The sequence below is a fragment of the Aplidium turbinatum genome, chromosome 4 (genome assembly GCF_918807975.1).
Source record: "Aplidium turbinatum chromosome 4, kaAplTurb1.1, whole genome shotgun sequence".
Taxonomy (NCBI): Eukaryota; Metazoa; Chordata; class Ascidiacea; order Aplousobranchia; family Polyclinidae; genus Aplidium; species Aplidium turbinatum.
The window spans coordinates 26,212,367-26,284,455 of NC_137475.1; the positions used below are offsets into that span (position 1 = coordinate 26,212,367).

Genomic DNA, 72,089 nt, shown 5'->3' on the forward strand with positions numbered 1-72,089 from the left:
AGTATTGGGGTGTTGATCTTAATGCTGCTCGAGCAACTCCTCTCCATACACTTGTATCAGACTAACGAAAAAACCTGCCGACAAACAATTTGAATGCAGATTGCAGAGAGGTACTTGGCCAAGTTTGGTGATCTTGTTTCACAATTGGCCAAGCACTTAAACAGAATGTTGAAGGTAAAGAGGATCAAAGATGACCTTATGCTTTCAGAAAGACAAATCACTGAAGTTGAGTGGTCACTGGTCATTGGTCAACCACTACTATTCTCAAACAACTAGATTTAATGGGGGTGACCTGAAGCAACAAGCAGAAACAGAAGAAAAAGTAAAGGTTAAAAGAAAATTTACAAAAGAAAGTGACAGCCAGAGATTTTATTGACCAACTGTAAAAAAATATGTGAAAAAACAACTCCTTGTGAAATGTAAAAAGCATGGGGGGCCTTTTACATCTGTCCATGAAGTTAACACTCTTGTTTCTACAAATGTCACCTGAGCTAAAGACATTATTAAGGCAAGAAATCCAATATCAGAGAGTCTCCTACCAACATGATGCAGATGTCCGCAGAGATCTTTACCAGGTCAACAAGGTATTCCAAGAGAAGATGATTGAGAACCTCACTGTACTCCTTGGAGATGATTTCCAAGTTGAGGAAGCAGTGGTCTTCCTATGCGAAAAGAAAATAGTGCAAACACTTACAGAAGCTAAAGAGGCAGAGGGTCGGGATAAGGAAGGTCTGGTGTTTCAGCCAAACCAATCACTTGCCGTCATATAGGATGTGTGAGAAAACGAAATATGGAACGTTGGGTTTTACCTCGACGATAATGGGGATGGAATATCTGACGTGTGAGGGCACAAGAGATGAAACTTGGCAGCGACCACCTGGTACTGATGACATTCAGGATACCATGGAGCAACAGATTGTTCCTGTGACAGTTTCAGGAGCTTCAGTCATTTCTCAAGAGAAAACCATGTTACATTTTAAACAATGCCCCTGAAATTGAAACTGTGTTTAAAGAAATAACCCAATAAAGGTGAAAAAAACGAGAAATTAGTATTAAGTCAACCTCCAATTGTCAGAATCAGTGAAAACAACCCCAAAATAGTGAAGTTATGGCTAAAAATGTGTTTTTTTATGGGAAATAGCGGCCATTTTAGATTTTTGCTCTGCACACTTTTTTCTTGGATACAATTACAAGATCAAAAATTTTGTCATTTTATGTTGAGATAGGTTAAATAGAATAGAAAAAAACTGTCCCCAGTGAAAAATAATAAAAAAAGTATTTTTGACCCATGTATAGCCCACTCCTATTAATAAGGAAATAAAAATGTCAAATTAGAGGGAACGTGGAGTTTTGCTTCATTTGATTGGCCCAACATTCCGGTCATATTAACCAAAAACAGCTTGCATCAATGCGTTGTGGCGACTAATCAGGTGGCTTTGTTGCAGTTTGTCTTGTCAAAATTTAAGAAAGCCCGTTTATATCAGCAGATGGGCATCTTGACATTTAAAATTAGGTCTATTACATTTACAAGGCAGTGGTGTGCAATCTCTATTACAGGAGGGCCAGATATAACAAACAAGTGGCTATTTTGATCCACTTGTTGCCATGGTTACAATCAAAAAGCATTGTTTTGTGGCAGATGTTGCAACTGCTGATATATATGGGTTTTCTTAATTTTTTCTCTCGATCTTTTCAAGGTACGAACTGACGGTACAAATTGTTGATGGTACGAATTAGGTTGCACCCAGGCCAATCAAATAAAGCAAAACTCGACGTTCCCTCTAATTTGAAATTTTTATTTCCTTATTAAAAAAAATTTTTTTAACTAAAAAGCTGACTTTAAAGCTGACTTTTATTCCAACAGTTTTTTCCAAATTTTCTTTAATGGAAGTGCTCGCAATTTAGAGTATATTTTTCAAGTGTTTGTCAGATAGGATAGGGGTATTATATGACGCCGAGCCAAAAAGTGCTATTTTTGAAGCCATAAATTTATCTGAGTTGGGATGTTTTCAATAAAAATCGCCAAGATTCATTTTCAAATACTTTGATTTCAAATCAGTCTTTTGGAGATCAATCAGTTCAAGTTGGATATCAGCTGGTGCTTTATCAATGTCTGTGTTGAATGGCAAAGAGACTGTATATATATGAAACAAATGATCATGAGATTGAGATTTGAAATCCTTGAAACGAGCCAAAAATTCATACAATATTTTTTCAAGTTGGTTGGCTAATTCAGTTTTCTTCTCAGGATGCATTCCACAGTCTCAAAGTAGGAAAGTGGAAAAGATTTCCTGTTTCTGTGTGAGCTTTCCAAAGTCATAATTTGTGTATAAAACATTTTAATTCACCAAACAAGTTAATCAATGTAAGACTAGCAAAAAAACATGCAACCCACAAACTAAAAATATATGAAGTGGCTACATTTACGGCGCCGTAAATACAGCCGTTCCATGCCTTTTTTTTAATCTTTACGTCACTTTTACTGCGCAATGTGCATGCGCGCTGGTGCGTATTTTTTCTTTCTCGAACTAACAAATGAAAAAAGTGCATATATAACTTCTAAATTCAACCGCTTTTGCCAAGTGAATCTATGGAGCATGCGATCTTTGTCTGGCTCGTACTCCCAAGGATATGAGTTCGATACCACCAAGAGGTGTTTATTTTTTTTAACCAAATTCGAACCCGAAGTGACTCAATCGTTAGGCTACGCATTTTTGTGGCCGTTCAGTTTAGTTTGTTATTAGTTCTGACCATCACAACGAAAAAACAATATATGACAAACATAGCAGAATAAGGTAGAAGCGACAAAACGCTGACGTTATAGGCAGGCGCGGATCTAGGATTTTTTTTTGAGGGGGGCCAGAAAATTAAAAAATGAATTAAAAAGTAAGAAAAAGATAAAATAGATATGAACAGTGGCGTAGCCAGGAATTTGGGGGGTTTGACAGCCGGCGGGCGAAGCCTGACAGCATGTTCGCCAAAGGCGACACCCAGCGGTTGGGGTCTGGGGGGCCTCCCCCAGAAAAATTACTTTGAATTTGGTGAATTCAGAGAGCGTTTTCACCAAAAATATGGGTATGAATATTCCTGTAAAATGGTGCTGTCCGGTGGCATAGTGTAGCGCCAGAGAGCTCTGTCGTCTCTGACGTCACACGTACACGTCACTAGAATTTTCCAGAAGACTCCGCCTTGAGCGCATAACTGCACGTCTCGGGAATTCAATTCAGCAATCGGGAATTCAACTTCTGTGATCAACGTCACTATGCCGAATTCCTACCTTGGTTCATCGTTATGTAGAATTGCAGTCGTGTTGCGTTGTGTGATCATATGTAAAACTCGCAATCTCACACTAGTACCTTCTTAAAGAAGTTAAGCTCATGATTTTAAAATCAATCAGTCGTTTGCTATGTGAAATTTAGTCTTTTGTAGAGTTCTACAATATGTAAAAATCAGAGTGTGTTAAGTTTTTGCTATGTGAAAATCAATAGTTTGTTGAGTTTTTGTTCAATATGAAAAGTCGGTTCTTTCAATATGGAAATCAGTTGAATGCAATATCAAAAGTCAGAACTTAAAACCGGTATCAAGAAATCAGTCTTGGTAATTCTAAAGCAATATATCAGTTTCGTTGTTGCTACCGTTTTCTATTTTTGGCACTGCCAGGATGACGTTTGGATCAGTTTATTGTTAATGTAGCAGCGACGACATTTCGTATCCAGTTGGTGGTGGTGGAGCTTTAATATTCCGGTGTTTTCCTTTACTTTCTGTGTTGCTGGATCGAAGATTAAAAACTATAAACAATTATGTTGTGAGCAAGCATTGATCTTCTGAGTTGAGTTAGTAAACAATAGCAGCGTAATCGACCTCGTGTCCTATCATTCCTTGCCGACTTTGCCCAGGAATGTTGCCATCCCACTGATGGCTGTGTATGGGTGGATATGCTGAAAGCAGCGTCCGCTACACATAGCAAAAGGATAAGATCATGTTTTCTTCGGCATTTTTTCGGTAATAAAGCTAAGTCTCTATGTTTTCTTGTTGCTAATTCTTGGCTGAGATGTTTGAATGTTTGGTATTGGCAAAACTCGCTCTTTTAATGCAGTTTTGCTTAAAATTGTGCAAACTTCGTTTTAGAGACATAGGGACTAAAAGCATTATTCTCAATATCGTGACGTCACACGCGTGTCAAAGAGGGGGTTGTAAGTCCGCTGTGGGACTAATATCAGCTGTTTAGAAGCATATCAAACCATTCAACAATTTCTCGCAAAATTTCGGGGGGGGGAGGGCCCCTTGGGCCCCCCCATAGATCCGCGCCTGGTTCAAAATATGGCACGGTCCGTAACACCTTTAACAAAACTTTTATAAATTGAGAACAAAGAGAAAAATAATGCTAGTGAGTTTTTTTCTTTAACAGTTAATATGAGTAAAAAAAATATTCTAAGTTCATAAAAGTTTTAGGTGTTACGACCGTGCCACATTTTAAACTTATTGTCCAGCTTTGTTATCATGCACGCTATAACGTCCTCGTTTTGTCGTTTCTACTTTTTTTTTTTTCTAGACCTCTGCTATGTTTGTCATATACTGTTTTTTCGTTGTGATGGTCAGAACTAATAACAAACTAAACTGAACGGCCACAAAAATGCGTAGCCTAACGAATCAGCCACTTCGGGTTCGAATTTAGTTTAAAAAAAGGAGCACCTCTTGGTGGTATCGATCTCATATCCTTGGGAGTACGAGCCAGACAGAGATCGCCCATGCCACAGATTCACTTGGCAAAAGCGATTGAATTTAGAAGTTATATATATGCACTTTTTTTCATTTGTTTTTTCAGGAAGAAGAAAAAATATGCACCAGCGCGCATGTGCAGTAAAAGCGACGTAAAGATTAAAAAAAGGCATGAAACGGCTGTATTTACGGCGCCGTAAATGTAGCCACTTCCAAAAATCGGAATGGCCCGTTTCGGCTAGTCCGATTGGGCTGATCCGATTCGGCTAGTCCGATTCGGCTATTACCCTTTTCGGCTACAGCCCGATTCGGCTAGTCCGATTTGGCTGATCCGATTCGGCTAGTTCCCTATTGGGCTACAGCCTTTAGCGGTTAGTTCCCTATTCGGCATTTTTTTGAAAATCCAACGATAATCCTTCTGTAATCCAACAAAATCCAACATCGTTTCTTTTGCATTCCGACAAATTTAGCGAAAAATGTTTGAACTATTAAATTTCTTTTATAGTTGAAATTATCGAAGCTTTAGATGAGTGGGGTTTTGACCTAACCCTTGAGATCTTAAAACTAAAAAGCGAATTAAATTTATTTTTGAACTATTAATGTTTGCTCAGATGAAATTGACATGTATCATGCGTCGCCGTCTGCATGCAAACTTAGAATATATTAGAATCCTCAACTACTACAAAATTCTAAATCCAACGACGCCTTCTGTTTATTTACAGTAGAGAATTTTGTATTTTGATCTCGAAGCTTTAGATGAGTGGGGTTTAGACCTAACCACTGAGATCATAAATCATATTTATGACACCGGCATAGGCGCCGACTTTTAATTTTGCACGGGGTGGCGGATAGCACAATATGGCAACCTAAAAACTTTCAAACTGCATGTTTTTGTTTTTTACTAAGCGTGTTTCGTAGATGCAATTGTCTTTTCACACCTGATTTGTAGCTCGATTATTTACAAAACAACTTTACAACAAACCACAGGAAGTATGTCGTGAATTTTATTGTTACGTTGTCGCTCCGACATTTAACATTTGGCAAAAGTATTTTTGCGAACGGCAGCTCTGTCAATCCAACTGTTAATCAACTGGTCAAGGTGTACGGTAACCGTTAAGCTTCAGCTTGATAAACATTTAAAATTAGGATGTGGTTCTATCGCTGTTGCGTCATGGTAGATCACAAGTAGGTTTTTATGCGCCTGAGTGCACTACTAAACGATCGCTCCACCTCGCAGGTGGTGGAAGGCAACGATAAGTATATTTTCACAATGCAGACCACGTTTGGAAGCATTAATGATCTTGTTTCATTGCTTGCAAATAGATCAAACAGTTGCGACAGTTGAACGCTTTTTCGGTGGCATCTTTAAGCTGAATAAAACTGGAATGTCGGGGAAAACTTTTACTGGACGACTTTTTGTAATTTTTTCTATGATGTAACAAGCAACTCCTAACTTATGTCAGACCAATAAATTTCCTCCTCAAACTTTTACAGGACAACTTTTCGTAATTTTTTCTATGATGTAACAAGCAACTCCTATGTAAGACCAATAAATTCCCGCCTCACAGTTTGTCACGCATTGACACGCAATATTACATTATTACTGCATGAAGTAGATAACAAAGTAGAAATTAAAGCAAGAAGTAGATGACAGTACACTCCAATTGAAATCGGAAAATAATTCAAAATGCAAAATCTTGACTAATTGAAAAAGGTTGCTTTCATTATTGGGAATTGGCAGGGGGTGTAGCTTTCCTCGAATAGAATCATATAAACGTGTAAATTTGCAGAACGTTAAAACTACTACTTTACTAAGTGCACTATTTAAATAAAACTAAAAAAGTTTCGAAAATTGCATTTTTTTAATGAAATTTGAAAATAGATATTCATTTAGGGAGTGGAGCTATCAATCATCCAGATAAGTTTATTTCCAAGTATTTTATAGCTGTCATGATTTATAGCGATATTATGAGCAGTTTAAAATTTTTCAAAAAAGATTTTTGAGGGAGGCAATGGAAAGATCGTATTTTATTGATTAATAAATCCCATTGTAAACCTAACAATTGTAACAATGACTTATGACAAGTAACAAATAAAACGATCGCAACAACAACAAGGAAAAAACTTGCAGCCACGTGTTGCGTAATCTTCACGTAGCTTGCTTGATGTTTCGCTAGTATCATGCTTGTGACAAAAACAATTATTTTCTTCGCAATACTGTATTGGTTCACCTCTTGCTTTACGTCAGGGGTCGGCAACCTACGGCCCGCGGGCCGGATCCGGCCCGCCAAGCAAAATTATCCGGCCCGCAGCATTTTTGCAAATTGTAGTTGGCGGGCCAAAACGAACATCCCATTATTTTATGCTGCCATTTGGTTTTACATAACAGAATTAAGATTACTAAATGTTATGTAAAACTTTCGCAATTTTTACTTTTCCATATTTATCCGTAACGCTCACTTGTAATCACGTAGCCTGTGTACTTATGCCGCAACAATGCTTAGTTAGGGCATTGTCGCCATTTTGAATTTCCTTGATATTCTTTCTCTGCGAACTGCATTTTAGAGAGAGCGACGTTGCAGGCCTGACAGATAGTTTGATAGATTTGAAGTTTTAAGAATTAGTTTGTTTGAAGGTTGATAATTTAGAAATATGTGTAGCTTAGGAAGCAGGAATTGGCCTTTTTAGTGACAGCCGGTCCAGACTTTTAAATTACTTTATTTTTTAGAGTTATAATTTACTTGGTCGAGGCGATAGCTGAGTCGAGGCGGTCGAGGCTCAGTCGAGGCGATATGCTACAAAGAGTGTACGCGCTGAGAGAAGAAATAGCAACCTTTCTTGAAAATAAAAACAAGAAAGCGGCAGAATTTCGCGATCCCCAATGGGTCTCCATTTTGGCATTTCTCGTCGACTTAACATCGCATTTGAACAAGTTGAACTTGCAGCTTCAGGGAAAGCACCAATTGATACACGAGATGTGGAGTTATGTATACGTGCATTCGAAACAAAACTACAACTCTGGGAAAGTCAGCTGCAAACTACAAATTATGCTCACTTTGCTACACTGCGAGAGAATAAACCTACAAGCAATAATTTATTTGCTTCTGTGATACGACATTTAAAAACTGAATTTTCGTCTCGCTTTGGTGATATTCGTTCTCTCGAGAATGATATTAAGTTGTTCAGTACTCCATTTGATGTACAGGTGGATGCAGTACAAGAGAAGTATCAAATGGAACTAGTTGAGCTGCAGTGCAATAACGAGTTAAAATCAAAATTTCACGCTGAAGGTGTATCACTGCTTGACTTTTACAATAAATATCTCGAATACAAGCGATATCCCACCTTGGTTAATCATGCCAAAAAGATGGCATCAATATTTGGTAGCACTTACACGTGCGAACAACTCTTTTCGTCAATGAAACTCGCCAAGAGCAAGTTGAGGACACAACTTACTGATGACCACTTGCAAGATGTTATGATTCTTGCCTCATCCAACCTATCACCTGACCTTCAGAAACTTTCTAGCAGGAAACAACATCAAATATCACATTAATGTTGTGCTGTCAATAAATAAAGTACTTGGTGTTTTTCGTTACCAATTGTTACTATTTTTCTTTATATTAATCTATATAAGCCTATAGTAGCTAAATATGGAGATACTCTGATAAGAACGCCAATTTTAACAATATTATGAAAAGTAAAGAAAACGGAAGTGCAAATGGAAAACTTGTACGGCCCGTTGACATCTGCGCAGTTTTGTTTTGGCCCGCGACTGAAGAAAGGTTGCCGACCCCTGCTTTACGTTAACTTGAAGCGAAAACCAATGATCAAAAAAGATTTAAACGTCCGTTCAAATTACATTTATTTGCAGTAATGTAACCTAAACGGGGTGGCTGCCATCATGCCATAGAGGTTATGGGGTGGCGTGGCTGGCCACCCCGTAAGTCGGCGCCAGTGGATGCATTAGACATTTGCATTTTTGTAATGATTTTCAAGCGAAACAGAAGTGTTTTGTTAGTTGTTCGAGTGTGTTATTGTTCAAAATACATGTAAAAACTTACATACGAGTTATTAATTAGAGATTAGCATAAATTTAATGCTTTAACAAAGTCATATATTATCATATATTTCAAAAAATAAAGTCATATTTTTCAATTTTTTAGGTAAAAAAAATGGCCCTAGTAATAAGTAATAGCACAACGTCACTATCAAAGCAGTTATAATTATTAGGGTAGGCCAGTCCGTGGTGCATTCCCAGGTCCAACGTCAATGCAGATGAACAATGGTTGCGATTATTACAATTCAAGTACTTGACATTTCTTGGCACATTTTCTCAAATGATCAAACTATAGTCATCATAACACACATTATTACCTGATTTGTTGCCACACAAGTGTGGATGCGAGCCTTGCATTTCTCATCACGTCGGGAACAACGCCAGTATTTCTTAAGCCCGTCTGGACTATATTGAGCTAGTTGAAACATGTAGCCATCATGTAGAAAAACCTCACCTTTGCGCTGCGTACTAATCGATTCCTCTGCCATGATTAAGTAACATCAACTGAGAGTCTAACGAAGGAACTAACCAAAGGAATTTCAGGTCATGTAACGCCGAAACCCAGGTTTACTCTAAACTGCCACTTAGGTTTTAACTTCATCTTTTATGGCAAACGCTATTTGGCAACTGTCTTTTTTTCGTTGACACGTTTTGGCTGAGACTTCATCTCATTAACCCCTATTGGTAATCATGAAAACTGTTATTTTCATGTAAAACACATATTTTGAACGAACCCAGACATCAAAACTCGTCATTTTTACATTGATTCAACGTCTGCAGACGTTGAATGAATGTAAAAATGACGGATTTTGCCGTCTGGGAAAGCACTCAAAGGTAAACACTGGATAAAATGCAAAAGATACCATATTGTCGAATTAAAATACAAAATCCTCTAAATAAACAGAAGAACCGGACATACATTTCTCTGTTATCAATTTTAATGTAAAAATTCCTTTTGTGGTCCCTTTGTCTGAAACAAATAAAAACTGTGCTGTTGAAATTTCCGATTGTAGTTTTGGTCTCAATCTCATCAACATGATTCGGAGTAAGCTGTTTGTTACATAATTCACAAGGCTAATTGTTCTGTGGAGTGACCATTCTGTTGCTCCGGTTTTTTTTGGTAAAGTTATGAATATGGAACGTACCATATCACTAGGGATGTAACCGGTGTCATAAATATGATTTATGATCTCAGTGGTTAGGTCTTGACTCCACTCATCTAAAGCTTCGAGATCAACTATTGTGGAATAAAACACAAAATTCTCTATTGCAAATAAACAGAAGGCGTCGTTGGATTTAGAATTTTGTAATAGTTGAGGATTCTAATATATTCTAAGTTTGCATGCAGACGGCGATGCATGATACACGTCAATTTTATCTGAGCAAACATTGATAGTTCAAAAATAAATTTAATTCGTTTTTTAGTTTTAAGATCTCAATGGTTAGGTCTAAACCCCACTCATCTAAAGCTTCGATGATTTCAACTATAAAAGAAGCGATATTACAACATTCTCTAAATAAACAGAAGACGTCATTGTCCATTTTATGTGAGCAAACAGTTAAATTTAATAGTTCAAACATTTTTCGCTAAATTTCATTTCAATTTGTTTTTCTTTGTCGGAATGCAAAAGAAACGATGTTGGATTACAGAAGGATTATCGTTGGATTTTCAAAAAATTGCCGAATAGGGAACTAACCGCTAAAGACTGTAGCCCAATAGGGAACTAGCCGAATCGGATCGGCCAAATCGGACTAGCCGAATCGGGCTGTAGCCGAAAAGGGTAATAGCCGAATCGGACTAGCCGAATCGGATCAGCCCAATCGGACTAGCCGAATAGTAGCAGACCCTCCAAAAATATATGCAAACTCAACAAAAAACAAGTCTAAATTTGCAGGAAAAGCGAAGGTTGACAACACTGTTCACTTTGCACTGTAAGCTCCCTGTTAGAACATTGTTATACGTCATATAGTCATAGGCATAGATTGGATGCAGGCATAGGTTTTGCAACACAAAAGAGACAAATAAAAATTGCTTGCATAGAGCCTACTAGTCTAAACTAAATTGAAAACTTGTTTTGTAGCTCATTCAAAGTTTCGTAGGCACGCCGTTCATACAATTGCATTCTCTGTAGGCCGCACAATTTTTCTTTGCTGGCCGCATTTGGCCCGCAGGTTACACACCCTTGGTGTAAGGCTTTATTTTAAAGTATATATAGCATGCAGTCTTCGAAATTAGCATATTTTTACTTCGGCAAAAACGTTGCCGAGGCCAAACGGCAAAAGTTGAAATTGCCTCGGCAATTGCTGTGAACGTTTATTACGAAAAAATTGCAGGCTACCACAACATGTAAAACGAGAAGCTAAAAATATAATAGAGTAGTCTATCAAGACCGCATTGTTTGATTTGTTGTGATGTAATAATACCAAAAGTAGCGATAAAGCGAGCAACGCGATACGCGCGCTGTTACGATAATTCATGTTAAATAACTCATGGGGAGGGGGAAGTATGTTAATTTTGGGTTGATTCAACGTTCGAGTCAGCACAAATCGATTTAATTTTTCCGACCGGTTGTATTGCGTAACAACAATGCCCAATAAGAAATTTACATTTGTTTTACATTAATTCAACATCTAGCGACGTTGAATTATCATAAAATAGCATTAATTGCTCAACCAGGTACTGGTAACAAATTAATAGGTCCCTGCGAGAAGATTGCCTCGATTTACGTTTACACTAACATAATTTCGGCACAATTGGAATACTGCGAGCAACACAAATACTGTTTGATAAAGAACTAGTCAGAATCGGAATCATCAAATGCTGCATCGGAGGATGAGGTTGTCTCGTCATCACTGGAATCAGACACATCAAGAGGCTCAACGCTTGGCTGTAAATCTACACTGTCTTCGTCGTTCGCAATGAAGCGTCCACGTTTTGCGGCTTTCGTGCTTTGATACCCATCAACACGCCTCTTTCTCTTTCACAAAACTCCATTGGGGTGTTGACTAAGGAACAAATCTATGGCTGTAGCATATCGACTGGGAGGAATGTCTCTTCCTGCACATCGCACTCGCATTAGTGCTCTTTGGCTATCATTGTTGAGATGCATTCTAGAGAAAAGAATAACACGGTTTCAACAACACAGCCTAACTATTTTTTATACATTTATCCTTGATTTAGTACAGTGTAAACCAAAAAGTGCGCAATAAATTACATTTCATTGGTAAATCTTTATACATATAGATTATCAATTTATCATACGTAATTTCATTATCCATATACCTGTCTTTGCTGAGCATTCTTGCAAATGAAGAAAACACACGCTCAACTTCCGCATTGGAAAGAGGCAAAACGACGCATATCTCAATTAATTGCAGAACGTTGTGGAGTCGCAGCTTGTCTCTTGGCATAAACAGTTGCTTCCATACTTTCATTGGCTCGGAAGAAGGGAAGAAACGTCGCACGTGCGAGACAGCCAGATTGACTTCAATTCCTAAAGAAAATGCAACTTGATAAATGCCTTTTGTAGTGAACTTATCTGCCAATATTTTTTGTCGATTCAACATCGTCAGACGTGGAATCTACAAAAGTATGGTATTTCGATCAGGAACAACAATTTTATTTCGCTACAATCTTGCCAGAGACGACCTACAGGCAAAATCCACACACAGGCAAAAATCGGTTATTTTTACGTTGATTCAACGTCTCACTACGTTGAATCAACGTAAAAATGTCATAAAAGTAACCAGCTACTTAAAAAAAAATTACCAATTTGTTAAAAGAACAAATAAAACGTCAACCGAATGTTGTTCATCTTTTTATCTCTAGTAAACCAATACAGATGAAAATAGCACTCACCTATGCGGCTTGGGTTAAAGTTGTTTTGCTCAAGCACAGATGAAAATTGTTCCATGATTCGGTTTGCAGCATTTCGGATATTTTCAATCTCTTGACTGACGTAAGTCTTGGTGTCCAGGAGGGTAGCCGCTGCAGTAAAAAACGAGTCTTCCATGATTTGCTTCATCCGTTCTTGCAACGAAACTTGCAATGCATCCAGCACGTCCATCATTTCAATGCGAACCCGAGCTACCCCTTCCTCAAGATTACCATTGCGCATCGCGTATGAACAGAAAGTTACAGAACCCTGGCTCTGAGTGGTAGATTGGCGTGAGCGCGCAGCTTGTTCGGCTGGGGCGGGATTCAAACTAGTGGCGATACAGGGAATAAGCACAGTGTTAAGAGTAGGAAACAACTCTTTCGAATACATCGCGTCGACCCCACTTTCAATCTGCGATAGCATGGTTTGAATACTTCCAAACAGGTATCGATAGCTGTGATAGCTTCAGGAAGCAATAACTCGTTTTTTTGCAAAATTAAAGAAAGTGGTTTTATGCAAGCAACTAGGCTACGTCAAACTTGACGCATTGGAAGATGATAGTTTGAAGATTACAAATTTCCCGCCAAATTCCTTCTAATTTGCTTGCATCCTTCTTCATGGTGGTATTAAAAGGTTGGGCAATTTGATGGTTTAAAAAACCGATCAACGTTTCCAAATTTTTTAAGTAGACGTCAATAGCGTTGTGTTGGTGCTCTAACCACCGCGTGCCGAGGGAACGTTTGTATCGATATACTGTTTTGTTTGCTGCAGTGGCGTGTCGCCTAAACAATCGCCATTTCAGGTTAGCCCGTTTGAACAGATAATATACAGTTTCCAGCAATGTTTCAGCTTTTTTATTAATTTCGGAATGCTTAAAGCTATCTTTAACGGCTAACTCAATCTTATGTGACGAGCATAACATTAAAAGCAAATGATCGCCTACTTCTGCCTTTTGCAAGTTGAACGCGGCCTTGTTCACGCTGGCTCCATCGGACCCAATGCCTATCAGTCGGCTGTTTTTCGGAAATTCGAAGTTTCCCTTCGAATACGCTTCGTCGACTGCATCCTTCAAACCTTTCGCATTACAGTCCTCTGGTTCCTCGACAGATAGCACGTGAAAGTTAGGTTTTCCCAAAGAACACGTCTTAATGACGAAAACTTCTTTTTCGTCCATAGTTTTGGCACTTGACGACCCATCGTACAAAATACTGAAATATTGCTTGCTTTTACTGTTTAAAGGCACAGTAATCTCGTCTTGTATTAATGCGTTGGATAAAAAATGAATCATTTCTCTACAAGCCTTATCAGTAGAGTATCCAATTCCCAAGTCAGCATTAAAAACGTCTTTTTCAAATTTATATAGTTCTTCGTAAAATTTGAAAGATTTATTGTTCAAAGCCAAGAAATGGGCCATTTGGAACTTTTTCATGAGTTGGTCCTGTTGCTGCGAATTTAGCGCCTGAGTATGGTGAAGAATGCTACTTTGGGTACTTGAAACAGCACACGCTGCAGTCTCCCCTGGAGTCAAACTTTCGCTGCTGGTGCTAGTTTCTTGAAGACGCAAAACTGCCCGTTCATGAACGCGCGATGTCATATGGTCGGAAGCATTACTTTTCTTTACTGCCGAAGTATCATTTATCCAATTTTGTGCTACTTTTTTAACTGGGCCCCGTAGCTTTTCTAATTCCGATTTGTTTCCTTCATAAAATTCTTTGCAAATTTTACAAAATACTACACTAACTTTTCCTTCTGTCCCCTCTGTTTCGTAACCTATAGCAGGCAGGGTTGGCCAAGGAGGTTTCTCCCACTTTAGTTTTACCCGGGTAAAACCCTGGGGGAAACTGGGAAAAACCTTTTGGGGGAAACTGGGAAAAACTGGGGGAAACTGGGTAAAACTTGAGTTGTTGAAATTTGCAAATGTGAATGACTAATAATGATTACTCCTCATAGTTAATGTTTATTACCATCAATCCATCATATTTTGAATCAACCTATAAGATTTCCTGTGCTCATCTTACAAAAAAAGAAAAATACTGTGATTTACTAATATCTAATAATAGATAGGTCCAATCATTAGTTTACATAGATGAACATACGTATGATACCAGTATGTTATCAAGTTAGATGCTCACCTGTGCCTAACATGCAGTCAGCGAACAAAATTGTAAACATTGAACAACAAAAGCCAAAGAAAGAAAGATTAAGAGCCGGTATAATCTCAGTCATTGATAACATGTCGGCAGTCTTCATTGTCGACATTGAACAGCTCTTCATCTGGGGTTTCAGATTCTTTCCATCCGAAGTGTCTATAAACATGCACTAATTTGGCAACCCTCTCATTGCCCAGTCTATTTTTTTGCTTTGTGTAGATTAAAGCCATGCCACTGAACAAGCGTTCTATTCCAGCACTGGATGGTGGGCATGATGATATTGCAATCATCAATGAACAAAACTTCTTTACTGACTCATTGTTTGCAACTTTTCTTATGTATTGCCAATATTTAAGCACTTGGTGACAATTTTTTCATTGATTTGATAAGAGATGTTTGGAAAAATAGATGTATCCTTAGTCCTTAGTTTCATATCCTGCCAGTAGGAGAATAAATTGTCATCTTTTTCAAAAACAAAGTTGCGTGCAGTTTCTTGCTCATCTGCAGATAAAGTCATATATTTTTGAAACTGATCAACATTGTCTCCTTCATTTTTCTTCTCACTTTTCTCCTTCCCTGAGAGTAGCACACTAGACATCGTTTTTGAGGCCTTTCGTTTTTTTCTGTGCGAAAAAGCGTTTTAGGAAAGTGCTTACCACTGAGGGACTCGGACTGGGAAGGCTATGTGGACGACCTCTACTGCTTTCTGGCAAAGTGCTGGAAGATATCAGTTGGTTCGCAAGCTGCAATTTAAACTGAAGCAATTAGTCACAACAGCACAACACTGACTGGCGTGGTCTTTGAGCTGGAGGTAGACCATCGGAATTCAATAAGAAATTACTATTGGTAGTTTGGTACTGCCAGCAGACAGTGGGTCAGTACGCATTGAGAAAGTGTCAAAAGAAAAACCTGAAATATCACTCTGTGATGATCCGAAGCTTTATTTATTTTATCTAAGTATTGATGCAATTCAATTGGAAAATGTCATGAGATAACAGCTAAACAGCTGGCTAGTCATTATATTGCATAAGAAACTCCGCAAACAACACATTTAGAAGTTTTAAGGGTTTTCCCCAGTTTTACCCAGTTTCCCCCAGTTTTACCCAGTTTCCCCCAGTTTTACCCGGTTTCCCCCAGTTTTACCCGGGGGAAACTGGGAAAAACCTTCCAGAGGTTTGACCCAACCAACCCTGATAGCAGGTAAATTCCACTTTTTAACTGTATCTTCCTTTACCATGATATATATTGGCAATGACACTGGTAAAGAACAAGCATTCGATGAAAGAATAACTTTTGCGTAACAATTAAGCCAGTATTTATAAGGTTGCAAACTTTTTTTATAGTTCACATGAGCATTGTCAGCGCATAAAATTGCACCTGTAGTTGTTACACAACCAGACATCTATCACAAACCGCAATTAACAAAGCTCACTCTAAAGCGCGTTAACCTATTACTTACATGTATTCGACGTCCGTTAATGTTGCGTGGTTCGTTGTGAAAGCGGCGCGATCGTTTCTGATACAGCTGGACGAGATAACGGAAGGCGAAGCGCGATAAGGAGTAAATGCTTACAAAAATTTGACGTCTACTGGCGTTGAATCAATGCAAATAGGGTGATATTTCTATAAAAGATTCAATTCTGCCAGCTGGCTAGCAATAGTAAGATTGAATCAACCTCCTAGTCTGGTGTGGTCTCAGAAAATTAGGGTTATTTTTGTAATGTTGTGGTCCACTCCTTACAAGCGCTCGTGTGGCCTCGGCATTTTTATTGCCGAGGCTAATGTGCCATTCATGCATCTGCCTCGGCAATTGCCGATTGCCGAGGCTAATTTCGAAGACTGGCATGTTAATAAATTTTTATGCAGGTTGTGGAATCATCAGTAAAAACTCTTTGATATGTTATTCATATGGAATAATCATAGTCTTTCCATTTTCTTTTGTTATTTATTATTGGCCATACCACTGTTAACAACAAGTATATGTTGTTTATCAGGTAAATTTTGTTTTATAAATAAGGGTTGTTACATAGTTTTGTCATTTTGTTTACCTTAGTTCAGATAGGCTAAATTCTTGCAATTATTTGTAAGGCTAAAATTGAGCTTGAGCTATGTGTAAACACATGTGGGAAGTCTGTTCAAAAATTATATATGTGAATGTGACTGTTTAGCATAAAATACGCAACACAATTAAATATGTTAAGTCTAATTAAGTTACTTGGCTTTGTATGCCTATGGTTCTTTCAAAATATTCCCCTTAGAGGTTCACACATTTTTTCCAATTCTTTTTCTGCTTCTGGAAACATCTCTTGAATAGTTCCTCCATCATTTTTTTTCTATGTTGTCTTCATGCGACTGAAATCATATCTCTTTTATAGTGGTTTTGAACTTCCAGGGCAAAGCTAGAAACCACATTGGTATCACGTCTGGAGAATAAGGAGCCTGGTTAACAAGTGGCAAATGGTTTTTCGCCAGAGAACATTTGATCACATGGGCACAATTAGTGCATGAGCTTCATCACTTACATATTGCTACAACAAGGCCGATCGATTTGAAACAATTTACACGTGTGGAATAATAGCGACACAACAATATAATACCCTAAAAATACTTTACACAAGTGATACTACATTTGGCAGGAAGAGAAAACGTTGAATAGTTTTGAACATACGTCATATGTTGTGCTAAAGCTGTGTTACACTTTCATGGACATTGGACAGCCTATTACTTTAACTTTTGTTCTTTTGAGAAACAAAACTACCACCTGAAAGATAGGCCAGGAAGAAAGCATCTATTATATCGTCTTTGGTAAATTGAGGTCTAACATGTGGAAGAGGCGGGGAATCAAACTGCCCACAAATCTAAAAGTTCACGAAGCTGTTATTCTGATGACCCTTCTGTATGTGTGTGAGGCCTCGACTCTTTATAGGAGACACGAAAGGCAGGTGAACCACTTCCACCTTTCCCGCCTCTGAAAGCTTCTCAAGATTCGATGGCAGGACAAAGCCCAGACACTGAAGTTCTCAGTAAAGCAAACATGCCCAGCACTCTTACCCTCATAAAAAAGGCACAAATAAGATGGGCTCGCCACATCCACCGGATGCCGAACCATCGCATTCCTAAACTGCTCTACGGAGAACTAACTAGAATAACCAACATGGTGCAGTCTTATTTATAAAGACACAGAATCAGCTGAGAAACACTGTATGTTATCTGCTGTCAAAAAACAAGAACATCGCAAGGCCCTAGCCTCAAACAACCCTGGCCCTAGCCAACCATCCTTTTAATGTCCATCCTGCAGTAGAAGCTTCACCCCACAGATAGGCCTCATCAGCCATCTCCGCACTCATGTAGCCTACACTGACCAAAGCCCACACTAAAAAAAGCTTGATCTCAGTCTCATTGACTATCTTAGGAAACAAAGGGCGAACATCAGGCCAGGAAGTTTTTTTTTCTTTTTATAACGGTTTACACCTTTACAACATAGCCCAACACATCCCAGTACTTAAGAATCTATTCATCATCAAATTCTCAGCTAGAATCTGTCAAATAGTTCAGAAAGACGTGCAAGACGAAATTTTTTCTTTCAATGACACCACATGCTGCAGGACATAAGTGCTTTGTTTTCTTCCCTTTATTGTTCTAGAGCAGAATGACAAGCAATTTTTCATTGATTCTGTCATTAAGCCAATGCTTGGATTTTAAGTTGTGTTAGTGGGAAGTTATTGTTACTGGTTTGGTTTCAATGATGTTTAGTCACTGTTTCTGGACAGATTGAGAGTGTGTTTGTCTCCTATTTTGAAGTGTATTTATATATGATATAGTATATATTTATATTATGATATAGTATATATAATTTTCCCACAAAGTGTTTAGTAAAAGAATCAGATCATTTGGCTAAACACATTTTGTGTAGACTGTGATTGAGAAGTCATAGATAGGTGTGAGATCTTCAAGAGAAGTGGAACGAATACTCCATTTTTAAACGTCTTGATCTCTTTCTCCATTAGTCACCGGTGGCAACTGGTGAGGGTGAAGATTGTGTTGCTGGCAAGCTTTGTAATTATGTGCCTGGATGTAAGTAAAGCAACTTGAAGTAAGGCTGTGGTGCCAGTATCAAAAAATTATATGTGTTTCAGATGAGCATAATGCTCCACCAGCAGATCATGACGAAACCGTGTCAGAAAATAGCAATATTAAGACCAAATCAAATTCAAAGGAAAGCCCTGTAGTATATTTCTCTAAATCATCAAAATCGGAATCCCCAGGCCATAAACACGAAGTTGCACATAAAATACAAAAAGTTTTCAATGAAGGGCATGAGCGTGGAGATTGGACTACAGCTACAGGTATTTCTAAAGATCAAGTTTCTGTTATTATTACATTAATTTTTTCTTCTTGCATTAAATTTTATCACTGGGATATATTTTAGGGTGGTTCTTAAAAATACTTTTTTGGAATTTTGTTGGTGCCACACGTTTAAAGTGTCCCATTTGTTGAAAAAGTATCGCATGCAAAATATTTAAAAAAGATAATAATGTTTAAGAGGAAGCTGAAGTCCCTTTATTTTTTTGCTGGGCTAAATGGCGACCATCATCCATATCTCAAGAACTACAAATGGTGGAAGTTCCATTAAAGTATGAAAAGATGCAGAATGTATGGTTTCCTATCCAACTTTAATAGATTGTATTATGATAGCTTCAGCTAATCTAAACTTTACGCTAGGTTTTAAAAACTGTGTTGTCCAACAAAAAACAGAGGTACCGTATATAAATACTGATATTCATAACACAATAGTGATAAAATAGTTTTCTTCCTGTAAATGTTGGTGGAGCAAAAGGTCCTGAAGCAATTGCTGAGATGTGGAAGCATCATTACAGCTCTTTGCTAAATTCCAGCAAAACCAACAATGAAAAAGAATTTGTTAACTCATATATTTCATTTACTGATAAATATTATAATCTTTCAATATTTCGTTGAAGCGTGGACACAATTGGTCCCTTGCTTGGCAAACTGCCATTAAATTGCGTGCACTTTTTAGGGACCACTTCTTTTCGGTGCAGACAATTAGGCGCCGTTCAAGTTGCACCTAAATGACCAGCTGCCACAGTGCTCCGCACCTAAATATCCTGATGCCACACTCCAGTGTGCGCACCCATTTGACCGGCGCCTAACTGTCTGCACCTAAAAGATGTGCTCCCACTTTAATATAATACATGTTTTAGTCATGGCACTGTACCAAATTCTTGGTTAGACACTGTCTTAGTCCCAATTGTAGAGAGTTTGAATGGCGACATTCAAGATTCAGGTAACTATAGAGTATAGATATGTTGAGAAAAAGCGATCTACCTGGCGTCAGCACTACCTGACCACTCACTTTCGAACAGCGAGCATTGTGTTTCTCTAACCATACCGGTGTAGCTTCCACACTAGCCATCAAGACTTTTCCCAAAAACCTGTGTTTCTTGGCAGTCGAGTGCAGCAAGAACTCAGGAACAGACACATGTTCGCCCATGAAGCTGGGCTCATCAGTACCGTACCACTAGTTCTTGCCACATAGTTCTCAACCGCTGCTTTTGCCAGACAATTGAATTCTTACCTTTGTGGAAAGAAAACAACTAAACTAACTGTCGCCAAGGATATGCACAGTTTAGAAGGAGCGATCTTCCTGGCGTCAGCACTACCTGACTAGTGACTACTCACTATAGAACAACGAGCATTGTGTTTCGCTAACCATACCGGTGTAGCCTCCACTCTAGCCATCAAGACTTTTTCCAAAAACATGTGTTTCTCGGCAGTCGAGTGTAGCAAGAACTTACTGATGAGCCCAGCCTCATGGGCGAAACACGTGTCTATCGCTGAGTTCATGCTACACTCGACTGCTGAGAAACACGAGTATAGACCTTCAAGTCTAAAAAGTCATTTGGTATGTTATTCTTCCCCAAAAACTTTTATCTTTCACGTGCTCCTGTGCTACATCTAGGTCAGGGGTGATGAATCTTTTTGCGGTCGCGGGCCACTTTGTCAGTTACACATGAGTTTTCCGGCCACACAACTTTTTAATTGTAACATCATCATCATCATAATCCATCGTCGGTTTGTTCCCCACTAGTGGGGGTGGCCGATTGTTTCCGTGCAGCAATTGTTTTAATCCCTTTTCTCCATTTCACCCTGTCCCTTGCATCTTCCTCCTTCAGTCCGACTTTTTTAAATTCATCCTTCACTTGTTGTTTCCACGTTCTTCTTGGACGACCGCGTTTCCTCTTCCCATCCACCTTTAGATCTAGTGCCTTTCTAAGAAAACTTCCTTCCTCCCTCCTTATCACATGTCCATACCATCTTACTCCATTTGCCCTTGCCAGTTGGTCTATGGTCTCTTTCATCTCTAGCATATCCAACAATTCTTCAGTCCTTTTTTCCCTTCTCGTTTTCACCCCACACATTGCTCTCACCATTGACCTTTCCGTTCTTCTCAGGATTGCCAGTTCACTCTCTCAATATCCATGTCTCGCTACCATATAGCATTGCAGGCCGCACACAGCTCCGATATACTTTCCCTTTCATCCTTAGTGAGAATTTTCTGCCATACAACATTTCCCCACATTCCCTGAACTTTGCCCAGCCCAATCTTGCCCTTGTTGTCACCGCTGCTTCACATCCACCACTTCCATTTATCCGATCACCCAGATAACAGAAGTCTGTCACTGTTTCTATGCCATGGCAGAACTCATCATCATGGCCTTCCACTTCATTCCTTCCTTTACTGCATTTCCCACAAACAAAACACTTCGCCAATCTTGTTGCGGCTCTCTTGACATTAGCACATCTTGCATGTACCCACTTTCCACATTCCTTGCATTGCATTGAATTTCTCATCACTCTCTTGCCACATATTCCACAGGGATCCACTTTGCTCTCAACAACTGCTCCTTCTGCTCCACTCACCATCACTTTTGTTTTTTCAAGATTCACCTTCATACCCTTGGTTTCAAATGCTTCTTTCCATTTCTCAAACTTTCTCTCCAGTCCCTCCATACTATTACTTGTCAAGACCAGGTCGTCTGCATACAAAATTTCACTCAATAAGCCCTCCCTCACTCCTTCAGTTACAACGTCAACCACAATAGCAAATATCAGAGGTGACAAAACTGATCCTTGGTGTACACCAACCTTCACAAAAAACTCATTTGAATAATTTGATCCAACTCTCACTTTTGTTCTTGCATCCTCATACATAGACATCACAGCTCTCACTAATACCTCCGGTATACCTCTTTTCCTCATTGCCCACTCCATCACTTTCCTTGGTACTCTGTCAAATGCTTTTTCTAAGTCGACGAAACACATATATAGTTTTCTCTGCTTCTCTCGGTATTCCTCCTGCATTCTTCTCAATATAAACAGAGCATCCACTGTACCTTTTCCTGGCATAAATCCAAACTGCATATCATTTAATTTCACCAATGTTCTCAACCTCTTTTCTAGTATTCGCTCCACAATTTTCATTCCATGCTCTAGTAGTTTTACACCTCTATATGCACTGCAACTTCTCACATCCCCTTTTCTCTTGAACAATGGAACAAGAGTACTATGCTTCCACTCCTCCGGCATTCCCTCTCCATCTAATACCCTTTGGCTAAGTTGTAGCATTACTTCAATTCCCAACTCTCCACTTGCTTTTATCATCTCTACGCTCACTTCTGATGGACCGGCTGCTTTATGCAGTTTCATTTGCCCCATTGCCTCCACCACTTCATCACGAGTAACCTTTCCCACTGGACCCTCCACCAGATCAACCTCTGTCATATGATCCCATACATTCTCCTTATTCATAACATATTCCATATGTTCCTTCCACACTTCTCCTCTGCTTTCCGGGCTGAAATGCAACTTCCCATCTCCACTCCTTATACATCTTCCCCCTACAATATCATTCCCATCCTTTTTCATTTGCTTTATGAGTCTGAATACTTTGTTTTGGCTTTCCCCCATTTTATTAAGTTCCTCCTCAGCACCATTCTTCATAGCTCTTGCAACAACCCTCTTTGCCTTCTTTTTCATACTCTTATACTTCTTTTTATTCTCTTCTGACCCATTTTTGCGCCACTGCTTGTATGCATGTCCCAATGATGTTTAGCTTGCTTTCCATTGCTGTGCCTTCAATTGCACCATACATGGCTTGAGCAATTTGTTGACCAGTTCCATTTTTTGGTGTGATATGAGTGATGTAAAATTCAAAGGGTTCACCGACAACTACATAGTGCTCTTCAATGATTCTGGTTCGATGATAGTTGCTCCTTTGTTTCACACTGGTAATGGTGGCATCCTTTCGTCCATCAACATAAAGTCCTTCCACAATATCGAACTGCAATTCTTCTTCCTTCTGAATTTCTTCTCTGTACTTTTGTCGTTCTCTCCTTAATTTACTTCGGTCAATAACTTGTGATTTATCAATGTCAGTTACTATACCAAATGCTTTGAGAGTGGCAGTAGCAATAGCAGCACCTGCTCTATCCGAAATTCCAAATCTTTCACAAGTTATTGCTACTTCTTTTAGAGATGATCGGTGTTGGGTCGTAGATTTGGTTGGCAATATTGACAAAGCTGAAGAACCTCGAGCACGTAATTAATCTGAACAAGTGAACATACATTGAAATAAACTTACAATTATTGAAGCTACATCCGTGCCTACTGCCTAATCATAACAGATTAGGACTAAGGGAGTCATTAACAATGCGGTTTTGTAGCCAAGCGCCACTGTACGCATTTACACCGTACTAAGCATAAAATATCAACTGAATATACAAAAATCGACCAAATTTGACGTAAATATACGACTAAAATTACATTATTTCCAAAAATGACCACTTTGTAGTGCTTTTAGTAAAAATACTTCTCTTAAAGGTAATATAAACTTGTACCTTCTGATGATTTTAAGCCATCAACCGACTTTCTATCGTCTGTGGTTAATGAGATATTAATTTTTTTATAAAATTGGGGTTTTTCGAACTTTAGGGGGGGTGTGCCTGCACCCCCTGGGGGGAACCGACCCAAAATTGTGTTTGAAGGTGTTTTTGGGGTCAACTCCGAATTTTGGTAAACTAGACTTTTTGATTTGAAAGAAAAAATTTTTTTCACTTCACCCTAACCACCATGTGTCTCCACGATCCCTCCTCACTTTCTTTTTCCCACATACTTCATCACATGCTGCCAGGACACCTTTCTGAAATGAAGCCCACAAGTCCTGCGCACTCATGTTTACCAGCTCTTTTGCTCTTTTAAATTTCACAAACTTAATTCTCGTTTCTTTTTCCTCCAGTTTCCACACATTTCTCACAAAAACTCGTTCTTTCTTCACAATTTTCTTCACTTTTTTCATATTTAAGTCTCCTACTACTAGTCTATGCTGCAACTCCCACGGAATTACTTTCACATTCTTCAAGTACTTTCTCTGTTCCTGCCCAACCACAATAAAATCAATTTCCGACTCATGTCCTCCTGAGCTGTAAGTCACCTTCCTTTTCTCTTTCTTTTTAAACCATGTGTTGGCAATACAAAGTTTCCTTTCATCACAAAATTCAAGTAGCATTCTTCCTTCCATGTTTCTCTCCCCAAAACCATACCCTCTATGAATGCCCTCGAACCCATTTGCTTGTTTTCCAACATGTCCATTAAAATCTCCTAATCCAAACACCAACTCTTTTGAACTCCGTAAATCCCATTCCTCTGCCAAAACATCATAAAAACTTTCCTTTTCTAAGTAATCCCTACCACTTTGAGGTGCATATGCACAGATTAGCCTCACTACCTCCTCTTCAAAGGCAAGTACCATTGTCATCACTCTGTCACTCCTTCTTCTAACTTCTATTACTTTCTCACACAATTCCTCTTTTACCAAGAAACCAACACCACCGATTCCTGTGTTATTTCCTGACCACCATAACTTATATCTCCTCCCATTGACACCTAAAAACCGCGCTGACTGTCCCCTCCATCTTACTTCCTCTAGGCAACATATATTTACCCTTCTTTTTCTTAGTTCTTCACATATTTCAGTTCCTTTACCACACAAACTTCCCACATTCCAGGATCCGATTCTAACACCATAATCTTTTTTCAATGTTTTTTTGTTTTCTCGGAACCCAGAGATTCTTCGCACCCCTTGCCCATCTAAGGGCTGCTGGGGACTAGGGGCCATTTTTAGCTTTTGCTGCATTTAAATAATATTTTGGAGCAAAGGTTTTCCAGCCGGATGCCCTTCCTGACGCTTCTTCTCTTCTTCTTCTCTCGTTTGACTTGCAGTAGCTTAGATTGGCAATGCCTCCTCGTGCAGCCAAGATACGGTAGTTGGGTCCAGTTGTCGAATACCAGTGATTCCACTTGGGGGTCGTAAGATGGGACATTCGTGGAGTATGTGTTGCATTGTTTGTTCTACCGCTCCGCAGACACATATCGGCGAATTATGCAACCCCCACCTAAACAAATTAGCTCCAGTACAGCCAACGTCACATCTGATCCTGTTCAATGTGACCCATGCCTTTCTTGAGAGGTCTGCTCCAGGAGGGATGGAGAGTGCTGGCATAACTGAAAACTGGGGAGGGATATGTGGCAGCTCGTTCCATTCTTGGATCCATGTTTCCATGCAGCTGAAGTTCTTATCCACAAGTTGTGTAGCATATCGATGGAATGGGCGCCTTGATGATAGGCGTTGAGGTCTGACTGGTCCATTTGTTTGGGAGTGACTGTAGAGAAGGTGTTGAGGATCGAGTCTCACATGTAGAGCCAGTTTGTGAGAGGCTTCTTCCCTACGGACATGAGCAGGAGCAATGCCAGCCAAAGTTGGCAGATAAGCAGTAGGTGTGGGGCGGAGACAGCCAGTGATGATGCGCAAGGTGTCGTTAATGCACACATCCATCTTTTTTGTGTGTCTGCTGCGGTTCCATACAGCTGAGGCATATTCGGCTGAGCTGTAGACCAAGGCTAGTGCACTTGTACGCAAGGTTGATGCTCGGCCTCCCCATCCTGTTCCTGCTAGGCTTCTCAAGAGGTTATTTCGCGAGGTAACCTTGGCACGGAGTGACTCGATGTGGGGTCTGTAGGTCAACTGCCGGTCAAGTTTTACTCCAAGGTAAGTTGGGTTTGCAGTGTATGGTAAAGGATTTCCTTTTAGCGAGACAGACAGTTGACGCTGAGATTCCCGATTATTTAGATGGAAAGCAGAGATTGTTGTTTTCGACGTATTCAGTTTGAGCCTCCACTTGTCCAGATAGTTAGCCACCAGTTTCAGGTCAGTTTCAAGTTTTCTTTCCACCTCATGCCAGTTCCTGTGAGCATATAGAAGAGCTAGATCATCCGCATAGCCATACTGTTGCGATGTAGTGCATGGGAGGTCACTTATAAGGTCACATGGGAGGTCCTGACGCTAACCACAGTTATTGGCGGTGGGCCTAGCCTTTACTTAAAAAAGTATTTCCTGCAAGGCAGCAGGATTTCTAACAAGTTTTAGCCAACCAGTCGAGGTTGTTGCCCATGAGGTGGGACGTGGACCCACTTGTTAGTTTGGTGTGTGATCAAGACCAGTGTTCCCTGAGACCCATGGTGTAACAATCCATGGCGACTGCCCAGGGTTCAAAGGTGCTACTTGTACCTCACACCTACCTCACCTGCTATGAAATGTTTTAGAAGCGACTCAAGATATTATTCATGAAAAGTAACAAACGGCAAATGAAAGTAATAAACCCCCTCGTTGAAATTATCTTACGCAGAATCGAAACATACAACAGTAAAAATAAAAACAAATCAACGAGCAAATAGGATAGAGCAACAGTACTTGCACTGAAGACAGTTTAATTTTCCAGTTTAAGCGTTTGCTTTCATATGAGTATAATTTCTTCTTTTTTTGGCTATCCTTTTTGCTCAATTTGACGAAATGTTTCGACCGTTATGCTTCGAAACAGTAAATCAGTTAATGAAATTTATTTTTCAAACAACAAACAAAAGCCGCTGCGAATCATATAGTTGAAGCTATAATGCAGGATTGAAGCATAAAATATTAAAAAATAACATTAAAGCATTGAATTTTTTTGCTTAGTGGGATTTTTGGAAAGTTTTTTGCTTGACTAAGTGCGTTCAATATTAGGTCGAACAGACCATGTGGCAACTCTCACTGCACACTAAGATTTTCATTTGTCAGCCTCGACCTGTAACGACTTGTAGCAAAGGAAAGGTGTACCAGTGAAGGCATAAAACAGCTTTGAGATGTCTTTTGTCTTTAATGCATTAGCGATTGTCAAATTGTTTTGCGGGCCGCACAAAATTCTTTGACGGGTCGCATGCAGCCCGCGAGCTGCAGGTTTGTCACCTCTGATCTAGATAAATCTGAAATTGTGTTCACAGACTCTTTAAAATATCGGGGTGTATTTATTGAGAGTTCTCTCTCAGATGAAAATGATATTTCAAGGCAGGTACGGTACCGATGGTCTCAGTAATGTGCTGCAAACAATGCAAAATCTCATTTTGCTAAATGCTCATCTGCTGTAAAAAACATTGTATTTTACTCTTATTGTATGGTACCGTATGTCATTTTATGCATCACAGTTGTGGATTTGTGAAACAAGTTAAGATCTTCCAGTACAAAACGATTACATGTTGCTTACAAAGATTCTTTCAGAATATTGCACAATTTGCCTCGTTATGTCAGTGCCCAAGTAATGAATAATATAACAACGTTTGATGCTTTATTGAGGAAACATGTTTTTGTTTATCAACCGTTGAATACACTCCTCAAATCATTGCATACACCCCTCAAATCGCTTTATATCAGACCTGATGTCATCTGATTGTTTTTATCGTTCTGAATATTTTCAACGGGTCTGCTACTATGGGAAAATCCGATTCAGAGAAATCCCTAATTCGGAGACAATCTTTTTCGGAGAAAGCCTTTTTCAGAGAATTCTAAAATCACAGCGGCATATATATATTGAAACGAATTAGCTTACAATAGAGAAATGAATGATAATGAATGATTACCCAATTTAAAAGTTAGTTTTAACAATCTTGCTTTCTGTTGCTTAACATTAAGATTAAGGTGTTTTTATAGCCTACCCGATAATAGCATACGATACGGTGATAGCCGGCCATCATAGTCTGCCACAAAAGTTGAAAAAATATAGAGATGCTGACGTCCCATCAAGAAACTTGTCGTTTGCTTCGACGGGCATAGCAATGTTCCACCTCACTCCATGTGGGACTTCCTATGTGGTATCAGCCATAATTTCCAAATGGACGCATGAACTGTTATTTTTTGTTTCTTTTGTTATTTGATGTCGATGGAATCATATCCGACGATTTTGTATTGACTTGTTAAACTAGGGATTAAAATTTTTTAAATAGTTGAGGATTCAAATATATTCTAAGTTTGCATACAGGCGGCTCCGCAGGATACGTATGTCAATTTTATGTGAGCAAACATTTTAATTTAACAGCTCAAAAATAAATTTAATTCGCTTTTTATTTTTCGCAAAATTTCAATTCAAATTATTTTTTGTTGTCGGAATGCAAAAGAAATGACATTGTGAAATAAAACAAAAAATTCTCTAAATTAACAGAAGGCGTCGTTGGATTTACAGAAGGCATCGTTGGATTTTTAAAAAATATTCGAAAAGGGCTTTCTCCAAAAAAGGCTGCCTCCGAATCGGGATTTCTCTGAAACGGGCCATTCCGACTTTAAACTCTTTCAACTCTCATTGTATGTAAATTTGTAACAGTGGATATTTCGTTAGCTAAACTGACCACATGCAAAGTGGCTCTCTGTGACCTTTGTGCATTTGCAGTTGGTGTATTATTTTGTTGTTTTGGATTTGTCTGACGCAAATAAATAATAATATCAACATAAATCCATTGCACTATAGTGACTGGGTACTACTTTTATGCAATTACACGGATTTGAGTTTGTGAAATGACGATCAATTTGACAATGCAACAAATCGAAACGTTATTTTCCACATAGCCAGTTTGATGAAAATAACTAGTCATAATTTTTTTGCATCTACAATCTATATGTGCATCTACCAATGAACAATTGAACATGTCACCATAGGCGTCGATTTTTTCTTAGAAAAGAGGAATTCTGGGTGGGCGAGAGTTTTCAAACAGATTTCATTGAATGTGTTTTGTATATGTTTGCAAATTCGCAATGGTTCAGTCTTCGAAATTAGCATATTTTTACTTCGGCAAAAACGTTGCCGAGGCCAAACGGCAAAAGTTGAAATTGCCTCGGCAATTGCTGTGAACACTTAGTAGAAAGAGATTGTACTAAAACATGTAAAACGAGAAGCGAAAAATATACTAGAGTAGTCTATCACGAACGCATTGTTTGATTTGTTGTGATGTAATAATACCAAAAGTAGTGATAAAGCGAGCAACGCGATACGCACGCTGTTACGGTAATTCACGTTAAAAAACTCACGGGGGGGGAAAGTAAGTTAATTTTGGGTTGATTCAACGTTCGAGTCAGCACAAATGCTCAATAAGAAATTTACGTTTGTTTTACATTAATTCGACATCTAGCGACGTTGAATTATCATAAAATAATGTTAATTGCTCAACCAGATACAGGTAACATATCAAGAGCTCATTGCGAGAAGATTTCCTCGATTTACGTAAGCTTATAAGCCAACATAATTTCGGCACAATTGGGACACTGCGAGCAACACAAAGTCTGTGTGATGAACTAGTCAGAATCGGTATCATCAGATGCTGTATCAGCTGGACGAAATAACGGAAAGCGAGGCGCAACAAGGAGTAGATGCCATAGGCGCCGACTCCGGGGGGGCGGAGGGGCGGCGCCCCCGTGAATATAGCTTGGGGTGGCTGCCCCCCCGCAAATTATTTTTAAAAAATCCTAAAGCAAATGTTTGTAAGTTCAAACTTGCGTTAGTTTGACCTTCATTGCGGATCGATCTCAATTAAAAGATCTACTTGTTGCAACAAGAGCGCTGCTTCTAAGATAACAAAAGAAACAGAAGTACGGTAGCTGATAAACGCCTGCATGGTGCCGTTGAAGCAAACAATGATTGAAAAACGTTTTTCATGATTTCTTCCGCTTTGTTTTTTCTTGGGAGTGTCAATAACGAGGTGCAGTTTGCTCAGTTTAGTATCTACGCGTATTAAGAGCTAAACTTCAAAGTGACTAGCATATAATTCGAAGTAGCCTACAGGCCTCGAAATTCGTTTTTGTTGACGGCGGACAAACGTGTCCGGTCTGAGCAGCTATCTCGGCGGACAAATCAAGTCTCACGGCAGACACACCAGTTTTAGCCGTCGATCGATCTTAATCACTTTATCTTGATAATAATTCTTCGCCATTTCAGAACTATAACTACGGATTTAGAAGGCTTTTTAAAAATTCAGTTAAGTCACTCTGAAAGGCTTTCATCAGACCAACGACTTGCGCTTGAAGAGTCAAAGCGCCGTGTAGCTGGTCAATACGTCACATAACTGATTAACTTCCCCCGAACGAGGTCGTGTGGCTTATTGCGTCACAATGCTCTGGGCAGGAGTCGGAGTTATGCTTGGATCACAAAATTTTCTAAACTTCATTTTTTAGAAAATTTGAGTTGCTTCGAAAAAACGTTGCCAATGACTGGTCTATACAATCTCTAATATTGCTGTTTGATCGATATCATGCGGATCCTGTTTTCACTTTTTGCCCCTATTTTCAGGGCAAAAACAACACATTTTTGGCTGATTTTTATGTACAGATGTCAACCAAACCTTTTGTAAACACGCACCATCCACTGATCTTCTCAGCCATTGCGCAATAGTTTTATTCCAACATACGCAGCATAGATTTATGAACAAAGTTTGTGCTTTTTGACTTTTTGCCCCATCTTACAAGTTTGTATAAGTTTCTATTTTCTGATCGAAACCATTTTTAGAGCACATTCAGGCAACCTCGTTTCATGAAAAATTCAAAGCTGCAGATGATGACATCAGTGACAACAACAATCAGCAACAACAAAGGTCTTTAAAATCTCCATCAACTACCGATAATCCAGAAACTATGAAGTATGCAAGTATACGTGGGGAATGGGAAGATACTTCCTCTCATGAATCAAGAGTTATGAAAGACGTAAAAGAAGAAAGTGGTAAGATTCAAAACTTTGTCTTGTAAATTTGGACAAATATGTTTTGAAAGTGTAAAGTGTTACTTGAACTACAAGTATCAGTTGTTTCAGTAAGAAACTATTGGTGTTTACATGGTCATGGTGTTTAAGGTTCAAGATTTGTCCATGTACAAACTGGTTGCCACAGGAGAAGTTTCTGTGTACTGTGTGTAAGCTGTTGTATCTGCACATTTGTCCAGCATGTCTAAAATGAGCTGCCAACTTGCACAGCTGAAGATTATAGAGAGAGCCGGAACATTGTTTCAAGTACAATTTTTCAAATAAGCGGAACGACCTGAATTACAATTTAAGACTATTTTTCGTCCTTGGTTTACAATTTTGCAAACAATAAAGTACCATGCTGAAAAAAAATGTGTTGTTTTCACATTGAGTTGCCACACAGCTAACTTTGTGGTCCAAAAAATGCTTGTTTGGTCTGCTTAGTTGCTTACCACCACTATAATCGAAGCATGGCAAATAATTTATTACTAGTTATTGTCAATTTTTAACTGGACTTATTTTATAAATGAAAATGATCTGCTTCTACTACAAGGTGATCGGCCAGAAGAGCTGCAGACGCCTTTGATTGAAAAGGTACCAGTTACGTCTGAAAATAAAGAAACAAGCATGGTAAATAAATTTATGTCGATATTTGTGATTTCATAACTCAGCTAAGCACAATTTTTGTTGACTTTGATCTGTTATTTGTTTTAGTGTAGGTTTTGGGCGCTGAATCCAAACTTAGGTTTTTTTTTCTGTATTACGTCAAGTTTTTGTGTTATCTTCTCATCGGTTTGTCTTATAACCTACAAAAGTTTCACATCGAAGGCTTGTCCGTTCGCACTTTATTGTACTAAACGTTTTAACAATGCAAGCAATATAAAGTATTTTAAAGGTTTGCAGCTAAAGCGTTTGTACACCAACTATACTCTGTTTCTTTGAACAGATATTATTTCTGCAGGCCAAATAAATGTGAGTTTTAGAGCAAATATTTCAATGGTTCATCCTTTTCTTTTTCTGCATGAAGCTATTGATTTACATTGCAAGTAGTATACATAATTAACAACCTCTCTGAGTGTTTCAACTTACTGGCCAACTAAAATAATTAAAATTGTATGCGATTGTATTGCATTTGCAGAGTTCTATTGATAATGAGAAAGACGTGGTTACTTCTGCTCCAAGCCCGCCACCCCATGTTGAACTAACTGAAGTCGAGGGAAACACTTTGAAGAATAAAAAGTTAGAAGACTTGTATCAAGAGGGAATGAAACTCATCAATTCTTCAAACGTCAAACCTTCCATTGCAAGGTAAACTACTATATATTATGCAGTATATTCTATTTATTTTGTGTTGGCAATTGAGCAACCGTCTTTTGGCAATTGAGCAACCGGCAATTGAGCAACCGTCAATTGAGCAACCGTCATGAGCAACCGTCTTTTGCGGTGCTAATGACGCGGGATGCATGTTATGTTAGATGCAATGATAAAATCGAATACATGTGCATTGCGCATACTGCATAATAAATGCATGTGTGCAAATGTTCTATCTGTAACAGTGGTTTTTCTACATTAGTGTATTCTAATTGTTTAGTATTTGCTTCAATGTGTTTGTATTTTAGTTGTACTTCTTGATTACAATCTGCAACCAGTATTACACGCTTGAGTTTGTTCTTGTAGAGCAGTGGTACTCAACCTTTTTCAGCATGGATCCAATTTTAAAATCTAAATCTTTGCAAACGGTCGCAACAAAGGAAATGTAATTTTTTGATCTCATTGCTGTAACTGAATTTTTTTATTGTAAAATATCAACAAATTGTAAATAATTTTGTTGTCTCGTATACTTTCAGAGGTTACCAGTTGCTTCGGGATGCTGCAACATTAGGTCACGCTGATGCGGACGTAGAAATTGGATTTGCACATCTCAAAGGAGTACACCTTCCTTTACAGATTGGTACAGCGAAAGAAATATTTGTCAAACATGCTGAAATGGGAAATCCTCGTGCTCAAGCGGTTATTTGAAAAGTTTGCTTTTTATGGTCTATAGTTGTGTACAATAAAGGTTCTAAGTTACCCCACTTAATCAGACCGATCTGGCTTTTCAGGATGCCATAAAGTATGATGTGGTTCGATTAAACTTGCTATACTTGCAGTCAGATTAGATGTGACCGGTGATGCGGCAGACCGTAGACTAGTGGTACTTAACCTTTTATAACAGTGCCCAAAATTGATAATCATCAAAACTCTTGAAACCTTATTTTGCTTGAATGTTTCAAGCGTCACAAGTTTGTATGGTTGGTTTACTAAGGTGATGGCCTACATTCAGAAAACTTCCTAAAAATGTATTTTTAATCAAGACGGTTTACATGGCACAGCAAAAAGTTTCTTAGTTTTAATTTGTACCCTGCTGTGCCTCAACGAGGTGTGACAAAACAGTTTGTTGTTACGAAAACTTTAATAAAAAAATCTTTATAAATTACAAATTATCATCTTTCAGAATAGTTTCTTTTCGAGTTATATATTGTACTTTTTAATTCTTTTCTGCTATCCGCGGAAGCTCTTGACAAACGTCTTTTTCAAGTGCTTCAGCTCCTTCGTCACTGAAGCCTTGATTTCTTCTGAAGATGAGAAATCAGTTCTTTTTAAAACAATCTTAAGCTTGGAAAAAGCAAAAGTGACGTAGCGCTAGATTAGAAATATACTGAGGGTGGTCGAAAAGTGTAATTGTTTTGATTTGCTAAAATTTGTAGACGTGTATTATGTCACTGATTCCCTGCTGAGGTTGAGTTCATTTGCGCACTCAGCCTGCGATCACTCCGCACCAATTGCTTACCACCAGCAATGCATTCATCTCTTTCCCTTACAGAAGGTTATCTTGATCTGGGATCATCCTTCACTTCCTCTTCGCCACTCTCGACACATTTACAGTGTCATTCGGATCCTATAGAATGGAAGATGTAGGATTGTAGGCCAGATAATTTAAGAAACACCATATATGGGAATGTGCTAAAACTGTCTATCCTGTAAAGAATTGAAACGCATATCTGCGACTGATACGCAGCTCTTTGAAGACACGCGTTATTCCCTCACAACCTTCGGGAGTGAAGGTTTGGAAAAGTCACAATGTTGAATCGACAAGTTTTCACTGTCGGCACAGTCAAGAAAGTATTTCGACTTCTTGAGACGAGTGCTGTGAGGATCTATTCGAGTGCACAACTGCACATGCTGAAGGCGTATATTTGCTTTTATCAATGTGATAAGAAATAGTGCTTCAAAACTTTTTAGAGTAGATGTTAAAGTGATTGTTTGAGCCAACAAATCCTTGACGACTTGTTGAAGCGGCTCGAGTTAGGTTAAGAACCGCTGCTAGTGTACACCCTATTTTTAGTTTAATTTTAGTTGTAGAAAATGTCTTGGTGTTGTATTGTTGCAAATGATTGTGCTGTATTTTAGGGTCTTGGATTCATGTACGGTACAGGACTTGGCACAAACTCCAGCCAAGCAAAGTCGCTGGTGTATTTAACTTTCTCAGCATTAGGCAACGACGTCATGGGAAGTATGATGCTGGGATATCGCTATTGGGCCGGCGTTGCGGTGTCTAAAAGCTGTGAAACTGCTTTAAATTATTACAGACGTGTGGCAGAAAAAGGTAAATTGTAAAAAGAATCTTCCATTTTATTCTACATTTTGTGTTAATGATTCAAGTAAATATACGTAGGGTGTTGCAGGCGCTCCCACGTGCGCGAAAGCAGTTCACCTTTTTCCTGCGGTGATTGTGTGTAACATCTCTGAACTTTTTTTTTTAGAGAAATTGAATGAGGTTTTGGCTACTTTAGTACTAGTTTGGGTAGTAGGGCCATTTCAGTTTTAAAAGTTGTAATGAACATCAAATAAAAATGAACATATTGTTTCATCTTAAAGTAAAGGCTTTAATCAACTAAACACAACATGCAAAATATAAACAGGCACAAATTAAAGTCCGCCTATCACAAGCTTCTAACATAAGATAACTGAATAACTAAGTAAAACAGTCCACAAACATCTAGCTGCACGTTCATCAAGAAAGCAACAACAATAACAAAAAGAAGAAAGCAAGGATTAAACGCTGCGCCGACAAATCAGCTTGAAGCAGTGCGCGTCATCAACCTGAACCAACATAAAATTTCACAACAAAAGTATAAGTTAAATTTTAGACTGTTTTGTTAAGCATTGACCATGTAATGCTCTAAGCTGCAAAAGAGATAGCCTAGTTGGCGGTTGCTAGTCTATCGGTAGTGTATGAGGTGTCAAATTATAACTTTTCGACTTTGTAAAGAAAAGAAAGTTTGTAAACTTATTGCTAGATTGTTGAAAATGATGCCATCCATTGTCCAATCAGAGACAACGAAAAATTAGATTCAGATGCTGTACTGTGTTGATTCTTCAATATTTCTTGTTTATGTGATCATACGTCACCACGTCAAGGCAATTTCAGCATCTGAAACTTCTAACATCTGGGTTTCAAGAGCTAAAAGTTAGAGTAAAAAGGAACTGGTAAATTACCTTCGGAATATTTTGCATGCTTGTGACTCTCATTAGTTATATTTTCTGGTAGACCAATCTGGAATCCAAAACACATGTAAATATGGCTATTTCACTCACATTTTTTTAGAATTATTAGACGCAAGGGCATTTGTATAATGAAAAAATAATCATATTGTCCTGCTAGAGGTTAATTTGGCCAATTTGATCTGAAACTAGAGCTGTAGTATTTTTTTTTTACAAAACCAACGAGGTGGGTGTGATCGGACCAACTTTATTTTTTGGTGTGTGCCTAGCTGGAATAAACGAGTGGAATGCGTTTTTTTCTGTGTTTTCTCTAACTTCAAGAAAGATAGCATGATATTTGATGGCACCTTTTTCAGTCGCAGCCAGCATGAAACTGACAGGAAGTTCTCTCTTGATGCGTGTACGCCTTCTGGATGAAGCCGATCGCCCAGGAAGTAACTATGGGGTGATTGATGATGACTTGGTTCAGTACTACCAGTTTCTTGCCGATAAAGGAGATGCTCCGGCTCAAGTTAGTCTTGAGTTACACTGAGATAGGAAATTTTGATTTTGTTGGTTAAACATGAATTAGTTTTTTTGGTCAAGTTTAAAGCCAATTTTAAAATTGAAGAACAAATGATGATAAAAACGATTATTTGTATGTTTAGGATGAAGCTATAAGTATAACAATTTTATCTTTTTCAGCTACAGCGCTGTTTCTAGTTAATTTTCATTCTTCAAAAATATTAATGCTTTTGACTTGGTATCCAGCTAGCGCGAGGATTAACCGGTTTCACTCTAAATCTATTTTCTCCACGTTTATTCTTTCTAAACCAATGCCACATTTTCTACAGCATTTCTTCATCTTCACTTCATTCTCCCACTTTAAATGCATTTTATTCTTTGATGTCTTTTCATGACAATGTTTTATTTTAATTTTTGAGGTTTTATGTGACAACATGCATTCTAAACAGATAAACCAAAGAAATGATGGATATAAAAGCTCGTTCTTTCTTTTGACGAACGTTGCTAGCCACTTTTTCTAACCCTTAATTGCTCCGAAATTGGAGCCAACCTGGTAGTTGCATAGCACGACTTTACTCATGTTTATGCTTTTTATCTTGTTTCATTAAGAACTAAATTTTATTGAATTCTACTTCAGGTGACTCTGGGACAGTTGAATTATCAAGGAAGTCAAGGGTTTGAGCAAAATCTTGAGAAAGCCTTTGATTACTTCAACAGAGCTGCTGAAAGTGGAAATGCCAATGCTCAAGGTTATCTTGGGAAAATGTTTGCTGAAGGCACTGATATGGTTAAACCAAATAATGACACTGCTTTAAAATACTTCAAGCTTGCTGCAGCACAGGTATAATTTATTAAATAGAAGTCGAGAAGTGGAGTTGTTGATCTGAATTTGACGTTTTAATTAGTTACTGCTTGTTTATCTATTGAAAGTACTACACCAACCAAAAAATAAAGAACCCAAAATAGACACACATGTTAAACTTATGTTTAACATGTGTGTCAATGTTAACAATGTGTTAAAGTATAAATGCGCAATTTGCATCCGCATTACGTTTGTCATCTGCACAAGTGGGAACCATCCCACGAGTTGAAAAGCACTGGTCTGCTTGATTATATTCCATCGTTAAATTTTTAGTTTTTTCAAGCAGAAATCCAAGTGATGTGGTGAAAACTTAACACTACAGTGTTTCTAATTTTCATTTTCACATGCAATCATTGCTCAGGGTAACGCAATTGGGCAAGCTGGACTAGGTCTCATGTATTTGCATGGTAAAGGAGTGAAAGTTGATTTTGACAAAGCTTTCAAAAACTTCCAAGCTTCTGCAGACCAAGGATGGCCTGAAGGACAATTGCATTTGGGAAACATGTACTTCAATGGTCATGGCACGTCCAGGTGAGCCGCTTTTTCATACGCATCTGTGTATTTCAAATATCTGTTGGCTTACGGCAGATGTACTCGAGCTATGCGTCGCGAGGTTGTGGTGAATCGTTTCAATTATCCAAGGGCGTCGCACAATAATTCTGTTTCGTATGTAAACTCCATTGCGGTTGTAATATACTTGCAGAATGCAGATATTATTATTTCCTGATATGTGCATTAAAACTTAATAGGTTACGAAACTGTAGCAAGTGATTATGATTTAACTATCACATAGTCCAATTTTTCACTAATTTACTTCGCCGCCAGACAAATGAAGACTGGAGACCACAATAAATAAAAATAACAAATTTCTATCGCTAGATCCGTCGTAAGCCCAGCAAACTTTTCCAAAGTCGTCGCGACGAAAAAACTTTGAGAACCACTGGCCCAGTGGTCCTCAGTGTCTTTTGTGTGCATTGGTTGTAGGCATTATTTTACAACTATGCATCGTCGATACGTGGGTAGTATGTTGTATACTTTCCCAAACATCTGAAAGTTGAAAAGATTAGTTTTTTAGTTTAAGTTATGTCGTAGCCTAGTGTTTTTACATGACGCAAACGAAAATCGGGAGTCATAGTTTGGCACATAGACCTCGGTTGCACGAATGCACGCCTTTGATTTAAAATGTATCATTAAACTTATTTTTTGTCATGCTACTTTATCGCACCAAGAATCACCAAGAATGAAAGATGATAAAGAGGTTTTTTTTGTGCGGTAATTTGAATCTTGGAGTATACAGACCGGCTCGTAGAATAGTGACACGAAGGAGTTTGTCGTGATTAACTTTATACCAACACATTGTGACATTGGTATCATGTGTGATATGTTGATTTGCTACGTAAAACGTATGTAATTGTAAAACCTTGGTTGATTTATGCCACTTTCGTATTCCTTTATGTGTTGCAGGGATTATAAGCAAGCTCTCCGCTGCTTCAATCTAGCTGCACAGAATGGCCACTTGTTAGCGTTGTATTACCTTGCGAAAATGCATGCTACTGGCACCGGTGTAGTAAGAAGTTGCCAGACCGCTGTTGAGGTACGCCAGTGTGTGGTTACTAACTTATTTCACTTCTATCAACTTATATGCAGCCGAGTAGTGAGAGCTATTCTGGGACATTCGAAAGGGCGCCGGTTCGATACCACTCAAGAACATTCGGCTGTGCCTTGAGCACTTCATGACATGCCTGAATGTGGACTGGAAGATAGGTTTCTTTGCCTTTTTGTTCACTTGATCTAAATCTGTAATTACCCAGCATAAAGTTTAGATACGAAGAAATGGTCGACGATATTTTGTGATGCATCTATGATAGCAGCAAAACCATACATTACTCCATCTTCGTTTGAGCATTTGGGCCCGAAAGTCTATCCTTTTACCACTGAGTTGAGGCAGGTTGACAGGATTTTCCGGACTACACTGAAAAGGTACTGGAAAACAGCTAGTCTTTTGTTTCATTATCCAAGAAACGCACATTTTCTGCTCCTTTAGGTTGGTTGAAGATGGTGCCATTGTTGTTGATGTGATGTGCGATGACAATTTCTTGCGCAGTAAAACCAAGTGGTGGATAAATGAACGATATTTCTAATATTACCTCAAGGTATTCGGCTCAGTGCAGAAAAACAGAATATTTTTAGCTTGCGATCAACATCCTGGTAATGTAGCTGGAAAGGTGCTGCCACTATGTGGGTTTCAGTCGCCATTTTTGTAGATACGATGAGAGGATTTATATGGTTGAGAGTATGTTCTAGGTTTTCCCATAATCCAGCTTTTTTTAGCCTCAAAAAAATCCTTCACACCTTGGTCTTGGGTCAAGAGTATGACCTGATCTACAGTGTATTTTCTGTGCTGAAACTTAACTTTCTTTTTCGTGGAGGTGGTCGATGGTCTGGTTGACATCCTTGTAGATCAGTAGCTCGAGGATTTTGAAAGGTACAAAGTGAAGGAATATCGGACGATATCTCTTGAGGTCCTGCGGTGGCTTGTAAGGATTAGGTATTGCAACCACTAAAGCCATTTTCTAAGTTTTCTTGAGGTGGTGTAAGCAGGAAGAAAGGAATTTACTGAAGGGCAGAGTCAGTCAGAGTACAAGTGCAGGCCAGATCTCATCTGGCCTTAGAAACCTGTGTGGTTTTACTAGGCGTAAGGTGGTGGCAAACTCCTCTGGAATGAAGTTTCCAGGATTTTTTTTGTCTGATGGTATTTCCACTCGCCAAAGAACAGATACTTTTTTTAGCTGCAAGTCGAGATGGCTTGTGATCAGTGAGGGTTAAACTCCTATTTATCTGCATCTTTTTAACCCTGTTCTACCCTAGCTGGGAAGCGATGGTATTTTCAGAATTGGGTTATTGACTAGGAGTGTGTGCTGGACATCAGTGAGGTTGTTGATGGTGCTCCATGCTTTGTGGGTTGTGAGAAAAGTCGATGGTTTGGACAGCTTAGGCCCATCGCTCAAGCTTCTTTGCATATTGCCGCTCAAATAATCTGGTGGTGGCGTTGTTAGAACCAGTTCCAGGTATGGTATTCAGGTGGGAACTATGGAGACTCCTCCGTTATTAGAATCCCATCACGATGTTGCTGGTTCAATGACCGCATGATATTGTGGCCTTTGTCGTAGATTGGTGCTGCAGAAGTCTTGGTATGCCTCATCTCTCGTGTCAAGTGATGGTAACTTTGCCTTCGACTGGTTAATGAAGGGGCGGTATGTAGCGGTCCAGTCTGCCAGTTAAACCGAAAGCAAATGCCCGTCTTTTAAACTTTCAGACTGTGGCCTAGGACACAATGTACTTGTACTGTTATTAGAAACTTGTTAGCTTGTAATCTTAAGAATGATCAATTTTTATTTTCATGAAGGGGTAAACTTAGATCATTTACGATGTCTTTTATGCTAACGTTTCAGATATTCAATATAAACTTTCGCATATTTGATGTTTCTATGTTCAGTTACACAAAAATGTATGCGAGCGTGGACGGTGGTCTTCTCAATTCGATCTTGCTCATCGTCAGTACAAAGCTGGTCGGATCGACTCCGCGCTTTCTATTTACTTGTTTTTGGCTGAACTTGGATATGAAGTAGCTCAGAGCAACGTGGCGTATATTCTCGATCAGGGTAAATACTGTAGATGAGAACTGAAAATTTTACTTTAACCATTAGATTTTAAGTCGATGTACTGTAGAAAGATAAAGCTTTCTAGTTTGTATGAAGCCAGACATGTAGGCCTGTAGGACTTGCTATTGTTTCCAATTTAGCAAGAGATGAAAACTCGAATTTTAGGTACTTGAGCACAAAACGCGAGAAAAAGCGTTTTCGTGTTTTTGTTTTGCAAACTTTAATAATAAATTATTATCTTGGTGTAGTGTGACTCACAACACAAGGACGCAGTGGCATAGCCATGCCGTCTTCAACCAATCATTATGGCAAAAACAACTAGAAAAAGGCTGTAAAACAAGCTGAGGTTTACATAACTAAAAAAAACTGCACTGCAACAAAACTGACATGCACACAAACATTAGAACAAAAAAAATACCAAAGCCAGCTTACCGCCAGTCAAACGTGAGTAGAGTGCCTCCTAATCTGATGAGACATGTTTATTGATGTGAATCTAAGTAAGGCGTGGTGAAACTTTTCTACATTTTTGCGCCCTTTGTTTTAGCGTGATGAAGACTATTTTTATAATCTTTTGCTGTTCTTGCAATCTTGCATGGATTTTTATTCGTGATCCTTCGATTTCGTATAAAGGTAAAGGTGAGTCCCATACTTGAATCCAAGCATTGGGGGAGGAGATAAGGTTCTCAATCTCATTATACTAAGCTTTCGGCACCAACGAAAGTAGGGTGACCACCGACCAGTTCGTTTTATCAAATCTATTATTTTGTATTAAGAATTTTCTGCGATTCCATACGCACGCCCCAGCTTTCTAAATACCGCAAATTATTTGAGTTAAGTTTATTTTTTCATTTCTCTTGTATTAGGCCATTACTAAAGTTTCATACAAACAAACCCGATGTATGGCAATGGTTTTAAATGCATTGTGGTGCAAAAGGTTGCTTCACCTGAGCGCATAGAATATACTGATTGTTCAATATTTAATTCATGCTTTACCCAAGTAATATATCGATTTTTGTAACTTACATTCCAGAACAATCCAATCTTGTGCCGAATCAAACTTTTGCTCGTGCTTTAATCCACTGGGACAGAGCAGCAGAACAAGGTTACTCGATAGCTCGGATAAAACTCGGCGATTATCATTACTATGGCAAAGGAACAGACGTTGATTACGAAATAGCTGCCAGCCATTACAAGTAAGCATCTCTTTTTTATCGTGTGTTTGAGCATAGTCTTTTAAAGTTAATTTATCATTGAATGGAGTTAATCAATGCATCATCATCATTAATACAATGTACGGAACATAAGTGTTTTCATGAATCATTTTAAAGCCGATGCTTTTCAAGTTGAACCAAGCTTCTTTCTAGCCTCGTGTCAGCGCTCTCACTACTCGGCCACGCAGCCGACAATATCTAGGAACGTGAATTTTATATTAAACAATTAATAATAATTTAATGTACAAAAGTTAAAGTCGGTGTTCAGCATTGAAAATTTTGAGTTTGATTACATGAAATGTACGTGCAGAGAAGACTCCATAAAAAAGTGAAATATAGTGGAGACCAAACTGGTTGATGAAGTTACTGCCCAACAACTTTTGTGATTTTGTAGAAAACATTAAAATGCTCAAGTATTGATTTTAGCTTTCTTCTCCTTTGTTAATAATTAAATTTTTATACAGTATTTTGCGATAAGCTCAAAATAAAACTTGATTACAATACAATATTACTTTGATATTAGTATCAAGAACAAACGATACTTTATAACTCCGGGAGATTTATAGACAGATGTTACTCAATTTTTTTTTCAACGAAATCACATATACTCGATATTAAATAGCATGATATTCGTTCTTCTGGTGTAAACTAAGTTCAGCATATCATGTTATTTAACTAAATGCCTGGTGAACAGGGCTCCTCAATTCTCATTTTATTTTTAGTATATTTGATATTGTTGCTATTGAAAGTTACGGAGATATCAGAAATTTAAAACTTAATAACTGTGTGTGGGGTAATCTCTGCTCTGTGAATGCTGGGCGTGTCATCGCTAAACAGCGGTGTTCGTTACACTGTTTAAACAACACTTGCCAAGCTATAATTTTGTCCCCGATTTTGGTTTCGAGCTGAACATGGCTTTTCCGTTTTTGTTTTTTTTTTGCTTCAATATTCTTTCAATTAGTTTCTCGGCAGCCGATTTGTAGCAAGATTTGACAGCGATAGACACGTGTTTCACCCATGAGGCTGGGCTCATCAGTATCGCACCGTATTCTTGCCACAAGGGTAATCGAGCCTTGTGGTGATGGCCGGAAGAACGCCCCTTCTTCACACTCTTTCAATTTTTTTTTGTGGCCGGAAATCTCAAGCAGTGTAGATAGCTGCTATGGTAGAGATTCGTTAATCTGCGTTGTTATAACGACGATTATGTTACATCAGCTTTGAAAATATATATTGTTTGTATTTTTAACTTCTTATCGTATTAGGTTGGCCACCGAACAGAACAATAACGCGCAGGCGATGTTCAACCTCGGCTACATGCACGAGCAGGGATTGGGGATGAAGAAGGACATCCATCTTGCCAAGCGTCATTATGACATGGCTGCTGACGCAAGCGCTGACGCATTTGCACCTGTCAGTCTTGCCCTTATCAAGATTGGTTTTTTATTTGCAATAGATTTTTTACAAAATCAGGTAAGAAAACAGTTTTTTAAACCACATGCTTGCCTCAATTAGCTTTTGCGAAAACATATTGAGCTTTAGAGAAGGGAGCAAGCTATGATTTGTGTCAGTTACTTGATTTTACAATAAGAACAAACCAGACGCCAAAGCTAAAATTGGTACAGAACCTCTTAAGCAACCATATTCTATTTGTTTAGAGTAAATGACTTTATCTGCCTGGTACAAGAAGTTTCATCGATTTTATACCGTTTCTCAATTTACCGGTTTTTAGTGGAACACTGGCGTTCCGTGAAAGATGGCCAATTGGTCAGGTTTTCCATGGAATATCTGTTGAAAATCAAAATCACAAGAGTTTCGCGTTTGTTTTTCTCTTATTCCTGCCTGGATAATAACTTTGTGGTCATCGAAACAGGCCCAAATACCGCACTGAGAAAAAATGGAAGTTAATAAATTGTTGTGTTATTTGTTTTATTGCATCATTATAAAATCTCGTTTGGTGTTCCGCAAGATTATTTTAATGCATAAAGTGTTCTGTGGCTCGAAAAAAATTGAAAAACACTGCAGTAATTGATCTACAATCAGGTCATCATTGCACCACATTAAGATCATTTTGAAAAATACTTTTTTTGCCACGAAAAGTTAGCTAATGAAATTAGATTATCTACTTTTCTTTGATCTTTACATCGTAAACTCAGAAGAACGTATCTGCCATTGACTGCACTGCAATAGTTTACAATGAGTTATGTATGTAATATCAGGGAGGTTAGATTTACCTTTATCCTAATCGTAAATTAGTCTCAAAGCAGCCATGCACACATCCATTACTTCTATTTTGTTGAGATAATTTTAGTTTACCAGTGCACGTGAAACACGAGGCTCTGCGCTTCAAATTTGTAGTAACGCGAAACCCTCTGCAGTGTTGGGGCAATGCATCTCAACCGCTCTTACAAAGGATTTTAAAATGAATATGAACCTTGGGAAACAGATTTCGTTATTATTACACATAATCATTGCATAATGCATAAATAGTATCTTGAAAACGATAATTATCCGTGCACATAGCTTCCATTATTGTACAAGACGAACCCATAAATTGTCGTAGTCTTTGACATCCTCATACCAACGCACTCTGGAAGCTGCGTTGCTTCAAATTTGATATGACAAAATGTGGTCAACTGCGAAGTAGCTTTTTAAGTTTTGCTCTTTTTTTTTTTTTCTTGTTAAGAACGTACTGCAAACTTATAATTCATGTTAAAAACTTTTCTGTTGCAGCGGTGGTTCTACAATGGTTTGTCGAAGATTTCTCCTTTTCTATCTGACAATTGGGACTTGTACTTGATGACTATCCTGGCCTTACTGCTAGGTTTTGTTGTTGCTTTCAGAAGGCAACGGAGGTGACCGATGCATACTTTTGACCCTGACAAAAACGGATTTTTGTTGTTTTTCTTTGGTGATTGGCGTAAGATACTATTCAGTTTAGTCAATTTTGGAATACAGTTGAATGGATCTTGAATTGGGAAATATGCAGGCTTGACTAAAACAGTGGACTCTTTGTAATTCTTTACAAAACCTTTTCTCATTGACATATCATTATTTGATTTATGACAAACGTATGTGGTAAAAATCAGTAAGGTATGTACAATTGTACATTGTACAGATTGCCAAGCAGTTTAATACTAGGACGGTGATTGTATGCAAACAATTATTTCTTCACCGAATTACAGTTCAACAAGGAAGAAATACTTGTTACTTTATCATTTATGTTAAAATTTCATACACATAGATCTTATTGCTTATCGTTGTATGTTACCATTATTATTTATTAAGTTGTAATTTAATGCAAAAAATAATATTTCTCTCAAAAAGGAGCCCACTGTTGATCAACCCTGTCAAAGCGACACCTGTTACGACATGCTATGGCACATTAACGGAAATGTCTTATTTAATTTGATGACAATGGTAAAAGATTGTACATTAATTCGACCGTATATGAACAACTCTTCCCGTTAAGTAGAGATTTTATTTGTGTTTGTCGGCAGTGTTTCAATAGGTATGCAGAACGTTGTTGATCGAAATGGATCGAATGTTTTCAGTTATTTGTGTCGATCCACGGAACGTCTCATTATCACTTGAATGGATTCTTTGTAAAATAATATTTTATAAATTGACTAAAGAAATGATTCGCTTTGTCGTTTTCACCTGACATTCAAGCAATATCCGTTAGCATTGTAGAATTATAGGACAATGTCGACTGTGGGCTAATAATCGATTTACGTTTGCGATGTTGTCTGCAGATAATTTTTAAATTTAAACTGATCTGAAACAAATAGGAACTTAATAAAATAATTGAATTGAGCTCTTCTAACTTATTCTGAAAATAAAAACAGTTTTAGTTTTACCTAGTTATGTATAATTTTTCAGTGATTAGATGTAAGGGATTTATCTTACCTGACAATTTAATGTTGTTTTAATATTTAATATTAATGCACTATTTTAGTAAAGTTTCTGGTATGAAACCGAAAACTTTATTGGACAAATTGGTAGATGGTGGAAAAATTTTCTTTTATGGTATCTTTTGTCAATAGGATATTAATTGGAAGTTTAAAATCTATGTTTATATTGCTGCTAGCTCATGATTGTTGAATATGCACCAAGGATTCTTAACCAGTTTATTTATCGAGGAAGTGAATTTACTATAGCAGAGGACAGAAAGTGCATAAATATCGAACTTTGGACACAGAAACATGTAAGGGATAAATTTAATTTGAAGTTTACGGAAAGAGGCGAAGGAAGAGACCCTGATCCATACAAATGAAAATATCTATGCAAGCAGGTTCCAGTAGAAAACTAGATGCAGAGCGTAAATCAAATCACATTTCGCTTTAGTTCATCACCTCTACCTACTAAGTTGCCACGTGCACGTGCAATTTTCGGATCAGAACTTGTGCACTTTGTGTTTGCACAGTCTTTCCTGTGTGGATGGACTAATGAACTTATCCCATTCTTGGGTATTTATTGACCTTCGGCTGGAGACTCCATGCTCCACAGAGATGGGCGTTATCTTGATGTTCAAGATCACTTTAGAATTGAAGTTCACATGTTATAAAATGATTCAACTTTGTTCATAATTCTGTTTTGTGAATTCTAAAAAAACAACGTTTTTTTCCTTGGCCCAATTTTAGATACTTCAAAAGTTTAGAATGGTGATGCTAAAAACACGACTCCATTGTCCACTTTGGTCATGTAAAGTGATTTATAGCAGCAAATCAGTCAGATCAAGAATTGTTTAGGGTCTGAGTAAAAACAAATATATTAAATGCAAAAACATATCCTGCCTCTTTTTTATGTAGCGTTTGTATTTTGTTTGGAGCGCTTTGTCTCACCGCACATCTCTAAACGTTTTGGATAACAGTAAACGTTATCAAAACGTAAAAGTAAACGTTTTCTAAACCGCAGACAACAGTATCAACGTTGCCAGATGGGTAAATGGTGCAATTGATATAATCCAGTAAAAGTTGAAACTACTTAATAATGCGAATAAAAGCTTTCCATATGAACCAGACAAAAACTTGATGAAGGATTTGGTAGTTCAAAGTTTGTTTTTAAATAAGCATAAAATTATTTGCAAATTTAGTGATTTTTTTTCAATACTGTAATTACCCTCGGCCTGGTGTGACGTTGCGATTCTACGCAAACTACGAAAACGATTAAGAGACCTAATAACAACAGTCACTAACTTATTACAATGAGCCGTTAAGAGCAACAGTTGGCAATACCAACTACCTTTAACCAGGTTGCTCATACTAACTTTTTTTTGCAACATAATTAATCAAAATCTTATTTTTTCAAGACCAGAAAAAGTGATTTTGATCTTTAAGATCACATATTCTTGAAACTCATAAAACTGGTGATCTTGTCCATCTCTTTCCTCAGTGTTCTATTATATCTACATAAACTTTATTTGAATACGAGGCTTCTGTGGATCGACTGCGGTAAAGCAAATTGTGTAGGTTGAAGATGCCCAAAATTTATCCACTGATTGAAGTAGCTTTTTGTGTTGGTCTTATAACATCATTAAGATGTCTAATAAAAACGGGGTATATTTAACGTTGCTGTTTTCCTTTTGAAGCTTCCCAAATTGCATAAAGAATATACTATTTTATCGCATCGTAAAAAGTGCATCAACGAAAAATTATAGCATTTCAAGCCTGGCATAATAGGCTAACCTTTTGAAACTGGTGCTGGGTTTTTGTAATTGGGGCTGTTCAATTTTTGATATTGATAAGCGACATTATTGCAAACTGATGAATAAATACTATCTGTTGTTGACACTTTTATTTTGAAGGCTTGCTCATGTGTGTATTCTAGGTTGATCGAGTTTGTAAGCAGCAGTGACCGTAACAGATTTTCAGCAATAATTTGATAGCTCAATTATTTCAACTGATGGAATGCAATGACTAAAATTCAACTTTTGAGGAAATTTATGCCTCTTAACTTAAAATTACGTGACACAACTATTAACTTTAGGCTGAAATGAAAGTCTGATCTCTCACATACTTTTTAAAAACATTTTCTGGTAAAAACGTTATTCACATGTATCAATTTACCTTTCTTGGAAAGTAATTTAATAGTAAAAATAATACAGAAATCTCCTTTTACATCAAAGCAATAAACGAAAATTTGATATGTAGCCTATAGTGCAGTCGTGGGAGCTTAAAAAGTGGTGTTTGTGGGAAAAATTTTTTATCAAGCTGATACTTTTCTCAGACCTTCCCCATATTATGCAAATGGCTCAGAAAAAAATCCCCACTCCCCCTTTTGGACCCATTTTCCAAATGACGTCACAATCCCTTTATGAAAATTTTAAGTTTTTCAAAATAGGACATATTATACATCATTTTTTAGCTTTTTTCAAGGGGAACAACTTTTTCTATTAACAAGAACCCTGAAAATGTACAGAAAAAGAGTTATTACCGATTAAGCAAAAGGATAAATCTGTCAATTTCAGGCAAATTTGAAATTATTCGTCACTGTTGGACTTATTCTTCTATATTCTTTAACAAGAATTAAACAAAGTAAGCGAAATGTAAATTGAAGCTATCATCAAAAACGACAAAGATGTTGCTTTCCTCCTCGTCTTGTCCCGTTTCATATCTTCATTGTACGAGAATTCTTTTTCTTCGGTACCAACATCGACGTTACGCAAAAGTGAAAAAAAGTCTTCATTCTTAAGTTTTTCGTCTAGTCTCTGGAATATGTCGTTCATACAAATTATTACTGAGATACGAAAAAGATGTGAAACTATCTTTGTATTTCAAGCATACTTAGGCTGCTATACTATTACATTTCACACCATGACATTCACCACACGAAGAAACACATGCCATTCCATAATTGCGACAGGTGCAAGTTTTCGTTTCACATGGATTTTTCGTTGATTTCTTACATCTGCATCTAATTACTTTGATAAATGCTTCTGGTGCTATAGGCATATCAGTCATTATTGGGACAAGTTCGTTGTTGCTATTGTTTCTCCATTCCCATTCACAAACATTGAATTTAAATTCTAAAGACGTAACCCATGGAAGCAGGCTGCTCTTTGGCTCGGTGGTAGCTTTTCGGTGCAATTACCCCTTCGCATGCCATATACATGTAATTGTCATGTCTAAAAGTAAACAAAGATAAATATTACATACAGGGTATCTAGAATTGGACAATATCTTTAAAGTGTAAACATTATTATATAATCCCTATGTAAAAATACATACCTGAGTTTAGTAAGCGTTGAATCTTCATTGCCACAATACCAGATCTTGAATGCAGTTATAAGGCTTCTCCGACCTCGTTTTGGGAACTCCAGATATTGCTGATAATTGCAGAATTCTCTTTCAGCGTTTCTGATTTTCGCAAACTTTTTTCCCTTTTTCAAATATCGATGACGTTGTGTCGCATCCTGACCATGCATGGAGGAAAAGAAGATCTTCTTTAATACTTGGGTTGGCTTCTTTGATACTCCAGGCTTTGTTGAAGCGCTCCTTGGTCGAAGTAAATATCATCATGAGTGTCAGTCTTCCAATGGTGCAGTAACATAGTAACTACATCAGTATCATCAGCAATGACATTTACTGGACCTTTTCGAAGAAGAGCATAATCAAGGGATTTCGCTACAATGGAACCGTCAGCATCATCAGAGCATTTTGCCTCGCGTAATTAACCGCCATGCGATGTGCCTTTTTCCTCTGCTTTGCAGTTTTATTCTTGTGCATTTCCTTTTTCAATATTCATTGTGTAGATCAGTTATTTTCAATGTAGATGTTATTGTAAAATCATCAGAGCAGTTGTGAACTTCAACTTCGGATTGTCTCAGAAGGGTAGAAACAAACTTGATGAATTCAGCCTTGGTTTCGATGCAGCTGAGGTAGCGATCTTGAGTAAAAGGAAGTGAATTGCTCGGATCAATTTTCACAAACGTGCTCTGTGGAACGGAATTTCGGCGCAAGTGCTCGTGACTTTTAGTACTTTCGTCATGATAGACATCAAATACAACTACAGCATGGGTATAATGTTTTTGGATATATTTCACATAGCCTACGAATTTCAAACTTCCGAAAACTTCATTCCTTTTTTCCAGCGAACTTTATGTAGTAGGCCTAATGCACCACCGTCGATATAATAGAAGTTGCTTGTTGATTTCCTCTAAGGCATGCGACGAAGAAGCAGGCAAAAGAATTTTTCGAAGAGAAGGTTTGTCAGGCTTTCTCATCATGCCTTCCTTGAACATCGACATTGGCTCTGAAGTCAACTCGAATTCGAAAAATTGCTCAAGGCTTTCCTCGCTTTCAGCAACAGCAAACATCCTATTGAACATGACTTTTGAACCAATACCACTTGCACTACTTTTTGTTTTGTTTACTTCCATTAAGGATTCTAATGGTTTGAACAATTGATTGATGCGATAGTAATTGCTACCCCATCTAAACCTTTTTGGATATTTTGACGAATTTGCTCCGCTTGTTCACAATTGACGTCATCTTTTCCGGCGATGGACACTAGACCGTTTGAAGGAGAAGATAGGTTTACATCTGGTACTAAGAATGGGTTTTTCGTTGTTAACCAGGCCAGAAACTTTTACAATCTTCGTTATCCCTCTTTTTTCTTGAAGCATCCAACTCTTCATGCTGGTTAGCCTACTTCATAGAAACTGAGCCTTGTTTAGTTGCGTCATTGCTTCATGAATACTTGCCGAGTGACTCACACCAAAAACCCAAAGATGTCGAACACTTTCTGCATACTTTTCCTTCCGTCAATCCTCCACGCGACTTAATTGAGCGCATAAGAGCTTACTCGATCGCAAGATCTTTCCAAATTCCGGTAAAGCTTTTTGCTGTCCTCTTTACTGTGTGCTGCTCGGTTAGAAGTTGATCGTAGGCCTACAACCATAGATGAAAAGAGAATTCTGCAATTATCAGCAATATCTGGAGTCATGGTGTCGAATGTAATAGTATAGTAGCCTAAGTAGGCTATGCTTCAAATACAAAGATAGTTTCACATCTTTTTCGTATCTATGTATAATAAGTATGAACGACATACTCCAGAGACTAGACGAAAAACTTAAGAATGAAGTTTTTTTTTTCAATTTTGCATAACGTAGATGTTGGTACCGAAGAGGAGTGCTCTTACAATGAAGATGAAACGGGACAAGACGAGGAGGAAAGCAACATCTTTGACGTTTTTGATGATGATGATAGCTTCAATTTATGTTTCGCTTACTTTGTTTAATTCTTGTTAACGAATGTAGAAGAATAAGTCCAACAGGGACGAATAATTTCAAATTTGCCTGGAATTCATAAATTTATCCTTTTGCTTAATCGGTAATAACTCTTTTTCTGTACATTTTCAGGGTTCTTGTTAATAGAAAAAGTTATTCCCCTTGAAAAAACCTAAAAAATGATGTATAATATGTCCTATTTTGAAAAACTTAAAATTTTCATAAAGGGATTGTGACGTCATTTGGAAAAAGGGCCCAAAAGGGGGTTTCCCATCATCCGATTGATGGGGATTTTTTTCTGAGCCATTTGCATAGTATGGGGAAGGTCTGAGAAAAGTATCAGCTTGATAAAAAAATTTTCCCACAAAAAACCTTCCACGACTGCACTACTAGTTTGGCGTGCAAAGATGGCTGTTGAGACCCATGCGTGCGGTGAAGCTTCTGCTGTAGGATGGACATGGGAAGAATGATTGACTGGAGTTCTTATTCCTACGCTGTTCTCGTATAGCGTAGACTATAACTATGGCAGTAGTTCTCAACCGGGGGATTTCAGGGGGTCCGTGAAGGTTTCTGAGTTTGCAGCATGGTGCTTTATTTGTGTATTAGCCTACGGTGATTTTCAAACTGTAATTCCCAACGAACTGGTGCAATGCCCTTTGAACTTTCAAAGGACATTGCACAAAGGTTTGGTCTCCTAACTAAAAAAATATCATATAAATGAATTATTTTTTCAATAAGGCTATGTCCAACTTAATTCTGTTGAGACAGCAGTTTTGCAATGACAAAGATTATAACGAATTAATATAGATTAGAAATGAAAAAAGAGAGAAATTCTTCGTACCTAATACGGTCGCAAAATTCTATTGATTTTTGATAAAATTTAAAGAAAAACATCAAATCAATATACTGTAGGCTATAGATTACTGGTTTTTGGTGCAGTGTGCCTACATAAAGCTCATACCTTCGTCAATGTCATCAATCGTCATAAGTGCGTTGCGAGTTCAGCAAATTTTTCTAAGTTTGTCGCTTCGAAACTTATGAAACATTTGATTCCATTATAGGAGAAGCGATATAGGCTACCAAAATTTCAAATAAAAACTTTTTAATGGTCCGCAACCGCTCCGAAGGAACCCATAAAGGGTCCGCCAAAACAAAAGGGTTGAGAACCACTGCTATAGGCCTACGAAAGCCTGTATAATAGCTGTTTCTCAAAGTAGCAGGTCTAGATAAAAAAAAGAACAACTTATTTAAATCAATTAGATCAATGACAACATTAATTACAGTCACAGAAGGGAATTTCATATATTGTATCAATCTACATTTTTCAATTTTTTTTTATAAATTTCTGATTTTTGTATGCTTGGATGCACATTGCAAATACCGTACAACGTATCATTCCCTTGAAGCCTTATCAAGAAACTGTTAAATAAGTTTGGTTTCATCTTACTGGAAATTTTCTTTTCTTCAATTTTCCAGATGAAAATAATCATGAGCTAAAAACTTTACAAAAATACTCCAAAAACACACTTTTCCCATTTTATGCTACAAAAGCAAGGGTTAGCTGCATGGCGTCATTTTGTAAACAATATTTTCACAGATTTTCCACTTGACAGTATTTTTGACTAATATTTTTGTACATTTTTGTGAAGTGGGGTTTATCAAATATCTTCCCTTAGGCTACGCACAAATGTAACAAAAAAAAATAGAAGCTCTGTTGAAACAAAGTTGGTAAGAACGGACAATGAGTTTAAAAAATTCTGTTCAAATTCTAAAAATAACTTAGAAGTGCAATTTTATGGGAGGAGCCCATCTGAAGGTTCCTCCTATAAAATTATGACATTATTTTACTTTATCTTGGTCGTTTTTGAGTAGGCCTACCTTAGGTGTTGTTAGGTTTTCAATAAACAAACAAAGTTGAACTGACTAATTTGCCAACTTCAACATAGGCTACCTGCCTGCTAAACAGTAGACTCATATAGAGGAATAGGCCTACAAGATCTGGACTCTGATCTTAATGTTTTTCAAAAGACCCGGATCGGATCTAGATTCTGCTTTTTTGTGGAAGTTGAATCCAGATCCTGAATTTGCATGACTTGAAAATTTTAAATAATTATGCTCCTAGCAACATTTCTAAACCCAAAAAATGTTTTGAACTATTGCGTTTGTTGGTTTGTTGCAGCACTGAGATTGTAGTCAGGTTAATTAAAGTTGATGCCGAAGATCATAGTTTTTTTTTCTAAATTCTAACCATTGATTTTACTTGCTGCTTGTTTGTTTACTGCAGCAGGCTAGTCTATGCGGGAAAACCGCAAGGTTGGCAACACTGTTAAAGACTCTCACTGGCATGGTTTTTCTAAACTGTGTTGCCGCAAAATTTTCCTTAATCCTTTGAAGTTCGAAAACCGGAAGGGGACTAGATCGGATAGTAATCCAAAAACTAAATCTCGTAAATTCGTTTTGACGACGAAGTAAGTGAGCAACAAAAAATGATTCAGCAGTTCTCCTAAATATCGATTAGTGAAAAACGAATAATGATTTCGTTGCTTGTATAAAAAAGCAGTGAATAACGCGCATTCGATATTTATTTTTAAAAGGAATTGGATTAAGCATTTGATATTCAGAAAGCAACGCATAACGCTATCGAATAGTGACAACTAGTCGTTACTTTCAACCCTGTCAGTACCATAGCCTACACCCATTAAGCACATTAGGCCACTGAATTTCATGAATCCATTTTGCAAACTGCTTCTAGAAAAAAAAAAAGTACGAACCTGTTATATGTGGTGAAATACTTTCATGATAAATTTTCAAACATAAAATTAAGCTTAGTTCGGATTTGAGATAGTTTGAAATTGCCTTAAAATGCAATCCTACCCGGGTCTGATAAGGATCCTAAAAATCTTGGACCCGCAGGCTACACCTCTGTTAGACTGCAAGAAAACCTACAAATTCATTTTTCAACACAAAGCAATTTTGAAATAACACAACAAAGCGATACGGCTTCTGATTGGTCAATTTTCGAGATAGTGTAGGCTAGTGATCTATTATTGCATAAAATAAGCTTTCGTTTCACTTTTTTAAGATTCTGTAAATTTTCATGTACCTCTGCTCCCGAGACAAAATATGAAAAAGGGAGCGGAGAATAAAATGATTTGCATTTGCCTTTTAGAAACAGAGCAACAGACACGCTGAGAACACTTTGGATGACTGCTAAAATGTAATAATTTGTATCCTAATATTGTTACACTATTCTGCCATGTTTAAATCCATTTTTATTTTACTTACAAAATTATACGAAAAAAATGAGATAATGTTTATATTAGAGGTTTTATACTGTAGGCTATGTTGACTTAGTTAACTTATCTAGGCTACATGCTTGATTAATATTCTAACTAGGTTTGAACAATCTGACTCCAATTGACTCTAGTCTAATCTGACTCCAATATTTTTTTATCACTTTTCTAGGTTTGGTGGCTGTGCAAATTAAAAACAGTGACATCCAAACACTGTTTTTGCATATTTTAAACCTTTTGGTTTTGCCATCTTCTCCTTTTGTTGGTGCTAAGTTCGTGTGTTTACTTTGCCGTTCTTTACATGTTCGCGCCAGCAATGAAAAAATAAATTGAATTGAATTAAATTCTTTTCACATAAATGTTGTTCGAATTATGATTTTGAAGTTTTCAGAAGGTGTTCGTATAATTTTGTAGGCGAAATGAAAATGAATTTAAACATTACAGAATAATGAAACAATATTAGGTTACAGTACAAATTATTACATTTTAACAGTCATCTAAATTGTTACGTACAAGGTAGCCTACCGGTAGGCCTAAACGTTTTATTTTTTATTCCTCCTTCGTGTTTGTTGTCTCTGTTTCTAAAAGGCAAATGCAAATCGTTTTATTCTGTTCTTTTTTTCATATTTATCTCGGAAGCAGTGATTATAGGCTACATGAAAGTTTACAGAATCTCAAGGAAATGAAAGAAAAACATATTTTATGTAATAGATCGCTACAGTAGGATACAAAATAGAAAACCTTTTGTAAAAGTGCTTCCTGGGCTCCTTAGAAAGATTTCGGGTCCCTAAAATCATCCCAGGTTCAAAAGCATCCCTCTAGTCTAGAGTCTAGATCTACGCTACTGTGGATAGATAGCCTATATTCTTTCGCACAAATGCAGGCAAGCGTTTAAATGGGTGCGAAATTCTTTTGAGGTGTCTGTGCTACAGATTCAATTAAAGACGGTTGGCATTACAAAACTGTTGGTTGAGTTGCAAAGTGAACAAACACAGAAACACATGTTTAAAACTCTTTTTCTTGATTCAAGTTTAATCAAATGTTTGATCAAAGGAATCAAGACCATCAAATGAATGTTACAACTAGTGCTAGAAAAAGGTGTCTTTATTTATAAATTAGGAAACAAAATCCGGTTTGCCTTTTTGGCTATACTGTACATGCTTTTGTGAAGCGGGGTTGGTTGGTTTTTGAATCTTTATCCTTGCACTGACAAAACCTCTGATAGGTTATTCCTGGCAGTTTTGCTTAGTGTACTTGTGGAGGCATTTGACCCAGGCCCGATTACCGAGATTGGAAGAGTGAAGTTTCCGATTGTTGAAATGTTGTTGCCGGGAAATTGTTTCATCCACTGTGTTCCGCTGATTGGAGAGCAGTCCTGAAATGCGTTGCCCAAGTGCACACCCGGTGAAGCTGAACCAGCGCCGCTTGATCTTGAGCCAGGCGTGTTACAACTGAGCTGACGGAGCTAAAAAGTGATTTACAAAAGCAATTGAATGAAAAAGTCTAACTATGTAGCATATAAGTAGATTAATATGATACGGTGGCGGTGCGTATTTAATTTAACTACAAGACAGAAACAATCATCCATGCAAAATATAATAGGAATATTGGGTCTAAATTTATCTGAGACCGTCGATGCCTTGTTCAGGCAAGGCAATTGAAGAAAAATTATATGATACGTTCTACTGGTGCGAACTAAGCTGAACCATGTACTTCTAGATTACCTGGTAGTCTAGTAGTAGCCTACATGGCTGAACCATCACAAGATGTAAGTTATAAGGTAATAATCTTCTTTTTCTCCGACGTTTTCTCAATCATAAGCTTTCGACAATGTTGACGTTTCGTCAATTACACGTATTCCGACGTTTTCGAAAATGTTGCTTTAAATCAGGGGTGGGGAACCTGCGGGCCGAATGATGCCCGCATGACTGTTCCATATGGCCCGCGTCAAAATTTTTTTGCCCAAAATATATTGAAACAACAGCTCAAAAAAGAGCAGCTTCTGCATTCTCGGTATATTGCGAATGGCCTTCTATGACAAGTTAATCCACCATAGAAGGCCATTTATACCAACAATGTGTACGTTACAATGTGACCAGTTATTGTTAATCGGTCAGTTATGCCATTCGGGAAAAGTGTTTTGCAAAGTAGCCTACTTCTCAAATTAGCAAAATTTTACGTTGTGTAATGGCTTCCGAAAAGAAAAGAAAGACTGGTGATGAAGGGAGAATGTTCCAGAAAGATTGGAATTTAAGATTGGCATTTTTTATCTGTAAATAAAATTTCGAAATTTTTAGTGGCCCGGCTGTGTTATTTCTCATTTATGTGGCCCGCAATACTAAAAGGTTCCCCACCCCTGAACTAGACGAAATTTTCGTGTTTTATCCTAGTAATTTGTATTGTGGAGACAAGTTTTAGTGGCATACCGCGTTGCGCCTTCCTTTTCGACAGCTTGTGACTATTTTTTCTTGAAATAGAATTCGTTAAAAGACGTTTTCAGAAGAGTATTTTTTCGGTGTCATCGCATACAGACGAAAGGATCCGGGAATTTTATGTTACAACTTCCCACGAAGATGTTGTGGTTTTCCGCTGTGACCACATGTGTAACGATATCAAGTGCACAGTGCTACAATTCTTGATGTTAATAAACTTGTAAAACAAGTTCAAAGGTTTTATTGAGATTTTTATTGCACGAGTGGGAAATGAATGAAGTACTTCTGTTAAATTTGATGTAACTTAGTGTTAAGTGAACTAATTTATTTCTGGTAACTTATAGCCCATGTAGGCTACCTTATTTGCTTGCTATGGCTCAGCGGTGGGATGGCTCAGCCGATAAATCGTTGGATTCCAAGAATTAAAACAAGTATTGACACCCGGTTTGAGCTGGTTGTTGATAAACACCGTTACACGGCTGACCTCTACCCAGGATGTAATCTATTGGGTAGGCGCTTCACAGACAACAACACTTCATCAAACGGAAAATTTCTTTCGTCGATCTTCCCAGGCAGGCCTGTTCAGAGTGTAAATAATTCTAAGATTAAGCTTGCTCACAAATATGCAAAACTGTCAGCAGTATGCTTTCAAGGAGACTTACTCGATCAGATGATAAAAATCCTTCAATTAATCCATTTTAGATGAAGACTCATGAAGAGTAAGATTAAGACACATTGCGTTATTTTCAAAATAAGTCAAAACTTGCTGTTTCAACTTCTCCAAAAGAAAAAGTAAGTTACCCCAAATATATTCCAAAGTTATTCAAAGCGTTTAAGAAGTAAATATTTCACAATTGTAGACGTCAAATTGTGCTTGAGAAAGTTCGGGCAACCTTATGTATGTAGACCGGTAGAATTGCGAAAGCAACGTCATATACCCCGGCGTTTTGTGAGTTTTTTTTTAAATGGAGGCAAACTGCTTTGTTTGACAAACAAAACTTTTACATTTGGATTGAAAAAGAGAAATTGTTAATCTTGCTTTCAGAGATATTTTTATATTATTTGCCATGTCATTTCAAAGCAAAACAATTTCAAAATACTTTTGTTTTGTTCGCAGAATGTTTTAGCTTATTGATTTCATTTTGTTTCGAAAAGATTTTCTTATTCAAGGATTTTGTTTCTTATGCAAGGATTTGATTTTGAAGTGAACTACACTTGCATAACAACCTGGATTAGGCTTTATTTAAATAAAAGGCAACAACATCTGTAAATGAAAAGAATACATAAATAACTCTTTCTTACAGTACACAAACCTGTAACAACAGAACTGAGCGAATGAATTGTTGAAGAAAGCATAGAACCAAAGCGTGTAGAAAGCAAGGCAATAATTAACTGAGTAGAATGCTCGAGGAACACAGCGCCGTGCTCAGAAACACACGACAAACCAAAAAAATGTTTTGAACATCTCCACAAACCTACTTCCTTTGTTCCTGCAGTTTAGGCTATTAAAGCAAAGTTTCTTATTTTTCTGGAAATGAAGTAAAACTTATTGAAGCGATAGCTTAAAATGTTTACTTTTTACGTATGCTAAATAGTTTATGGCAACACTATGAATACTCAACTACTTCCTGATATCAAGTCTGTGTCTGCATACGAAAGCCAAAGCTACTCAGCTTTGACAATGAAGGAGAAAAGAATCCAGTTGTTATTGTAAAAACAGATTTGAAAGACTGAGAGCAGCAAACAATTTTTGAGACCAAAGTGAAGAACAGTCACTTGTGTTTTCACAAATGATTAAAGGCTCGTGTCTTACATCAACGCAATGTGAAACAACGTATAAGATCACAAAAAGCACGATTTTATGTTTTAATCAATTTATTTGTTGTTTACGTAAAAGATTTAAGCTTACAATTTCATTAATCAAAAAAATAAGATGTTTGTTTCCATCTTGAGACTAATTCTTGTAGTTCACCTGCACTTGCGCATATTAATCTTCTTTTGGGATTATCAAATCATGAATCACGAATCTTTTTTGAGCACCTGCGTTTACTCGCAAGTGTGTCTGTGACACAGCCAACCGCTGGATCGCTTGATCCCACCTTTGTATGTTAATCCCAAATTTATATGGTGCTTATACAAACGTGTAATCCTTGAAAAACGCGTTTCTCTGAAGATTTTCTTTTGACTTAAAGCGTCTTGTACAATGTTCTGAAAGCATCTGTTGACTTTTTTTTTTATTATTTCAGCATTCACCGAAGCTAATCTTGGCATCTCGGCGTGTTCACAAGGTTGTTTACTTCAGACAGGCTACAAGCAGGCAAGTGCATCTAGAATCTTGTTTTTATCAATGGGCTATTGTTGTTATAACTGTCGTGCGTCAAATAGAAATTGTAACTACAAAAAGACTAAAAGATTTAATTGAAATTATCAATATCAAAATCGATATGATAGCGCAGCTGATAAGACTTTGGCTTTCTAATAATGCAAACCTGATTCGACGCCCCGCGTAAGCTGGTTATTGATGAACATCGCTCACCTCTACCCAAGGTGTAAAAAATTGAGTGGACTTGCTGAAGGAAAGGCTGCCGAGAGAAAGGAACTGGTTACTTTGCCCTCATTAGTGCCGAAGGCTTAGTATTACTAGAACCTTATCTTTTCATTCCTCGAAGCCCACCAACTAAGTGTTGGACCAGCTTTATCCTTATCAAACGGTTTTCTGCACATACTTTGATGTGAAACATTTTTCATATACAGTAGGACTGAAATATTTCGCATAAAAAATCTAAGTTAATATGCATTTGAAAAAGTGAACTTGACGCACAAAACAAAGAACCCAAATGAAAACACTAAACCCATATTCAGCAAATCGCTTCAAAAACTAAAGTATTTTCATAACTCATTTTTGCTTTTGGTGTCTGGCAATTAGTTGTCATCAAAAACTACCTTTTTTATATTGCTGCTTTGTTTAATAAAGATTCAAATTATGGATATCATCAAGCCAACCAAATTTCAATCACAAACATCTCTGCCAAGACCAGCTAATGAATCCTCTGCTAAGGCGTCACAAAAACAGTCAATGAGGACAGAGTTGATCTTCAAACCATCACGTAAGTCTTTGAGTTCTCTTACGCAAAGTTTATATTTTAAAGCAGACATTAAGTTTACGGTACTGTAACTATATTTTAATTTTTTAAATTTCAGTGATTGAGATGACCTGCATCTTGAATAGGCTACTTTTATTCTAGCATCCAAATAGCTAAAAGTAACGAAACACTAATTAATGGATTCTCTGATTGCTAATTGTATATTGGTTTGATTTTGAATCTTTATCTTCAGACGGACAAAGTCTTTGATAGTTTATTCTTGATAGTTTCGTATAGGCCTATTTGTAGAGGCTTTTGAAGCAGGACCGTATTTCCTGATGAAATCGTTCACCTTGTTTATCACTGACTGCACCAAGGTTAGCATGGAAAAATGTAGATATCAGTAAAAAATAATGCATCTTTAAAGACATCTGACAGCCCATGTCTTTGTAAGCTTCAAGCAAGTTTTCAACTCTCTCCTCAAACAAAAGTGACATTCTATTGACCAAAAAGTCTGCACATATAGCCAGTCAAATGCTTTCCAAGCACGCAGTTCGAGTGCAGTTCGCGCTTTCTCAAAATCAAAACTTCTCGAATGTATGGGCCAACAAGATGCTTTCTTTCGTTTTTGCTTCACTTATTTTTGGAAACTCGTTCGAAAGAAATGTGAAAGCATTGGAATTAGTCTTCTCCAGCTGTTTAACAAGATTCTTTACTAAGCCCAATGTTATATAAAGTGGTGGCAATAATACATCGTTGGGCTCAACTAAAAGGACACTTTTGATATTTGTGTTTTGTGGTACCGTATGCATGAATCTCTTTGCTGGCCAGTCTCTTCTGACATGATGTTCTGCAGAAGCACGACCATCCCATAGATAGAGAAAGCAGCAGTGTTTGGTGAACCTTCTTTGTATTCCCATTAAATGCGATGTCCTCAAGATCTCCACGAACGTTCCATTTATTTTCATTGTAGTGAATCGCTCTGAAGAGGATTTCAATATTTTTGTAAGATTCCTTTAAATGCACAGAGTGTGGGACAGAAACAGATGGTTTTATGTTAGCATTGTGCAGAAGAACAGCTTTGTTTTCTTTTAGAAGAGTCCAAGAGGAGAATTAGTTTAACCCTAACCCAAGCTTTTTTTACTGTAGATCAAGCTTCAAAAATAAAACATGTAAATATTTCAAAAACCTGATGTGTTCGAAAAAAAAAAGACAGTTTTGCAACCAGCGCCACAAATTACGTACCAATTTAAAGGGACACATAGGCTAAGGCCACCTCAGTTTAAAATTTTCTGTTGACCAATGTTATCGTTAAATTCAAAACGTAGATGGAAAAATGCAAAAACAAATGTGGTGTCTATTACCATGTTCCAACAAAATAATGATTCGTTAATAAATTAAGTCGTGATGCATAAAATTTTTTACATTGATAGAAAATTGCAAAATTTTGTTAGAACCAGTGAAGCGAGAAGATATCATGAATACGGTTTGTCAGGACAAGCAGATGGGATTAAAACCACGACTTGGATCAGTTGGTCAGGTACAGAATATAGAGAAAGTGATTATATATAGGCTATACAAGAACAGGCCTATGGATAAACGTTATCATTGCTGTAGAGTGGAGTACTCTCGGTGAATGCAAGGCATGCACTGTTAATCGAATTTTCTAAAAAATAGATAAAAATTTTCCTTCACAATTATAAACAATTTTATTTTTACCGAACGGTAGCAACAAAAGTAAATTAATTAAATATTTTATGTGATATTAGATTTATTGTGAAATTATAAAAATAAATTATGATAGAACTTTTTCATTATAGTATGGTTGATAACAACTCCTTCGAGGAATTTTATTAAGTGAAAATAACTTGTCAACACTGCATGCAAAATTTTATCTGCATACCTTGTCTTCAGGTTTTTGACAGAATTGTGCCATTTCATCCATATTCTTCTAGCATGTTTTGAAACTTAGTAGAGTATTAAATGAAAATCGTCTTTTTATGCGTCCTTTTAGCAGTTGCATTTCATTTCAAGAAATTCGATGCACAATTAAACTTGAACAGTTTGGCTATTTTTAAAACCCCTCTTTGCATAGGATGCAAGCATATCTTATCCTCAATCTCCCAAAACAGAAACGACACAAGTTGACAGACAAGAACAAGCATACAGGTAGCCTACCAGTGCATGCTTACTTCTTCGAATCTTGATATATCAGGGTGATCCAAAAAGATTCGTACCCATGAAAATTTCAATTGTGACTTTGATTGAAAACCTATTTATTTCAAATTTCAACCACACATTATTTAGTTTATGGAAGACCATTGACCAGAGTTTTAGCTTTTTCTATCAAGTTTTAGTCAATTTATGGCTTTCCCAAGATGTGTTCCAAATGTGAAAAAATCGAATAAAACATGGGTACGCATCTTTTTGGGTCACCCTGTACTTTAAAACGATACATTTTTAACTATTGTTGCTATGTTTAGATTTGTATGCTCTATATATTTGTGCTTACATTTGTAAGCATACTAATTGACAGGTTAAATATTACATAAATGTATTTTTAGAAGCATTTGATGTTAAACCATCGGCTGAGAGTAGGATACGTTACATAGAAATGTTTTTTGATTCTTTCTAAATTTCAGGTTGGAATGTTATTATTAACTAAAGCAACTAAATTAACCAAATCAAAGATTGTGAGTTTTGTTTCTTACGATGCTAAATACATGTTTAATTACAAATCCAAAAGAAAAAACAAGCTTGAAGCTCTGTACATTTACTCTGAAACAACGGATAAATCACTGAGGGATGACCATGCAACTACCACATCACCTATAGAATATAGGTCTATCCATAACATTAATTTTAATTGAAAGATGTAAATTTTATCAATCTTTGATTTACTTTGCATTTTGGGCTGTTTGCTGTTCATAAATGTACTTTCAGCTTTATGGATACCGGAGCTCTGCTGGGTACTTTGGTTTAAAGTTTTATAAAATAACATAAATCTCTACTAGTGAAACCAATGCAGCCAGGTTATTTGAGATTTCCACCGTAAAAGTGACTGAACGGAGCTCCGGCATGCTGAGCAGCACTGCATCTCTGGTGTTATTCCTCTTGAAGCTTTTGGGTTACAGGGTATTCCAATGTAAGATAGTCTATGGTCTGATTTGGGGTGTTGCATTTTAGGCGCTTAGGTTATTGCAATTTCTTGTGGGTATAGTTTGTTTCGTTAACCTAGGTTGCTGTGTTACCTGTGGTTTTAAGACTAACATAGTTTTCTTGGTTTGGTGAGTTTAAATCTGGTCCGCCTAAAGATGTAAAAAAACGTTTTTTTTTGTTTTAAAAAAAACGAGCTCGTTTTTATGCTTTTTATCGTTTTTTTTGTTTTAATTGTTTTTTTTGTTTTTTCACCTATTTTGACATTAAATGTCACAATATGTAGCAATTAAGGTAAACTCATTGCAATAACACAACAGATTATTCATCTGAAGACTCTGATTTTGAATAACTACTTCGTAGCAGACAAATAGACTCTTACTACATCAGATTTTTGTTAGTTTCATTAAATTTGTTCTTGTTCCCAAATAAAATAAGTTTTCATCTTTAATGTTTGTTTTGTATCTTTCTCCTGCATTGCAGGAATATGGGTAAAACTTTATACTTGTCAGGAAAAGTATTATGAAGCATTTATTCACTCTCTGAACACTGAGCAGTGTTGAAAAACCCCACTTTAAAGGAAAAGTTTCTTCATTCAGGGTTGGTAGTTACTAGCAATATAGTCAACATGGGTGGTGGGTATTTGAAAGGAACATTAACCTAAACCTTTTCTGACAAATGCGCTTACTTCTGACAGCTAAAAATATCAGTGATAAGATCTCTTGCATTATGTCACAAATGATCTGCAAGAAGCATCAATGACAAGGTGTCAATAAGACCTTATAAGTTACAACACACGAAAGGAATACTTCTGTTTCAACATTTATAAAGCATATACATCGTTGCTAAGCTATCAGTTAAAAAACATGTTTAAACAAGCTATTGGCAATAGCTTGCATTAGTAAATTACCACAAACAAGGTAATGTGTGTTCTGAATACTACCATCCAGTGGCGTAGCCAAGAGGGGGTTTGGGGGGTTTCACCCCCCCCCCCTTGGCACGCGTGTGACGTCACGATCTTGAGAATAATGCTTTTAGTCTCTAAAACAAAGTTTGGCTAATTTTAAACGAAACTGCATTAAAAGAGCGAGTTTTGCCAACACCAAACATTCAAATATCACAAAAAATTATAAAGACTTAGCTTTATTTCCGAAAAATGCCGAAGAAAACATGATCTTATCCTTTTGCTATGCCACCGGACAGCACTATTTTACAGGAATATTCATGCCCTCATTTTTGTTGAAAATGCTTTCAGAATGCACCAAATTCAAAGTAGTTTTTCAAATTTTTTTGGGGAAGGTCTCCCAGACCCCCCACTGCTGGGTGTAGTCTTAGGCGAACACGCCGACGGTCTTTGCCCGCCGGCCGTCAAAACCCCTCTCTTTCAAAATTCCTGGCTACGCCACTGCAGTGCCATCTTGTTTTTGCCAAATTTTTGTCAACCCATTGAGTGTGTACAAGAATATGTAGGCTACAAGAACCAGTACGGTATACTAACATCGTAGGCTACCTTCCATAAAGGGCACTTCCATAAAAGGAAAAAGAAATTAACTGATCTACATTATGTCATGTATCAAATTGCATTAATTCAATGTTTGTCAGGTCTACTGCCACAACACATGCCTGAGAATGAAGAAGAAAGTGAAACAACGTATAGAGCTATGCAAAAAAACATATGCTGCTGCCAAGCACAAACAGTTAGGAATTTCAGCACACCAATAAAACCATTTTTACTAGTTTAATGTTTTTCAAGAGCACTATAATGAAACTAAGCTGCAAATTGTAAAAAATTTGCAACTTTTCCAGAAAAATATGAAAAAAAACAAAAAAGCAATAAAAACAAAAAAACTCGTGTTTTTTTGGCCCAAGTTTAAAAAAAAACACGTTCTTTTTTGAAAAAAACGGTTCGTTTTTTTTGCATTTACAACTCTAGGTCCGCCCCGATAGCTCAGTTGGTTAGCGCGTGACTTCGTGAACGAACAAACTTCAAGATCAAGCGGCGCTGGTTCGACTCTGGGGGTGTGCGCTTGAGCAAAGCATTCTAAGGAATGTTCTCCATTCAGCGGCACCTAGTGAATGGAATAATACCCCGGCAACAACACTTCAATAATCGAAAACTTCACTCTGTCAATCTCGGTAACCGGCCCTGCATCAAGAGCCTTTGTAAGTATGCGAAACTACCAGGAATAACCTATCAAGGTTTTGCCAGTCCGAAGATAAAGATTCAAAACCAACCAACCTTATCTTCTGACTGAAAAAGTCTCTGAAAGGTAATTGTTGGCAGTTCACATACTCGTACAAAAGACTTTGAACCATTGACGCAGGCCCCACTGGCCCAATCACCTGGACAGATTGAACAGAAAGTTTCCGATTTTCAAAGTATTGTTGTCTGCGCACTATTCCATCCACTACATGCCGCTGCTATGGATAAAACAGCTATAGCATCACTTACAATGGCATGGAAAGTTACCAGTAACTCTTGACTTAACCCAGTGGATCTCAAACTTTCTTCGGTGAGACACACTCAGAACAATTTACTGTTCTGTTCAATTTAGTTACAAAAAACAAATTATTGTCTGTTGTTTTTATTAGTTTTGAACGATACACTGAAGCGTTGAGACTTTCTTTTTTTTTAAATATAAAGGTGTTGTGAAGTCATGCCATTTTCACTGTGTGTGGAGATACATGTGCTTGAGAGGATGCTGATATTTTTACTTTCACTGGTTGGCTGTGGGTTTGACGACGTTCGACATTCAACGTTTTATCTTAGCAGTGTTTAGTCCCGTGTTTCGAACAAAGCTATGCGGTTATTGTTTTTCATGGAAATTGCTTATTCTTGAAAACAGAAGGAAACTTTTTTATTTTCTAGGTTTGAAGACAAACCAACAACTACTGGAGAGAAAGAGCAAAAACAATCTCGCTATAAAAGCAGAACGGAAGTTAGTCTTATCACCCCGGAAATGATTGCACAGAGCCTACATGAAAAATCTGGTTTAAAATGGTCAACGCAAGTAACTCCATTATTTCGTTGCATATGTTTGTAATTTTGAGAGCAACTTAATTGTCTGATAAGCTTGATAAACTCGTTGTTGCTTGTCAGTTACGGATCCAGGAGGGCACTCGGTCACGTAGGCCTACCCCCTAAAACCAAGACAAAACTATGAAAATTTTGTTGGCTTTTGTCAAATTTTCTCGCTTACTTAATCACATTTCGTGACCTACTAGCGACAATAAAGATTGGAGCGTTTTTAGTATTAGATATAAGGAGTGTGAATGTTTGTGCTCCTCAAAACTGAGAAAATAATGCAATATTCTAATATCAAACATATTGTTCACTCACCTAGTCAAAAAATAAATTATCTTATTTCGACTTCGTATAAGACGTGTCGTATAAGGAACAATGTGCCTTGTGTAACTACTAAACTATGTGGTAAGATGGTGACACTGCGAAAGGATATTCGAAATTTCCCTGAGTGGCTATGTGACATGGTGAGAGGCTACTAGCCTACAGCATGCAAAACCAGGCAAATTTCAATAAAAATAAGTTTTAAATCTTCTGTGGTGATGCAAAACATAACATTTGAAAGTTTCAATTTTAAATCAAATCTTGTTCCTCAAACAAAAAGCGACCAAAACAAGATAAAATTTCCAAATTTCTCATTAGCCTTTTACTTTTTTGGATTCCAGCATTTGCATTGTTTATTTCACTTGGAATTTTTGTGTCGTTTAAATTGTGGTGACCTCCCCCACAATTTTTCTTGATCCGTTACTGCTTGTCAGATTAACTGGAGGGGAAAGCTTGTTTTGTTGAAACTAAGTTGCATGTTTTTAGTTTAAACGTCCTTTCAAATACCGTGCAGGCTAGACCACGCAGCCCACAGTGCTTGTTTCAAAGCTTGGAATATTAAATGTTGTGAAGTTATTTAATAAATTTCGGTTAGTCATCATGTACTTTCAAAAACATACAAGCTTGATTTTTTCAATATTATCTTTGTGTAGGCCTATCAGTTTCTTGCTTGGATTTTTAAAAATATTTAGAGTCGGTCTTCATACTAACAATTACTGCAGATATAATATAGCGAGTAAGATTTATTTTTGTTGTAGCTTTAGACACGTTTTGTTTTTACTATCTGCGTATCTACGTGCACAGAACAGAGACTGAAGCGATACAAGCTACAAGTAGGCTACGCCTACACAGGATTTGGTACGATCACAACTAGAGTTGGGACGCAAAAAAACACTGATTCCGAAAATTACCATAAACTATAAAAATACCATAACCAGCCATCCAGGTTTGACACAACGAGTCTGTGTTGTCGTAGTAGCCTATTGTCATGCGACTTATGTTACAAACAATGACACAACAATCGCTTCTACGCTTCACCCTAGAATTACGATGGCGGTCTTGGGCATTTTGTTTTTGCAATATTTTCTGCAAGTGACGACATAATTAGCTGATATTCCGTCTAATCCTCTTGTTATGTATGAACAGCCTACTCTATGAAGATAATCGCATTACTGTACACCAAGCACTTTTTGTAAAAGTGATAAATATACCTAGAACTACCATACAAGTCAATTGACCGATAAATGGTGAAATAGCTGAATTTTTCTCTTGCAAATTATAGTAACAACGCAGAAAGAAAAAGAAGTAGATATAGGGCTACGGCTACACATACATAAGGTCCAGTCAGTAGAAAAAGAAGAGAAAGAAACCATTGTGCAAAATTAGAACAGTCATTTTAGGTAGTTACACATTTTATTTGTGGACATAAAAAGGTAAAACAACAAGGCGTTTTTGCAGATGTATTGAAAGTTTCAATCCTTGCACGAAAATATTTTGCCAACACCAACATATAGCAATATAATTTTTCAAATTTTGCATATGACCCCCACACATATGTTGTATAGTTGCAGCATTGCTTTCGAGTTTTGTTTTTTTGACACAGTTTCCAAATGGTTTCTTTTCTCAGACAATACTGCAGCTCCGTTAGCAGTTACAAACTGCTGTGGGAGTTGTAGGGTAGGTTGACATGCAGGGGATCGTTTTTGTTGTTTTGCTGTGCACAACAACTCTCCAAATTGCAAGAAAAAGTCATTTCTGCTGCCTTTAGCTATGCCGATTGCCGATATCTTTGGCTATTTACTAATCAATGCAAGAAAATTATATCCAACAAATTGAACAATGCTCCCAATATTGCATTTTTTCTGATGCGTCTTCATATGACCTGATTTATCTGCATTTTAGAAATCTTCGTGCCAGAAAGATGCTCAAACCAAACTTTATGATGACAGCAACTGTGAGTAAAGTTTGATCATAGGAATCTATAGATAATTATACGGCAATTATTAATAGAAAAATATTTATACCTAAATGTCACATATAGTTACAGTATTACTATCTGAATCCTATACAGCCTGTTTCACCTTTAACGGATCATCAGAAGGGTCTTATTCAAATAGATTTCTACCCTTCTGATGATCCGTTAAAGGTGAAACAAGCTGTATAGGATTCAAATAGTAATAACTGTATTTGATTTAATTAGCTCTGCTTTGCTTTTTTGCTTAGTATTGAGCACTTTTTGTAGTATTAATAGTTTTTATTGTTTTTATACCTAAATGTCTATTTTTATGTAGTTTAAAATGTTATCAATTACCGTTACCACATAAAAAAACAAAACAAAAATTAAAACATACGTCTTAGAATAGGTCTACTTCAATATTTGGCAGGATCTTCTTATGAAACTTAGCTTCATCTTTGCTTGGCATTCTCGTAATGAAGTTTGTAGCCTACTTAGGCTATCTGGCCTATTCATTACTATGTGAGACATGTATAAAGCATTCTTTCTGAGAACTAGGCTTTTGTTGAAATTGCAATAATATGAAATTTATTCTTTCAAATATTCCGATAATAATTTTTGTACGGAATTTGTATCTGAGACGATTTTACTTAATTTGAGCATTTTACAGCCAGTGACAAACATTAAAAACTGTTTGATTAACGTTCTTGCAGTAAACCTAACCCATGCGGTAGTTTACCATTTGTTGAAATTTGATTGCATATCACTGTATCACTCAATTTCTTATATGGTTCAATGTTGTTAAAACATTATTAGCGATCAAAAGTTTACGGATCTTAACACTTTTGTGTATTATGCAATACAGCATCCTCTTATGCAGAACTATTTAAATCAAGCGAACCTGTATACGATGAAATGGTAGGAGGTGAATCAGTCAAAGATCGACTCCAAAAGTGAGTGTACAAAACATGAAAAGAAGCATTTCGTAGTTTATTGAAATAAAAAGGAGCTTGGTTCCAAAGTAAAGTAAACTCAACCCAACCAAATCAACACCAGAATAAATACCAGAAAAGAACAAGACTGAGACCATATAACCCAATCATAAATTTATTGCATTTGTTGTTACAACGTATAGACCACCGCATGGTATGGGCCTACAATTCCACTGAAAATTTCTGATCAATCAAAGCGTGACTTGGGCTCTTTTAAAATCGCATTGTTCAGTTTCTCGACCACTCATTTTTTTTTCTGTTTTTAAAATGTTTGTTTACAATACAGGTCCTGTTAACACTAAGAAAACTTTGTAGAAGCATTGTTCAGCAAACTTTTGGTAAGAGTATAAAAGGTGTTTCCACTACGAGAAACTAAAGCAAAGCCTTCATAAGAGCATTAGTTTTGTTTATGTACTAATCCTATTTACAGTTGTTGTGAAAAATTTCTTCAGCGCGTTGCTGGTGCTTGGCTGATAATTTTTAGTGCAGTAGAAAGACAGATATTGTTGCAATGTATTACAACATTTTGAGAAAAGCTCGGCAAAGGATTATGTTTCCACAAATACTGCAGGCTTTAGAGTGAAAAATTAAGGAAGCTTATGACTAACCCATCTTAGCTAAGACTCAGCAACTGTGATGTCTGCAGCAGTTTTAATTTCCTAAGCTAGCTTAAATCACGTTTAATTACTGTATTTCCTTCTCCAGTTAGGCTACTGGTCTAACACAGTGGGGATTTGAGACTTAGCAATTTAATTTTCCAGCTAAAATTCCAAGACGTGATCATATAGAGAGCAAACTAAACCGCCAAAAAAGCATTAATAGCCCAGCAACAGAAAAAAACTGTTAGAAAACGATGTGCATCATAATAAAACTAACAAGGTTTTCGTTTGCTAGGCAAAACCATAGTGTAAGCATGCCTTTAACAATATTGATTAGTCCACAATGATTCGTTCACGAGTAGCAAATGTAAAAAAAAACACTGTAGCAAATCTCAAACAAATGTCATTAGTTTATTTTTTATTGTAAATTACTTATTCAGCAAGCCATACAGTAGATCAAAATATAGCTATCACTTTCTTTCATTTGGTTATCAAAAAACAACTTGTATTTTGTTCAGATACAAATCGATCGTAGAAAGCAACGAGGACAACAGAGCAATTTCTTCGGCAAAAACTGTTATATCAAAGGTAGGCTACAGCAGTGCCGGTCTTTGAGGTGTGCAAACCGTGCGATCGCACAGGGCCCGCAAATTAGGGGGCCCGCAATTTACTCAGAAAATGCAGTCATTTTTGTAATTTTCAATGAAAAAATTCAACAAAAGAATTAGCAACAAGAAAACATAGAGACACAACCTATTTCGTCCCCTGAATATTTCGTACCCTGAAAAGACCGAGAGAAAAAAACAACAGAGCCGAAGTCGCTGATCGGAGTTGCCGCAAACATTTCAAAATTTCCTCGATCTTTTCAGGGGACGAAATAGGTTGAAATTCGATTTTGTTGACAGTGGACAGCACCATTTTACAGTAATATTCATATCCAAATTTTTTTTGAACATGCTCTCAGAATACCCCAAATTCAAAGTAATTGTTCAAAATTTTCTGGGAGAGGTCCCCCAGACCCCCTACCGCTGGGTGTCGCCTTCGGCAAACACACCATCAGGCAACGGCCGCCGACAGTCAAACCACCCCCTCCCCTTTCAAAATACCTAGCTACGCTATTGAATTGGGTCATTGTCATTGGGGCCTGCAAAGCATATTCCGCACAGGGCCCGAAATACCCTAAGACCGGCACTGGCTACAGTATGTTGGTTTAAGAATGAAAAAAGCGTTATTGATTTTCGTTGCAAATTAAATAAGTGAGTTAGGCCACTGAGATATAAAGATTGTAAATAATCCACACAATTTTCCTAAATCAGCTCAATGCCTGAAACGGTAAAAGCATTTGTCTATCTTTCTTTGTCAACCAGGCTCAGTTATCTCCAGCTACTCGGAGACATGTTTTCGAATTAGGCTATTTGTTCAGCAACTCTGTTTCGGAGTGAGTGATGAAGTTAGTGTATGATTTGCACTGATGAACAGAGCAACCAGGTAAACCAGTGAGCTGAATTCTTGACTTTGGTAATTTTTTGTTTTCAACATCAAGCACAGATCAAATAGGGCTTAGGTGAAAGAAGGTTGGATGAGAAACTAAATCTTTATTAAGCTAAAACTAAATCTTTTTATACACTTGACAGGAGCTTAACTTCAAAAACTATCTTCAAAACATAACAGCTAAACTCAAAACAAGAAACTCTTTGGTCAAAAAGCTAGCTGGAACAAGCTCCAAGAACGTCCAAAACGTCAAGCTCTCAAACCGTCTTGCGCATTTTCATTCTAGCACTGTGATTCAGTGGTGGAATACTGTGGTCCTGTATAGGAACCATGTGCACACACTGAAAAAGTTGACGTTCGATCACGGGAGTCAATATGCACAATCACTGGAGCGCTCAAATCGGCCCCATTACATACAATGGCTACCCATGATGAGCGGAAATCCCCCACCACATTTGAGAAGAGGAAAAATTCCGACTAAACTAAACCAAAGACTTCAAGAAACTGGCAAAACTTGGAGTCACTCATAATTACAAGACATAATTCAACAAAAAGCAAACACCCATCGACTAAAATCACGTCATTCCTTTTACAACCAAACAACCAAGAACTATGATCTAAATCACGAATAGAAAGAATATTGGACAAAAATTTCGACCAAACAGTAGAGACATTATCAACGATCTAACGCTATCCCTCCTAGGTTTCTCGACATGCAATAGAAAGGAATGGATCAATTATAATAAAATTTCATCCCGTCATG

General features: G+C 37.4%; 2 protein-coding genes across 6 annotated transcripts in view; both read left to right on the plus strand.

The window, feature by feature from the left end:
• Window positions 1-16,671: 16,671 nt before the first annotated feature.
• On the plus strand, window positions 16,672-47,549 carry LOC145768831 (protein sel-1 homolog 1-like). Of its 3 annotated transcripts, XM_082580430.1 has the most exons (15): window positions 16,672-16,801; window positions 18,944-19,153; window positions 30,743-30,952; window positions 31,524-31,600; window positions 32,109-32,278; window positions 32,818-32,980; window positions 34,421-34,616; window positions 35,872-36,026; window positions 36,657-36,860; window positions 37,243-37,412; window positions 38,346-38,475; window positions 40,378-40,543; window positions 41,574-41,736; window positions 43,017-43,224; window positions 44,485-47,549. In XM_082580430.1, exons 1-15 carry the CDS (start codon window positions 16,705-16,707, stop codon window positions 44,608-44,610), a joined length of 2,445 nt encoding a protein of 814 aa, XP_082436556.1. In that variant the 5' UTR covers window positions 16,672-16,704; the 3' UTR covers window positions 44,611-47,549. The 3 variants fall into 3 exon arrangements, with proteins under 3 accessions (XP_082436556.1, XP_082436557.1, XP_082436559.1); XM_082580431.1 differs by lacking the exon at window positions 30,743-30,952; XM_082580433.1 differs by lacking the exons at window positions 16,672-16,801; window positions 30,743-30,952; window positions 31,524-31,600 and having other exon boundaries at window positions 18,977-19,153.
• Window positions 47,550-59,691: 12,142 nt separating this feature from the next.
• Window positions 59,692-72,089, plus strand: part of LOC145769408 (uncharacterized) — a 19,011-nt gene continuing 6,613 nt past the window's right edge. The window contains exons 1-7 of one of the 3 annotated variants that reach the window (XM_082581043.1): window positions 59,692-59,812; window positions 61,222-61,328; window positions 61,884-61,957; window positions 65,814-65,955; window positions 68,193-68,244; window positions 69,110-69,197; window positions 70,354-70,423. In XM_082581043.1, the coding sequence (XP_082437169.1) occupies window positions 59,782-59,812; window positions 61,222-61,328; window positions 61,884-61,957; window positions 65,814-65,955; window positions 68,193-68,244; window positions 69,110-69,197; window positions 70,354-70,423 (564 nt within the window). In that variant the 5' untranslated portion in view covers window positions 59,692-59,781. The remainder of the gene's footprint in view (window positions 59,813-61,221; window positions 61,329-61,883; window positions 61,958-65,813; window positions 65,956-68,192; window positions 68,245-69,109; window positions 69,198-70,353; window positions 70,424-72,089) is intronic. The other 2 variants (XM_082581046.1, XM_082581045.1) reach the window with 2 other exon arrangements.

What these genes read in the sequence shown, in the direction of transcription:
- LOC145768831 (XM_082580430.1), top strand. Translation starts at nt 16,705, where the DNA reads ATGTTATTCATATGGAATAATCATAGTCTTTCCATTTTCTTTTGTTAT. An exon ending in AGATTGGACTACAGCTACAG is followed by an intron (nt 19,154 to 30,742) that starts GTATTTCTAAAG and finishes AACCATTTTTAG; the next exon opens with AGCACATTCAGGCAACCTCG. An exon ending in GAAATCCTCGTGCTCAAGCG is followed by an intron (nt 32,981 to 34,420) that starts GTTATTTGAAAA and finishes GCTGTATTTTAG; the next exon opens with GGTCTTGGATTCATGTACGG.